General features: G+C 43.4%; 3 protein-coding genes, 1 long non-coding RNA gene and 3 pseudogenes across 8 annotated transcripts; 2 read left to right on the forward strand and 5 right to left on the reverse strand.

Annotated features, from left to right (window-relative positions):
- Nucleotides 1-2,176: 2,176 nt before the first annotated feature.
- LOC116918311 (putative nuclease HARBI1) lies at nt 2,177-4,107 on the forward strand. 5 transcript variants are annotated; one of them, XR_006644064.1, is made up of 6 exons: nt 2,177-2,485; nt 2,554-2,601; nt 2,671-2,736; nt 2,797-3,025; nt 3,168-3,235; nt 3,342-3,477. XR_006644064.1 is itself a non-coding variant. In XM_045170649.1 (4 exons), exon 4 carries the CDS (start codon nt 2,822-2,824, stop codon nt 3,917-3,919), a length of 1,098 nt encoding a protein of 365 aa, XP_045026584.1. In that variant the 5' UTR covers nt 2,349-2,485; nt 2,554-2,601; nt 2,671-2,736; nt 2,797-2,821; the 3' UTR covers nt 3,920-4,107. The 5 variants fall into 5 exon arrangements, 2 of the variants coding, with proteins under 2 accessions (XP_045026584.1, XP_045026585.1); XR_004391489.2 differs by having other exon boundaries at nt 3,168-3,483; XR_004391490.2 differs by having other exon boundaries at nt 2,179-2,485; nt 2,797-3,235.
- Nucleotides 4,108-4,117: 10 nt separating this feature from the next.
- LOC116934573 lies at nt 4,118-5,569 on the reverse strand. The gene is made up of 5 exons (XM_032942058.2): nt 5,465-5,569; nt 5,137-5,397; nt 4,957-5,064; nt 4,577-4,895; nt 4,118-4,497 (listed from the first exon to the last, which is right to left on the reverse strand). Exons 2-5 carry the CDS (start codon nt 5,315-5,317, stop codon nt 4,218-4,220), a joined length of 888 nt encoding a protein of 295 aa, XP_032797949.2. The 5' UTR covers nt 5,318-5,397; nt 5,465-5,569; the 3' UTR covers nt 4,118-4,217.
- A 1,479-nt stretch (nt 5,570-7,048) lies between these two features.
- On the forward strand, nt 7,049-8,560 carry LOC116918314. The gene is made up of 3 exons (XR_004391492.2): nt 7,049-7,466; nt 7,626-7,827; nt 7,892-8,560. It is a non-coding gene; the product is annotated as an uncharacterized LOC116918314 (long non-coding RNA).
- A 3,964-nt stretch (nt 8,561-12,524) lies between these two features.
- Nucleotides 12,525-16,295, reverse strand: LOC123470632 (annotated as a pseudogene).
- A 780-nt stretch (nt 16,296-17,075) lies between these two features.
- LOC116917732 lies at nt 17,076-19,148 on the reverse strand (annotated as a pseudogene).
- Nucleotides 19,149-53,983: 34,835 nt separating this feature from the next.
- On the reverse strand, nt 53,984-57,227 carry LOC123470633. Its single transcript, XM_045171173.1, has 4 exons — nt 56,696-57,227; nt 56,482-56,512; nt 54,702-56,372; nt 53,984-54,257 (listed from the first exon to the last, which is right to left on the reverse strand). Exons 1-4 carry the CDS (start codon nt 57,225-57,227, stop codon nt 53,984-53,986), a joined length of 2,508 nt encoding a protein of 835 aa, XP_045027108.1.
- Nucleotides 57,228-58,026: 799 nt separating this feature from the next.
- On the reverse strand, nt 58,027-61,454 carry LOC123470634 (annotated as a pseudogene).
- Between the last annotated feature and the right edge of the window lie 9,655 nt (nt 61,455-71,109).

The following is a 71,109-nucleotide window of genomic DNA, read 5'->3' on the forward strand; positions in this document are numbered from 1 at the left end:
AAACGCAAGATGTGTAACGAGCTACTAGTGGAAGAAAAGAAAAAGACTATTCAAGATTAAAAAAAAGAAGTGTATTTTTTTCAAAATTCGCCAAAGAAGAAGTTACATTATTCTTCGTTTAATTGATCCTCGACGTAGTCGAGGAGAGAAGTTAAACTATGTGAGAAATCCCGTAATAGACGAAAATCTTCTTGCCCGGGGTTTTCCATATCGAACGACGCTAAAACGTCGTTCCACGTTGAACGCGCGGCGAGTCGGTTGTCCATCTCAGCCTGCGTTATCTCCGTGTAAAATTCTGAAGAGTGCCGAGTCGGGTGAAAAATGTCTTCATCTGACTCCAACCACCAGAGAAGACGCGAGTGAGTCAGTGAAAACAGTTCGCGGTATTTGGCATAACCGGAATATTAACTAAAACAAAAGGAAAAAAGAAAAGTTTAATTAAAAGAATTGTAAAAAAGAAAAATATTTCTTACCTGAAGTAATAGTCTCCAAACCAAACGGTGCTCACGGATGGTGAAAAAATTAGGCGAGCACCAGTCTGATAAACTTCTGAAAGCACTGAAAAGAAAAACACTCGGTCGCTGGAGTACAACCGGCTGGAGCGGCTCCGCTGGTTGTTGAATGTTGCGTCAACAAACCGCACTAACGCGCACTCAAACGCACGAAGATTCTCTAAAACGTTGGAATAGGTAAACATTCTGCCGTGGAAGCTGAAAGAACACTGAATTTGCAATCTGGAATAGTCATCTTACTTTCATTCTATTGTCATTCCTTTTTTCCGATAATTTGTTATCAATGTTTACTTATGACTTTCGTTATAGTTTAGTTTCATTTTGCGCTATTACCCCGTTTTCAGTTATCTCTTTATTACTCTAGAAAAAATCTTCGAGTTCTAATGCCGTTTCCAATTTCCCATGTTTTATCGTGTTATTTCCCTTTTTTTTGCTATTCGTAGTACAGTCGGGTCGCCTGTCTTAAAGAAGGGGGACCTGTCGCGGGGGAACAACAGCAGATGTCCCTATCTGTTCCTAGAAGCGCCAAACTCAAACGCTATAGTTACGAATGTTCTACTATCTGTTATGTTATCAGACATTACTCCCTAAATAAGCAGAAGTTCCAGAATAGCTTTAGAATGTGCAGCAAAATCTATTAACCTTAGGGAGAGGGCGTAGTTTCAAAGCTAGTATAAAACCCACTGTTTTACCATTATTAGTCGCCCTCTTTTCCCCTAACTAGACGCTTAGTAAGAGTAAGGATTCAATTCTTTATTCATGTAATCATTGTATTCCCTTTTTCTGTGTTAAGAAAAATACAAACGTTTTCAAGTCAAGTGTGACAATATCATTAGTCTACATAATAGTTAAATTGTCTTCCAGTCTAGGTGAATAGCCACAGCAGCATTCACTTTAGAGTGCACATTCACTTTGGGAATAGAAAAAAAACTTAAAACTGTATGATTCCCTTCTTTGCTAGAACAGTTTTTGACACAGCAATAACGCCTACCCATTTTTTTAAACAAAGAAGAGAATGAGAACTAATCTGTAAACTGATATATCTAAAATTGCCAATCCTTTGCCAAAAAAAAACTGGTTTCGCTACCCGATTAAAAATTCCCGTTTGCACTGGTTTCTACCTCGATTACCGCGGATTTTGCCCCGAAATATAGCCAGGCGCCTTCAGTTTTAGCCACAAGATGTCGTAGAATCATCAACAACAATTAACAAACTATTTTTTTGCAATGCCCTTTTTTCTTCATTGTTTTATTGGATAAAGTCTATTTTAGCCAACTAAAGTAATTTTGGTATTACTTAACTGTTACTTAACGTGGAGCATAGCCCACTGGATGTAATAGTTCAAGCCTGAAGTCTAGAACTGTAAAAGTGACTTACCCCTCCTTCGATGGGTGGAGCTTATTCTCGAATGGACACTAGCACTAGGGCTCGGCCCCGATCGGCCGAGATCGGGTAAACCGATCTGATCTACCCGAAAAATGACCTATCTGTTGAGATCGGTTCGGGTCCTCCAGAAGCAGATCGGTTCCGGTGCAGTTTTTCGGTGAGATTGGGTAAGATCTGCCGCCATTTTCCAAAATGGCGGCTATGGTGGCACCAAATAAAAAAAGGAGTAATTTCAACCTAACAATGAAGTTGACTGACTGCTGAGTGCTAACTCCTAAGGCGCGTTTTGGCGTCTACCTGGTTGAGTTGAACTCAACCATAAGGTTGACACCAAAATGGATTTTAGATCAACTCGGTTGGTCGAAGTCGGACTAACCAAGTTTACATTTCAGTTGACGCCAAAATGAAAGTTGAGCCGAAGTCACGCCCACCACTTCATTATTCGGCGAAAACCACTATTTTCATAAAATGTGGCAACGGTGTCCCCTTCTCTCTATCTTAGGTTGTCTGCAATGTGCTGTAAATATTTATTAATTTTATAATTTATACGCTGTCGATGCAGTGTGCCCAACTGATTACTGCATCAGGTTTGAAAGTTTTGTTAACTCTTTTATTTTCTTGTGCCTAATTTTACCCCTTCTATCTTTTTCGCTAGTCTTTCTGCGAGGCGGTTGTGTGGTTTGTTTGATTCCTGTGAGAAGTGGTAATACCAATTACTGTAATTTTTTAATAAAATAAGTCCAAATTATAGATAGATTTAATTTTTTCAAAGGCTCTGTTGAATTTGCTTGTAGCATTTTTTTTCCATTCTACGTGCCACTCAGCCTTCACTGTTTAGGTAAACTGACCTACCTGCAGTTTACCTTTTGCCGTACCATAATCATTCTCTTATCCTCAGGTTTCAAACATTTATCCTCAGTGAAATGGATGCGAATAAATTGTTGGCAATTGTTTGTGTGTCAGAAATGTTGATGGAAAGCAGTTCATCATCAGAAGATTCTGAAGAAGACGACAATAAAAAAATATTTGCTTTAGCAAGTGTTATTCGAGAAACCCACCCTAGACAAACTGGATACCTCAGTGTCATTATGGAATATTCTAATAGCGATTTTTGGAGACATTTTAGGGTAAGCCAGGCAACCTTTAATTACCTGTTAAGATTTATGGAGAAAAACAAATTTCGATCTGAAATAACCTATTATGGAGGTTATGAACCGTTGTCAAATTCCGAAGTTTTGTTAATAACACTTCAGTATCTCGGTAATCAAGGCGCAATTCGCTTGCTTGCTGACAAATTTGACAGGACCGAATCATCCATATGGAACGCAATAGAATGGGTGTGTAATTTCCTATTCAAACATCAATCATGTTTCATTAAGTGGCCTGTTGAAACTGAAATGCCATACATTGCTTCGAAGTTTAAGGATAAATGTGGTTTCCCAGGAGTTGTAGGTGCAATTGACGGTTGCCATATTCCTTTTCATCCTCTTTTTGCAGACCAGAAGTCATATAGAAACTACAAAAAATTTCATAGTTTTGTAATCATGGCCATTGTCTTGTATGACGGAACTTTTTCCTATGTTTTCAGTGAATTTCCTGGCAGCTCCCACGATAGTTATATATTTCATCGCAGTTCTCTTTATAATAAGTTAAATAACCGCTGTTCATCCATGTTTAACCCACGGCGATATCATATCATTGGGGACTCGGCTTTTCCAATTCAACAGTGGTGCTTAACTCCGTATAAGAAAGGTACTAATGGAATTACTCGTTCTCAAAGAACTTTCAATTTTAAATTGTCAGCAACCAGAATGGTCGTCGAACATTCATTTGGCGAATTAAAAAACAGATTCAGAAGGTGTCAAAATGTATATGCTAAAATAGACAAAGCTGTAAATGTTGTCGTATCATCATGTGTGTTGCATAACATTTGCATTCAAAAAGGGGATATCAATCGCGAAAGTTATTGCCACATTCCCCTCCATTGCAATGTAATCCCAAACCACTGTGACCAACGATAAAACCAAGATTCATGCACATTATTGGGCCAAACCAAGCGAGAAAGAATAAGGAATTCTTTTACTACCAGAAATGTCATCGCTTTCACTCGTCGCTAAGATTGAATTGTCTTGCATTGCCTTGAACTGATTTCTTTATCCTTCATTCTTTGAATGTCTTCTTGTCTGCTAATAAAAAAGTTAAAAACAAAGCAATTTATGACCAGATCAATAATTTGTATTTCAGGTAACCGTACTTTTCATAAAAGCACTTCATTTAATTTTTCAATAACTGAAAAAAAAACTGGAATGAAAATCTGAGTTACGTGGGACACCACGTATTCTTAATAACACAAATACTTTTGCATGAAAACCATGACGAAGATAAGGCAGGAATGAATGTGCGGGAGACGAGATCAATCTTATACAACATTTCGTTTTGATCAGTACTGTCGCCTGTTTCTTCGTCAGTTGTATTACTTGCACTGCTTTTATTACCGGATTGTTTATGTGAAAGATGTGGGCGGTAATCCTTATTTTCCTTTAACTTTTTCTTATTTTTCTTCGTGCGTTTCAGAATTTCAGCAGAATCGTGGTTTTCCCTGAAGATTATAACAATGGATTGGGATTAATTTTTTACTTTGTTTTTACTATCTCTAACAATTTCATTTTTTAAATTACTTATGACTCTTCACTTTGGTTTGTGTGACAGCCATTATCAAAATCTCGATTAGATTCTTTGTTTGATCTATTTTCTCTTCATGGCGTTTCTGCTTCTCGAGTCTCGTTTCGTGTCTTTCATGCTCTCTTTTTTTCTCCATGACTGCAAACAAATCTATCATTTTCTCAGCATTTGAACCCTTACGGTTTCTTTTCCGTTTTTTCGATCTTGGTTCAACATGTTTTTCATCATAATCATTTTCATCACACTCGTCGTCAGAAAAATGTATGTTATTTAAAGCCTCGTCGTCACTCTCATGAAGAGGCAGTTTTTTATTTTCTACAGTAATTAAAATAATGATTAATTCTTTACAAAGAACTTAAGCATAGAATTATCATCCCAAGCTCTTTTAGTTTTTGGCGATTGCTGTTAATGTCCATTCTTGTAGGATTCTGAGTATCCATTGCTGAATCGCCTACATATTGTGGGTGCACATTCTGTGCTGAACCTGTGATTGCAGTAAATGTGATTAACACACCGTTCCAATATTCATCTTATGAAATTATTAAAAAAATTCTACCTAAAATTTCCTGAATTTCATCGTACAACAGTGGTTTCATATCCAATACGTCTGGCCCTGATCCAGTTTTTTCCACAAGCAATGTGAAGTTTTTGTAGATATTCAACATATTGTTCCATTTCTGTGAGCAAATGACACCGGATTTGTTGCCTTCACTAGTTTGGTATCCATTTTTGTTCATTTCTTCACCGACATCTTCCCATAACACATTCTTCTTGGTAGTGCCATCACTTAGTTTGTTCCATTTGGCTTTGACGAGTGCTGTATTAAAATAATAAATAATTAAATGGTGAATACATAAAATGTCTTGTATAAAAAGGAAACTTACTTTTAAAAAATCTGCTGGCTTCATCATCGACCTTTTTTTGGAACTTATTACGTTTTCCGTTCCAAATTAATTTTGGTTTTTTTATGTTTTCTTCGTCAGAAACGGATCAATTACATTCCCTTCAGCCATAACGTAAAATACGCAATCACACAAAACACATCTACACTTTACAGCTTCAAGAAAAAATGTGGACAAGGGAAAATGAAAAAAAAAAAATAATGTCTGCTAGTTTTTTGAAATTATTCGTGAATGCTTTGTTGCCATATAACAATTTTATTCAGCAAAGAAAAAGGGGTTGGTTCGTCTGCTTCGATTCTGGTTCTACCATGCTCTAGGAGCATGGTAGAACTCGGCCATATAGACTGGCGGATGAAGTTGAACCTCAACCAAGGGGGGAAATAGGAAGAAATGGTTCAGTTCAACCAGGTTGACACAAAAATGCGGTTGATCGCAACTCAACTTCATCTCTGATCAACCAGGTAGACGCCAAAACGCGCCTCTAGTTATAGTTCAAAATGAATCAACTTAGCACTGGAATCTTGACAGGTCGAAACAGTCGAAGTTTGTTTGACAGATAGAGTAGAGTAACCAGGGCTCTGTCAAAATAGTTGTCACCCAATCTGATTCTTTTTCGTTATTAAATTGAACTTAAATTGAGCAGTTACACTCGGTAAAAACCAGATTTTGAATTACCATTTAAAAACAAGAGTTTGAATTACCCATCACCCACCAGCCCTATAACTGCGCAACCAAGCAACTGTTATGACACTGCCTGCAAAAGCAACACCAGCATCAAGTCCAAAATAACAACGATTACATTGTGAAGATGTTTTTTGGATCAGACCACCAGCCAAATGATCAATTAGAAAAAGATGAGCTTAGGGAATATGAAGCGGAGGCTATCGAACCTACCACCTGTGATCCAACTGCCGATTATTGGGCCGGGAGATGTAATCGTTGGCCAAGTTTGTCCGTAATGGCATCCGTAATCCAGAAACCGTCGAAGCTCTTGTGTGCTTGCACTCTTGGTACAGAACCGGTATAGTAGAGGATTCTGGATATAAGGAACAAATACAGGAATTTGTTCAGTGACAAAAGTCGTAGACCCTATTTAAAGCTAACCCTTTTATGCTTGTGAGTTGCCTTATCAAACAAATAAAAATAATTTATCGCATGAAACACTTGAACACATCATTTATTTTTTCAACCAATGTCGTCAAAAACAAAATACTACAGTGTTTCATTGGAAACCGTAACCAACAATGGGATAAATTGGTAAAAATAAGTTAGTGTGAAACGGGGTAAAACAGGGTCAACCGGGTCACTGAACTGTGTCTTGGAACCGGGTCTTAGAACTGGTTTCATTTTTTGGCTCTACCCGGTTTGGATCTGTTTACCCATGGGTTACAAAACAGACGATCTGCGATCTGACAGATCCACACCAAAAATCAATATTACCTACCCGATCGCCCAAAAAGCTACCCGATCGGCACGGGGCCGAGCCCTAACTAGCACCACTACCAAAGATTCTTGGAACTTCATTGAGCAATCGTCATCAAAACAGTTGGTTGTCGACTCGTTCTGGTAGCGTTTGGACGTTACAGACTTACAGTTGTTGTTGAAAGGTTAAAATTGAAAGTTACTGGTTGGGAATATTTGTCAATGGAAGTCTCTCCTGTTTAATGGAACAGCAAGGATGTAAGTAAAACAAAATTATGAAGTATAAATTATATCTTTTGTTTATTTTTACCAGGTCGTCTAGCCAGGTTTCCCCTATAATAACAGTGTATGGAAATGAGTATATTTCATATTTTTATGATCCGATCCTGGAGTTTCATAGAAAAGAGGAAGATAACGACGAGAGTGAGATGACGGCGGCTCCAAGGAAGCCGACGACAAAGTGACGTGGAGAAGAAAGGAGAAAAAGAAAAGGGAAGGGGAGAGACATGAGGTCGACGAGGAGAGAGAAGAAGGGTCGAGCGTATTGAGCTATCCAGAAAAAGTGCGTGAATTGTGATTGTATTTTGAGAGAGTGTTTTAACGAGTCTTTTTGATTCCTGTTGATTTAATCAAGCGGTGGCCGTAAAGGTCATCTGAATAAACGAAGGTACTAGTTATACAATTAACCGGTTCTGATTGTTTCGTTGTCTTGGAAATTCAGGTGTCTGTACGTGAGGTGAGGTCGAAGTGACGTGGGCGTTACAATATTTTGGCAGCTAGTAGAAGAGCACCATTCTTCAACTACTTCTGGTGAAGTGGGACTTCCATTCGGAAGTAAAAAGTCACCAGTTGGGAACCTAAGTCTGTTAGCCTGAACACTGTCACTAGTTGGGGACGTAACTTGTTGAACAGTCTGCATTAAAGTAAGAAAAAATTCTATAATAATTTATGTTTTATAATTAAAGTAACTTACTTTTACAACCATAGGTGATTGCTGGAGTGTAATGGATGGCCCTTGAAGGTTCATGTTTGAGTTAACCGTGGGCCCGCCTGTTTGCTGCGAATTCACCATGGGATTTAATTGGATGGCGGTTGAAAACCCCTAGTTGTTTGGGAACACGTGAAACGACATTTGCAGTTTATTTAAATTTAATATATACTTTTTGTAAACTTGCTAACTTAGCAGTCGACTAAGAATAGTAACCAAAAGATTCAGGGAAACAAATATTAAAGTAAAACCTCTTTAAGTTGAAATTCAGTAGGCATTTCATTGGGATTTAACACCCTTTTCCCGTTTACAACGGAATAGCAAGTTTCACGGAAATGGTTGCTACAAATGGCAGACGAACCGCCAATGCATCTAATTCCATTACGTAACCCACACACACTTTCGCGGCAACTAATGTAAAATAATCCTCATTTCCTTTGCCTCCTTCCCTCTAAAATTCCCGCATGTATCTACGATGAACTTCACAACCATTTTTTCGACAAATTGATTGTCATATACACTTATCGACAGAAGCTTTTTTTACTTTTAATCGATTGGACGTGAAAGAGCCCCTTATGAAATCATGTAATCCTCAGGTTATAAGTATTCATAAGCAGAAAGCGCAATTTTGCTTCTCGCCAATCGTTATATATACAATATAAATATTAAATAAATGGAAAAAAATAACATAGCATTTTGTATTTATACAACAAGGCAGACAAAAATTGCAAATAAACGTAAAACGCAATTTTTATCCTCAGCGAAATGTTTAAAAACAAGCATGTTCATATTTTGAAAAATGTTGTTCTTCGACACCAGTAGAATGCGCTGAAGTCCATTCCAAGTTGGAAAAAAAGGAGGTAGGGCGTGCGTCAAAACGATTGAACGGGCGAGATAGGGAAGCTCAAGGCTTGAACTACTACATCCAGTGGGCTATGCGTGGAGACACAATATTACTCTACTGTTCTGTTTTCTACTGGTTGACTAGCGCTTGGCCCCGCGCCAATCGGGGAACTTTTTAGTTGATTTGGTGCGGGGATGATTTTAATCGGTGCGGTGATTTCAGAGTTCGGTTCCTTCCACGATTATTAATGAATAATGATCTAAATTGGCAGTTGCCCTGCGGCCAACAAGAACAAAATGTTACGCTAGTCACGTGATTCTCGTTGGTCTATCAGAATGCAAGGCCACTGGTAAGATTAATCCCCTATGGTTGAACCGGTGCTATCGGTGCAGCACCGAATATAGCACCGTTCCAAACCGAAAAACAAAATCCCCGCACTGAACTTCCCCGATTCATTTTTATCGGTGAAGGTTAGTGGTGTCCCCGAAAAGAATGTGATCGAGGCCGAGCCCTATGGTTGACAGTAAACTAGTTCTTTTAGAATCACTATAGTTCCAAACGTAGTAAGGCAATGTTGCCGTCATTAAATGGTATTATTATGTATAAATTGGTTTTTATAATGTGCAAAATATTACGCGATTGCAGTATTAGGTAGCTCCGTGATTTAGCACTGGATTGCTGTGAATGAAGCCTATGGTTCAAATTTAGTAGTATAGGATAGTAAGATGTGGTCACGAAATTTTTTATCACTAAAGACATGAACTTAATAGATCTGATGTAAAATTCAACCAATAGTAACTGTCCGGCTCTTTGCTGCTTAACAAATAAGACAGTCAGTTTGCCTAACTTAAACTAATTGGCGAAAACACGGCCAAATAGTGGATCGAACTAACATTGATTCTAGAAATAAAAGGGTAAAACCAATTCTGAATACAATTCTACCGAATACCACAATAGAAAAAGATGAGGAAGGACATGCACTCACTCCGACATTCAAGAACAATCTGAATCAAGAAGGGATCTGAATTTTTTTCCAAAAAGGTGAAGTTTAATGGGTTTCTGGGTAAGACAACATTGAAATTTTGGGTAGGATTATTAATTAAGAATTTCTGGATAGTCAGGAAGGTCATTCCCTGGAAAGAACGAGAATGACATTGTGTAACTATTGTAAAGAACAAAAAAATTTATTTTTTATTCTTTTCCTTATTTTCCCCTCCCCTTTATTCTGGGAGGGAAAATAATACGTAACATTAATTTTTTACACGCCCCTCTTTTCTATGTAATTTCTTCCTAAGACGTCTTACAGACTGACTTACCCTTCAAACGTTTCAACTTGATTTTCTTGTAGTTCGACCTTCACGAACCCCGTATAAAAACTTTTTGTTCTATAGAAAATAGCCTAGACACCGTTCACAATTCAGTTCCTTCTAGAGTTGTTCCCCAATTTTTTGTGCTACTGAAAATATACTTCAGAAGAAAAGACAATGAAAAAGCAAGTTAAAATATTAATGCTTACATTTGGGGGCAGCAGAGTCGAACTCGGCTTCCATGTTAAGCTGAATAGCGTGTGTTTTTTGTTTTGTTTTTTTGTTTTAAATTTAATAAGTGTTACTTTTTGCCTTCTCTTCGTTTGTTGGCTTTCTATTTGGTTGAAATATTTGATAACTTTTCATAGTTATAAAAGAAGATGCTTTATTAGAAATTAGTTCGTTATAAAAGATGAGGACAAATGAGGATAGCGGTTTAGAAACCACTTTAGAAAGAAGATCTGTAAGAAAAGGGCCACTAATACAAAGATTTGTTCGATCAGTACGTGAAAGGTTCACTCCCTTACGACCAGAAGGCGGGTCGACGTCAATTTTGAGAAATAACAAAAATCTAAGTGTCGAACTAGATAGTGATAGCCCACATCAATCCGATATTGATCTTCTTGATTCCAATGAAATTAAAGAATTGAGAAATGATGATCAGTGGAACGAATTAATAAATATGCTAGTATCGTCACAAGACGAAACCGTAGTCGAACCCTTGATAGGCGATGAAAAAAGAGAATTGCTATCATATTGCAATATATGATCAGTCACGTCTGACGTGACTGATTTAAATGCACACAATAAAATACAGACACGCACAGTTATGGTTAATGCAAATAAGGAAAAGTATTCTGGCAGTCTGTCTTGGGTGGTAAACAATGTTATGGGGTTATGATCCGTCAGGCAGTCACGGCGGCTGCCCGGATGTGAAATGAACAGATTTTAGGAAAGGAATGAAGGATACGTTGGAGTGTTACTTACGTTTGAATTGACTCCATTCCGCTGCCAGGTGATTCGGTTTGAAGACGGCTTCACGGAGGGTATGGTAGCGCGGGAGGAAGAAAAGGACGTGCGTTGGTAGGGTGTAAACCGTTTATTTAATTCGTCTCCAACACTCACAAGTCGGTTACACAGCTACAAGAGAACTAATACCGTCTCGACACTAACAAGTTGGTCACACAGCTACAAGAGAACCAACACACACACTAGCTAGGAGCAGACTCGCGAAAAGAAATCGTGTTGCGGGTTTTATACCACTAGTTGGCTTGGGGACGCTAAGGTTGGCGTGGGGTTATACAAAAGAAAACATCAGCAATCAGTTCATGAACAAATGTGAACTGGTGCGAAAAAAGGGAAACAAGGTTGAGAGATAAGGTGGGGGTATTGACACCTTGGTCAGCGGAAGGGGGCAATAAACTAATAAAAGAGATAGCGTAAAAAGGAGGTCAAGCGTTTGGGGAGAAATATGAGGTTGTACACACTTAAACTAAATGCAGTTAACTTAATTCTAATTAACGTCTTAACTCTAGCGGGAGTCCTTACATAGCTCCCCTTCCTACAAGATTGCGTCCCGCAATCAGCATTGCGTAGGGCGGTTGGGTCGTAAGGGGGTCAGTTATTCTTCGGCGGTTCTTCCTTTGTCACAGGGGGTGGATGACCGTGGCCAGGGCTCCTCCTTGCGGCTCCACGAATGATTCCCGGACGCGTCCAGCTCACCGATCTCCCATCCGTACTCCGGCTCCTTTTGTGGGGGTAACCGATAGGTGCGTTCGACATACCGCGCTGCTGCCAGCTCTTCTTCGTCTGAGTCCAGGGAGAAATGACTGCTGACGAAGCTGACATTGCATTTGCCGCCACGAAGCCTCGCGATGCTGTCGTTTAGCGCTGCAATGTCTATGCCCCTTTCCTGGACGTCACTGGCCGGGGACATACAGTATGGTGAGGGCCTGTCTTCGAGTAGTGCGATCGGATCTAAGGGGAGGGTGGAGGTGCCTGAGGAAAAGGAGTCTTCTTCCCAAGGGTGATCTACCGAAAGTAGGGAGACGTCGTCGATGTCATCTGAGACGTCTGCGTCGTACATAACCTCGTCGTCGTCGGGGTTGTCCGCGAAGTACAGGATGTCCTCTTCGTCGTCTGGGCAAGCCGCTACGTATCGGAATTCCTCCATGTCGGACGAGTAGTCTGCACAGTAGAGGATGTCTTCTTCGTCCGGGTCGGGGATCCAGGCCGCTTGTCCACCTTTCTGGTCTTCCTGATCATCCGTGGATGTAAGGGGGGAGGGTTGGAGCCTAGGGATAGAGTGTGGTAAGGATTAGGACGGCTTGGTGTCGAAGGGTTGGTGGGGTGTTATGGGGTACATGGTATACTCTGCACGATTCTGGGTGGGTTTATTCTAAAGGACACTAACATAAAATCTACGACATTGCATGATACATGGAAAATTAAGGGGGGCAATCAACGCGTGGGGTTTTAATACTAGGGACGCGAGAGGAGGGCTGCTGCTTCTCTGTGTTGGGCAAGGCTACGCGGATGTGAAATGGGTGGGATGAGGTATGGTTGTTGGTTTAATCCTAGCCGCCCTGTGGAACCGGCTGGAGTTGAGGGCGGGGGTATATTGACAATGGGGACCGGAGCAGTTGGGGCCAAGTTGGTGGTTGCTTGGGGTCCCAACTCAATGTCTCGATGAGCAGGCTGAGGTGGCGTTAACCAACTGCACGGGTTAAAGTACCGACAGCAGGGGATGTAAAGACCCAGGAGGGAACCGAGTCCGCAGAATCGGAAAGCCAGAGCAATGGATACTCCTACTCCCGACATGATGCCGAAGTTCCGGAGCCAATATCCGATCCTTGCCATGAAGGAGATGTCTTGTGCTTGTCCGGGGTGGACGAGGACTGTGTTGACGTTTCGTTCGCCCGACATTTCTGTGACATAGCCCATCTGTATGTACGCCAGGATGTCGGCCATGATGGTTGAAGCACGTAGGGGATGCGACGTTATTGTTGGGTGCAACTGCAGTATCATGCCCAAAGAGTTATCGACCTCCAGGGGCATGGTGTCGATGAAACGGCGGCCTTGTATCTTTAGGTTGGGGTGGATTGGCATCCAGGTGTTGTTCTTGAAGGTGTGGACTTTCGGATAGCGCCATCTTGGCTACGGCGTCTGCGTTTTTGGGCCTCATCTCGACGAGATCGGTTCCCTTGGCGGCTTCCCGAACCGCGATGACGACTCTGTCCATTCCTAGAACCGGATGGTAGGCAGTGAGGTTTACTCCTCCGCAGACGGAACTGTTTACATTGAATATATAAAATCCAGCTGCTTAATTGGGTCCCGAATACGGAAGGTAGTGTCGTTTTCGGTCGAGTACTTGACGCCCATTCCCTTTTCGATAACCCTTAACTCACACGGCTCCGCTTCCTTCCAGGAATCGTCCCAGACGAGGGTCACGAGGTTGTGTTTGAAAGAGCCGTTTATTGCTCCAGGGATGTCGCCAAGTGGAGAGCTGATGGTACAGTTCGGGCATTCGCTCTGTAAGGTCACTTCTTCGAGGCGACAGTTGGTCATCTTTTCTGTCGCCGTCCGAAGCCAACTGGTTTCCACGAATGGGTGGCCTTCCAGGGCGAGCGAGTTGGGCCCTGTTATGTCCAACGCCTTTCCTCGACATTGTCGTGTGTCTCTCATCCTTCGGCACGTTGCTGCGTCCACTTCGATGGGGTTGCGGCTGTAAGACACTTGATTCCATTGCATGAAGTCCTTGTACACTGGGGTGGTGGCTACCCACATGCTAAACGTGTGGCCAGCAAAGCGTTTAACTTCTGGTAGTGTAGAGTAGATAGCGTACGTAATGGGTACCGGTGGAGTGGGGGCGGCTTCGAAAGAGCAGTCTTCCTCCGTGAACTCCAGGAATCCCAGATTTGCCGCACCATCACAGTTACACACGGTGGCATTAAATGCAGCCAAGGGGGTAAATAACAGGAGGGCGAGGAGGGACATCAACAATAATCTAGGCAATCGAAGATACGATACGGTTAATAGCAGGAAATAATGAGTAAAACAAGGAAATGCATAGCAATGATACATAGAGAAGTAACGGATTTTATTCTACGGCGCGGTATGTAGTGAAAAGGCACATGGTTAACTACTCATGATGAACTGTTCCTATGGCTGCTACTTAAATTATATTTAAACACCTAACATTTATGAGTGGCCGTAGGCCGTAGAGCCAGTGCGTAGGCCAGTGCGGCGCTTGGGGCGGGGTGCTACGGGGAGGAATGGTGGGGCTGCTGACTCTAAAGCCGTTAAAGAGAGTCGTTCCGGGGTGAAAGAGAGGTCTATGTTTGGTCCTTTGTAGAGGTTTGAAGTTATCGTTCCTTCTGGTAAGGGAGATGGACCGGCGTCGAGGTCTATCAGATCCTGTTCTTCCTGCGGAGCGTACTCTTCATCCGTTGGGGGTGGTACTTTTAGTTCGTTGGTGGGCTCCGGTGGTATTGGGTGATCACGGCTCTCTTGGAAATCCACGCAAGGTTCTCCCTTCCAGATCATAGATTCATACAGGGGTTTGATCCTGTTTACGTGCACCAACTGGGTCTGTTTTCCCGCGCATTCTTAAATTTCCACGGTGTGGTTGTTGTTGATTTTTGTGACGCGGTATGGCCCCATAAAACGGGGGATGAGTTTCTTGCTTGTGCCTGCCATTGGCGTTCTTACGTCGATTAACACCTTGTCACCGATGTTGAATGCTTGCTCACGAGCCCGCTTGTCGTACTGGGTCCTTTGCTGTTCCCTGGCTTGGAACAAGTTTGCTTTAACCAATACGAAGGCTTCGTGAAGACGTTGCATTAGCTGGCTTTTGTAGTCGGATGGGATGATGATGTTTGCTGGCTTTTGTAAAAATCGGTCAATAGGCACTACTGGATCGCGGCCATGATTTAGGAAGTAGGGGGTTTCTAGGGTGGAGGAGTGTACAGAGTTCCTGTAGGCGAAAGCAACTGGACCTAGCACTTCTTCCCATTTAGAGAAACCCTGTTCCATGTATTTCCGTAGCATTTCTACTACGGTTTTGTTGAATCTTTCGGTTAAGCCATTAGTCTGTGGATGGTACGCGGTGGTCCTCAACTGTTTAATTTGAAGTGTCTTACAAAGTGAGGAGAACAGCTCGGACGTAAAATTCGAACCACGGTCGGTGACAATGGTCCTTGGGGGACCATGATACAAAATGACTCTATCTGCTAGCGCCTTTCTCGTTGAAAGGGCGGTCTGGTCTGCTAGAGGGATAACTTCTACCCATTTCGTGAAGTAATCGGTAATTACTAGGATGTGATTGTTCCCTTGCAGGGATTGTGGTTGAATTGGCCCTAAGAAGTCTAGCCCTAAGACCTCAAAGGGTCCTGAGGTGAGATCTAGGGGGTTTAAGAAGGCCCGAAGATTCGATCGTCGTTGGAGGGCACAGGGTTTACAAGCAAGGCAGTACTCCTTTACGTCGGAGAGCATTGTTGGCCAGTAGTATTTGTCTCTAATCCGGAGGCATGTCCGCTGGTATGCAAGATGGCCGTATAGGGGGGAGTCGTAATACTCGTTCAATAGCTGTTTTCTTAGGCTGAAGGGAACCACCACTTGTTGTTGCACGAACTGTCGTCTCTTCTTCGAGATGGGCTCTTGCGTGCGACACAGAAGGCCACCAGCAATGCCATACAGCTCGATTTCTTTCACCGAAATCTGGTCTGTATTCTCTTCACTAAGGGTTCCATGTTCTAAGTAATTTGTTATGTCCTTACATAATGAATCTTTTTTCTGTTCGCGGAGTATGGCGTCATCTTCTTCAGGGGTTGTTCGAACTGAATTAACCGGAATTCGGGATAGAAAATCTGCATTCTCATTGACTCGACCCGGCCGGTACTTTATCGAGTATTTGAGGTTAGCCAACAATATTGACCATCTTCCTAATCTCCCCGTCTCGTCTTTGAACGTCTGCAGCCACTGCAGCGGGCGATGGTCACTGATGATAACGAATAGCTCGTCCTGAAGGTAGTGGCGGAAACGTTTTATGCCGAAAATTACGGCCGCGGCTTCCTTCTCGATGGTAGAGTACTTGGTTTCTGCTTTATTCAGGTGTCTACTGGCGTAGGCGATTGGTTGGTCTTTTCCGTCGTGTATTTGGGACAAAACGGCTCCTAGTCCGTAATCGCTGGCATCAGTGTAAATTAGGAATTCTTTACTGAAATCCGGGTAGGCCAGAACAGGGTCGGTCATCAGGCATTTCCTAAGGAATTCGAAGGATTTTTCTTCAGCGGGCCCCCATTTTATCCTGTCCTGCGGTTTGCCCTTCGCTTGATGTATAAGGGGGTGGGCGACTGTGGAGAACCCCTTGATGAACCGTCGGTAGTATGACGCTAACCCCAAAAAGGACTGCATCTCTTTAACGGTAAGTGGTTTTCTGTAATTTACCAGGGATTCGATTTTGGCGGGGTCTGGTGCTACGCCATCTGCTGAGATGACGTGGCCGAGGTACTGGACCGATGTCTCTAGAAATCTACATTTTGATAGTTTCACCTTGAGGTTTGCCCTTTCGAGTAAATCAAAGATTTTCCGCAGGTTCGATATGTGTTCTAAGGGAGTCTTAGAAAAGATGATAATGTCATCTAGGTAAACTAAGCAAGTCTTTCCTATCTCTTCCTTAAGGACAAAATTCATTCATCAATCGTTGGAAGGTTCCTGGGGCGTTAGTCAGACCGAAGGCGAGCCGATTCCATTCGTACAAATTGTTCTCAACGATGAACGCCGTCTTCTCTTTTGACTGTTCGTTCATTTCTATTTGCCAGTACCCTGATGCCAGATCTAGAGTGGAAAAGCATTTTTGGCCTTGTAACAGGTCAAGCACGTCGTCAATGCGGGGCAAGGGAAAGGAATCCTTCTTCGTGATCGCATTTAGTTTTCCGTAGTCAATGCACAGGCGGTCGTCTCCTGTTTTCTTTTTTACTAACACTATTGGGGCCGCCCAAGGGGAGAGAGAGGGTCGTATAATATCGTTTGCTAGTAGTTCGTCGATGATTTTCTTTGCAACCTCCCGTTGATGGGGGGATGCTCTGTATGGGCTTTGGCGGATGGGCCCTTGCCCCTGAGTGTCGATAACGTGTTTGACCAGGCCCGTGTTCCCCAGATCGCGTGTTTGAAATGCGAAGATACTTCGCATTGTTTTTCTAGGAGCAATTTGCGCAATTCCCCCTTTATGGTTGCCGTAACATCTGGGAGGGAGGCTTCGAAGATGGCGGGGTCGATGGTAGTAGGCTTGGTGGAACAAGATGCTATGAGTGTAGGGGGCTCGAAAACCACATGACCTAAGATGGTGTAGCGAGGAAGGGAGATAGTGTGGTTTGTTTCGTTGACTATCACAATTCTGAACATCCCATTGTCACGTTTTGTAGAGACGAAGGGGTCCAGTCGAAGACCGGCGGGTAACCGTGGGTTTTTTACTAGGAAACAGGCAGTGTCGAGAGATAGCTTGACATCACTATTCTCGCTCTCCACCACGCATGCGGATGATGGAGGTATTTTCGTTTTAACAGCCACCATCATGGTGGGTTTGTCATCGTTTTGGAGTTGATCAGACTCCTTCACTCGATAGACTCGCCTCTCACGACAGTCGATCATAAACTTATGTTCATAAAGAGCGTCTAAACCTAGTACGCATTCTTCCATAATTTCCGGAACGACGATGAACTCTTGTTGAAAGGGTTCACGGGGCCTCTCGTCCTGGACGAGAACGTCTGCTGTTACGGTGCCCTGACAGGCCAGGCGCCTGTTGCTTATATCGAAAAGGTTTACCGCTACTTCTCTTGTGTGTCTGAATTCTTCCATTTGTTGCTGTAGTCTTTCGAAGAGTCGACTACTAATGAGGCTTTTGCCTGCTCCACTGTCTACTAACGCTTTGAATGAACAATTCCCTACTCTTAGTCCAATTCTGGGGGTGGTAACTTGGGTGGACACGGATTTGACAAATTGTTGGGGCTTGGGGCACCCACCGAGTGGCCCAACAGTTGATTCGGTGGTTTCTAGTTTTCCGGCTGCGACCGCAGGATGCCGGTTGGTGTCGCTGGGGTGTTGGCATAATGCCCTGGTGGTGGAGGGGGTCTTGGGTTCCGGATGATAGGGTAGAAATTATGTCGGTGCCCTATGTTTCGGCACAGGCGGCAATGCTCGTCCTTTTGTTGTAGCTTGGTAAAACAGTCTGCTTCGGTGTGGAACCCCCAGGTGTTGTGGAATTCGCAAAAAAGGGCTGCCGTTTTAAAAGCTTCGGGCTGCGTCACGTTTGGGTCTCTCTGTCTTCCTCCAACCTGAGAGGGCCTCTGTGCTAATTGCCTTTTCATTTCTGCTAGACTATGTTGTAGTTCCGCGTTGTAGTTCCGCGTTGTGAGTCGTGGCATTTTGGTCAACCTTGGTGCTTAAGCGATTTAGGGCTTCCAGCACGCTGCTCAGTTCATTTTGATGGGTTGGTGCGTTCGTTGATGAGTATGCTGCATGGATTCTAACTCTCGTTTGTGATTCTTCAATAGCTAATGCGGTAAGTTCAGCTCGATAGATAAGTGTCTCGAACGATGCAAACTTTTTATACTTCAAGGGGACTTGCACATCGCTGGGTAGACCTTCCAGAAACCTGTCCATCATCATTTGCTCCCGGGATGCGGCGGTTGCTGAATCTAATATACCATCCATAGGGTAAGCTTTATTGAACGCCTTACGAATACGATTTGCGTAGCGGCGCATGTTTTCCTCCGGCTCCCTCTTCATGTTGTGAAACTCGACACTCCTTTGTGACCTCGTTTCGGTCGAGTGGAATAGTTTGAAGAGTCGTGCTTTCACTGCTGCGTACTCTTGGGATCGGATGGGGTTGTCTAACTTGAATGTGTCAAATTATTCAGCAGCCTCTCCGTAGAGTTTAGAGCGCATTAAGCGTAATTTCCTAGCTTCCTCGAAGTTGCCTAGATCGAGGGCTGATTCCAGGTGAGCCGCCCAATCGTCGAAACGACCAGACCTCTGACGATCACAAAAAATTGTCACTGAACCAAAGGCTTGCATTGCCTGTTCCTGTTGTGCCCTCCTAATTTTGTCGTCTATGTCTACACTTGTGACGGAGGAGGGACAGCTGGTACTTGTGGTCCCTGGGTTTGGGATGGAGGGTGGTTGTGTATTTAGCCAGTGGGGGTTTTGTTGCCCACTGGATGGCGGGTTGACTGGTGTCGAAGCTACGAAACCTGGGTGGGCAATGCTCTGAGAGGGTTGTCCAGATGGGGCAAACGGGTTGGTGGGGGGCGTGTTATAGCCCCACTGTGATACGGGTAATGGGGTGACCCCCTGTAGTGTTGAAATCGGGTACGGGTTAGTGGTTCCTTGTAGGGTGTCGGTGGTTGCCGTTGGTTGGTTCTACTCTGCTTGGGCAAGGGTTCTCGCGGTACTAACCGCTGTCTTCGTGTCAACGCCAGCTTCTAGGAGGCGGGTCAACTCTTTTTCGTACGTCTCAAAGAACGTGCTCGCCTGTACTTGAGACGGTTTACTCGCACCCGCCCCATACGCGGTGAGCACTGGCGTAAATGACACCTTTCTGTTTGACGGTGTCTTTATCGACGTAGGGCACGGGGAGCCGGACACTGGTGTTGGATGTAGGGTGTGGTGGTGGGACATCGTTGGCGAGGTGATTGGTGAACTCGTCGAAGCCGGAGGTGTGAATTTATCTGTCTCTTGGCGGGAAGTGGGCTTTCCGGGTGTATCCTCGATTGTATCGGGATCCAAGGTCGTCACGGGGCTGAACTGGGTTGGATCGGGTAACTTCGGGTCGGGTCTGGCAAGGTCTGGGGTGGGTAGGTCGATAAGCCGCTCCTCGGTGCTCTGTCTTGTGTCGGATCTCAGCGGCGGAGTTGGGGCGTCGATAGATGGGGCGGAATCACTGCTCGCGTACGAAAGAGGTAGAACTGGCGTGTACCCCATCCGTAGGTTTAAAAATTCGAAAAGTCTGGCTGGAGTATCGAGGGAGGGGTAAAGTTCTAGAACGGAAAGTAACGAGACCCTGGTGTGCTCGTCACTTAGGCGGAATCGGCCGTTAGCTTCCAGATGATGCTGGAGTTCGAAGATGAGCTCGTCTTCCGGAATATCGTGGATGCGGGAGTGCCAGTATTGGCTGTGGAAAGAGGTCCTTTTTTGATTACCAGGTGTGAGGGACGGGTCTGCTTCGTGTAGGAGAGTGCTTGCCTGGCGTAACAGCTCTCTTCTCTCCTCCTCTGTGTCACTGTCTTTAAATAAGGACTGTGCGTGGTTTCGGAGAACGTTCGTTTGCTGGGCCAATAGTGTTTCCCTTCGGTCTGTGTTGTTGGGGATATCAAAATTTACTAGGGGGGCTGCTGGTTGGGGGTAAAGGTTTTTTGGTCGGGCGCCCAGGTGTGCCCACTCGTCTTCGTTTGCGTGTTCCCATACTTCCTGTGGTGGGAAATATCCTTCTCCTGACCCTTAGCTACCCTTACAGCTATCTAAAAACTTCTCTAATTGTTCGTCGATGTTTTTTTGGTTTGCTGCGGCTTGGTTTGGTCCTGGGCCCGTCCTGAATGATGGGAAGACTTGACGGAACGACCTCCCCGAACGCTTAAGAAGCGGAATCTTCTTTCCCGCGCTACTCTCGTCCTTAACCATTACTATTTTACAAGGATGTTATGCACGCGTTAACGAAGCTAAATGGGTGAGGCGGTCTTTTCTCTCAATTTTGGGTCTGCGGGAGTCAGCGGGAGTCAGCGGGAGTCGGGGAGACTTAGCGTGAATGCGTTGCGGAACGGTAGTAATGGGATTAAAGGTCTCTTGGCTTGAGAGCAAGCAGAAATCCTTCTTCGTGAATTCCTACTCCCACGTGAGCGATCACGGCTACCAACTCTCCCTGGGTAGTCTATGCACAAGTATGAGTGATATAACAAAGATCAGAACGAACGTTTTCTTCTGGCAATTTGAGGGTTTTGGGAGTCGGCGTGAGTCAGCGTGAGTTAGCGTGACTTAGCGGGAGGGCATCATGGAACAGTATTATCGGCTCAAATATCTTCTGGCTCAAAAATACACAAAATTCCCTCTTCGTGAATTCTTACTCCCGCGTGAGCAATCACGTTTCCCAACCTTCCCTGGGTAGTCTATGCACAAGCATGAGTGACGTAACAAAGATCAGAATGAACGGTTTTTCTTTTTTTGAAAAATTATGGTTCGGGAGTCGGCGTGAGTTAGCGTGACTTAGCGTGAGGGCATTGTGGAATAGTTATATCGGCTCAAATATCTTCTGGCTCAAAAATACACAAAATTCCCTCTTCGTGAATTCTTACTCCCGCGTGAGCAATCACTGTTCCCAACCTTCCCTGGGTAGTCTATGCACAAGCATAAGTGACGTAACAAAGATCAGAAAGAACGGTTTTTTTTTTAAATTACAGTTTGGGAGTCGGCGTGAGTTAGCGTGACTTAGCGTGAGGGCATTGTGGAATAGTAATATCGGCTCAAATATCTTCTGGCTTGAAAATACCAAAAAATCCCTCTTCGTGAATTCCTACTCCTGCGTGAGCAATCGCGGTTCACTGAACGGCAGCAAAATGGGGTGGTGTTTAAACCAAAAAAAACGGGGGTTTCCTTAACCGTCGCTGGACGAACTCGACAAAAAGGAAGATGGCGTCCGTCAACAAAGTGGGACATAAAGAAGCTAGGACAACCCACACGTTCAATCACGCAACGCAGAAAACTACCCGACGCATGTCCGTTCATTGAATCTGCATGCGACGCATAGTGTCCGCCCAACGGAGCCTGAACGAGCGAATCATCTGTTTGTAGCGGCGCGAGGCGGTCAAAAAATAAAAGAAGGAGGTCACGGTTCGACTTCGCTGCCACCAGATGCAATATTTGATCAGTCACGTCTGACGTGACTGATTTAAATGCACACAATAAAATACAGACACGCACAGTTATGGTTAATGCAAATAAGGAAAAGTATTCTGGCAGTCTGTCTTGGGTGGTAAACAATGTTATGGGGTTATGATCCGTCAGCCAGTCACGTCGGCTGCACGGATGTGAAATGAACAGATTGTAGGAAAGAAATGAAGGATACGTTGGAGTGGTACTTACGTTTGAATTGACTCCATTCCGCTGCCAGGTGATTCGGTTTGAAGACGGCTTCACGGAGGGTATGGTAGCGCGGGAGGAAGAAAAGGACGTGCGTTGGTAGGGTGTAAACCGTTTATTCAATTCGTCTCCAACACTCACAAGTTGGTTACACAGCTACAAGAGAACTAATACCGTCTCGACACTAACAAGTTGGTCACACAGCTACAAGAGAACCAACACACACACTAGCTAGGAGCAGACTCGCGAAAAGAAATCGTGTTTTGGGTTTTATACCACTAGTTGGCTTAGGGACGCTAAGGTTGGCGTGGGGTAATAAAAAAGAAAACATCAGCAATCAGTTCATGAACAAATGTGAACTGGTGCGAAAAAAGGACTACAAGGTCGAAAAGTCTCCTTTACTCCAGCGTCGATCAATGACCAGTCAAACAAAATCATATAAAACAAACCTTCAGAAGAAACAAACCAAGACATGTCCATTAAAATATACGTAAAAGAATTGAGCCGTTTGATGGAATCCGGAATGGATTATGAGGATGCTTCTAAAGCAGCTGATTGTATTGTGCAACACGTTCTAACAAATACTAAACGTTGCATTAATTCCTCTCAGAAAACGAAGCATAATGGAAAGCCTGTTTTTACATCTAGCTTTCAGCCTTCTTATCTTACCTTAACCCCTTTACATACACAACCACTTGCGTTAAGTGGACAAAGTGTAAAGATCCCAATCATGTACAATAAGAATAGCAATAACGGAACAACTCCAAAGTACTCAGTTACCAGCTCAATTCCTAAAATGAATCCCTTAGTAATTTGTCCGTCAAAAGTAAACTGTATAGGAAACACAAACAATTATATTTCTAACGCCATCGATAAAAATAAAAAGTTACAACAAAGCCAAGCAATGACGTTATTTAGTAACATCGGAATTTACGTAGACCGTGAGCGCTCCGGTCGCTCAGAGAAGAGGAAACTCACCCTTTCAACCCTCTCAATACTTGTCATTTTGTTAGATGCCGTAATATCCCGTCCGGGCTTAGCCTGGAACCCTACATCTCTACGACACCAAATCGTTTGCTCCGTGTGGTGGCTGTTAATGGAACAGATAAAACCATATTTCTACCTCGCCTTACAGTGTTAGGAACTCTTCGTATTTCCAGACCTTCAAGAAAGCCTGTTGAAACAATGGCTTCAATTAGCGTAGCTTCAGATCCAATCAACACAGCAGCCGTTGAGTAGGTTCTTCCAGACATAGATGAGAAAAACAAAGGGAAATTGCGTAGATTAATAATAAATAATTATAACAGTTTTGCTTTTAAAACAAGTGATTTAGGCCATACTACTTTAGTAAAACATGTCATTGACAGACAAGGACAAGGTCCTATTCGTCAAAGGGCATATCGCACGTCTCCAAAACAAAAAGAGATAGCTAAAAATATCATCAAGGAACTGATGCAAAATAAAATAATTCGTTATTTAATGTCCCCGTGGGCAGCCCCGATAGTATTAGTAAGTAAGAAAACAGGGGATGTCCGTTTGTGTGTAGATTTTAGAAAATTAAATGCAATTACAAAAAAAAATTTCTTTGCCTTTACCTCGTATTGACGACGTTTTAGATTTACTGATGGGACAGAGGTATTTTTCCACATTAGATCTTGCCTCCGGATATTGGAAAATTGAGCTCGAGGAGACATTCAAAGAAAAAACAGCCTTCATAGTCGATGACAATTTGTACGAATGGAATCGTTTGGCGTTTGGTTTAACCAACGCCCCGGGAACGTTTGAAAGACTAATGTATTCAGTTTTACGAAGAGTTATTGGAAAGATTTGTCTCGTTTATCTTGACTTCATAATAATTTTTTCAAAAAACAATTGAAAAGCTATTTACCAATTTGTTTTTTCCCTCTTAGAAAACGCGCACCTAAAAATGAAATGGTCAAAATGTGAATTTTTAGCGCAATCTGTTTCCTATCTTGGACACGTAATCACGGCTGAAGGAATCAAACCAGACCCTGCTAAAATTGAAACCCTTGTGAATTAAAAAAGACCTGGTACAGCAAAAGAATTACAATCTTTTTTGGGACTAGTCAGTGACTAAAGACGATTTGTAAAAAATTTCTCTACCGTCGCCCACCCCTAGTTATCACAGACTAAAGGAAAACCTACTGATAGTGTAACTTGGAAAACAGATGAAATTGTAGCTTTTGAGTACTTGCGACAATGTTCAATATCAGAACCTATCTTGATATACCCGGGTTTTTTGAAGGAATTTCTGATTTACACGGACGCGAGTAACTATGGCTTAGGAGCCGTCCTCTCTCAGATGAAAGACGGAAAGGACCAACCTATAGCCTATGCAATCAGACATCTCAATAAAGGGGAAATCAAGTATTCGACAATAGAAAAAGCGCAGCAGTAGTGTTCGGGATAAAAGGTTTCTGACATTACTTACAAGATAAACCTTTTGTAATTGTAAGCGATCACAGGCCTCTTCAATGGTTGCAGACTTTTAAAGACGAAACAGGGCGACTAGGTAGATGGGCGATTTTGTTATCTAATATGAAGTTCAGTGTTTAGTAACGACCAGGTCGAGTACACGAGAATGCTGATTTTCTTTCAAGAATACCGATGAATCTAATATCTGCGATTCCTGCAGACAACAACGTTATGTGTCAAGAATAGCAGAAAGACTCTCTGTGCAAAGCAATCGTTACGTTTTTGGAACAAAATGAACCTTGGAAAAAAGAAGATGGCCCGATGCCTTCTTGGGTCAATGAAATAGATTATTTCTTTGTTGAAGATGGTCTTTTATGTAAACACTACGAACCTACGTCAGTGAAAAGAAGAAACTTTGAATAGTGTCAAGTGGTTGTTCCACTTTCTCTTAGAAAGCAACTTTTACAAGAATACCATGATTCCCCATTGTCAGGACATATGGCAACTAGGCGAACATTCTTTCGTCTAAGGGACAAATACTATTGGCCTACGATGTTACGGGATATTAAGGAATATTGCACTTCTTCTGAACCTTGTGCGCTGGAACGTCGAATGCACAGTACGAAAACCTATCTCAACCCGTTAGACCTCGCTACAAGACCTTTTGAAGTATTTTCTAGGTCCAATCAAACCTCATTCACTTCAAGGAAACAATTATATATTAGTAATCACGGATTACTTTTCTAAATGGATAGAAGTGATTCCTCTTACCAACTGTACCGCCCTCAGTACTAGTAAAGCCTTAGTAGAACGAATTATTTTTTATCATGGTCCCCCGAAAGCAATAATTACAGATCGAGGCAGTAATTTTGCTTCTGAATTATTATCTGCGCTTTGTAAAGCTTTAAACATTAAACGCATGAAAACAACTGCGTATCACCCTCAGACTAATGGGCAAACAGAGCGATTCAACAAAACTGTTGTTGAAATGATAAGGAAATATTTGGAGAATGGATTCGAGCGTTGGGAGGATATTTTAGGCCCCTTTGTTTTCCCTTATAATAATTCTGTCGACTCATCAACCCTTGAGACTCCAAAGTTTCTAAATCACGGTTGTGATCCAGTCATGCCGATTGATCAATTCCTCCGTCCTCTTCCCCCAGTAATAGTTACTCCCTCAGACTATAAAATTCAAATTATGAAACGCTTACACGAAGCCTTTCAGCTTGTCAAAATAAATTTTTACCATGCTCGTGAACAACAAAAAGCCCAGTACGATAAACGCGTAAAAGAGCAAAAATTTAACGTAGGAGATAAAGTTTTACTGGATATGCGAACGCCCTTGGCGGGAATTAGTAAAAAACTCATTCCACGTTTTATAGGCCCTTTTCGAATTTTCAAATTAAGCAACAATAGTGCTGTGGAAATACAACAAGACGTAGGAAAACCAACTCAGCTTGTACATGTGAATCGAATAAAACCCCTATTTGAGTCAATGATCTGGAAAGATGAACCAGGTGTTGACTTTTTAGATGTAAGAATTGAGAAACAGGCCGAAAAATTCGTACAAGAAACCGCAGATGAACTCGAAACTTTTCCTCCACCCTTAGAAACAATAAAAGCGATTCAAAACAACAAACAAACAAACAAAACAACAATGCGATTCCCCCCTTCATATCGTAAAAACGGAAAAAAGGTCGTTTTTACGATATGAAGGGGGAATCGCTCCCCTCCCAAAATGGCCGACGTTCATGGGGGGAGAATATTCTTTCTTCTGAATCACTACCACTCCATGTATCCAAGGGGTCACCTCATCTGGTCGAACTTTCCTAATGATACCTTGCGCCGTTTGTGTAACGAGTTCGTCTCGAAATGGGGCTTTTAGTGGTTCGGAGATTGGGCGAGAGCCCCTGATTTTTACCGGGATCGCATCTTCTTTAAGCGTTAAATGGAATGGTGGACCAGCCATGATGCGGCATATGCCGTCCAATACTCGTGGGACTTCGGCCATGATGGTTGCAAGATCCGTTTCTTTTTGAACTTCTGATGGCTGGAACTGACGATGTGATAAGATGCTATTGAGATGAGCGTGGGGATACTTGACAGGAAGCATGCCCAGTCTTCGTTGGGTTGCTGTGCATAAGACTGGTTGTTGGAGGTTTTCCAATACGTGTATAGTAGTGGGAACTTGGCGTGATATGCAGTCGTCTGCCATCCAGTCAATTGTGGCCTTAAAAGATCCGAGGCATTTGATTGCGTTTCCTATTGCTGTACAGGCTTGTATTCCCGAGAGGAGAGGGATGTCTGCAAATGATGAATGATACATTGAGTCGGATTTAGCATCCAATTGTGATCCCGTGTCTGGCAGTCCTCGAGTGCAGAATGGGATGGCAGCGATTTCTATAGCAACTGATTCGTTATTGCTGACTGATGAAACTTGTTGGATTTGTATAATTCCAACTGCCTTGGCTGGGCCTTCGCACACTGAGGCAAAATGGTTTTCTTTACCACAGTTGTCGCACTCCTTACCGAACGCCGGGCATTGGAGTTTGCTGTGTCGCCGGGACCCGCTGCAATAACGGCACGATGTTGTTATTTTCCCACTTGGTTTCTTATCCTGGGCGAACCGTACTTGTCTGTTGATCCCTGTAGTGTCCTTGTTGGTTTTGTACGTTGAGCGTCGGATTTCGTTGACGACGTTGTCACTTTGCTGGAGTGAGGCAGCTTGCAAACGAGAAGTCTCCGTGGATCTGAGGATTATAATTGCCTGGTCCAATGTGAGAGCGTCTCCCATTTCTAGTAACTTAATGCGGACCATATTGTCGTCGATGCCGGAAATGACTTGGCCAACAATGCGGGTTGGTTCACAGTTGTTACAAGAATTTTGATTAAAGTCCCACTTGCGGCTTAGGTCACGAAGGCTGCATAACCAGTTATCTGCCGATTGATTCGGGAGTTGAATGCATAGGGTTAACTGGTGGCGCCAGACGTGACGATTTTGGCTGGCGTTGCATTTGGTGCGAAGTAAGTCGATTATGGCCGTATGATCCGATAGTTGGGCTGCTGTCAGTCCCGTTGATAGTACGGCTTGAGGCGTGGCGGTGGATAAACATGACTTCAGTTGATTTGTTTTATATGCAGGCTGTGCGGCCGCGTCGAGCACCTCCTCGATGGTGGATAGAGCTATAAAGATGTCCCATCTTTCCAACCAAACTAAGAATGAGTCCCGTTCCTCGCCGAGATCAAATGGAGGTGGCGATCCATACAGTTTGAACGCTCTTGGTGGATTGGCTGCTACTTGTTGTTGAGTTGTGGCAATTGCGGCCATGGTTTTTGTAGCGGATTATTCTATAGCAACCAATGAATGACTTGATATAGCGATAAGTCACTCGTGCTGCGACGGATTTATATTTGGAAACCTAAGCTAGCGGGAACTGATATGATATCAGTTTGCAAGATGTTATTGTGTACCTTGTTGGAGCGCCTCTAGCGGAGCTGTGGGGTAACTGAAACGGTGAGTGGTATGCAACACCACTGTGACGAAATGTGTGAATCGAGGCCGTATGCTACTGCTCTTTTGTGGCTTAGATTTTTTCCCCCCACACTACTGACAATAAAAGAATTTCGTTGCTCGTAAGGATGGCGTATCGCGAGGTATTAACGTGGGACACTGGTTAACAAGGGTATTATAATCCCGGTTTGTGCCGACTAAACTTTGGTGTTGCACACCTGGCGACAGAAATGTGCGGTACCACGCGAGATCGACGTTCATTTTTCGTTGGTGGAATTTCGATATTTTGAGTAAGAACGTTAATCAAAGGTAAACTGTTAACACTGTGATTCGGGTGTTGCGAATAGTATCGATTGTGGATATGGAATACTTTGGTGTTGCATACCTGGTGACGAAAATGTGCGCCACCACGTAAGATCGACGAGCGTTGATGAAATCTTGATACAGGGAATGTTGAACACACAAATAGTATTCTGGACCAATCAGTGATTTGAGTTGTAGGAATTAACCAACTGCGCCATGTGTAGACTTTGTGCCGCAGTGTGAAAGTATACAGTGTATTACCGATTTAGCCGGAGAGACCATACGAAAGTACAACGTGAGGTAACGGTAAACTAGCCAAGACTAACCTTCTACTTCTCTTTTGTCGTCTGCTTGCTCCCTAGTGACAAGTCAATACACCCCCCACAGTCTCTGTCCATTCATTCGCTCAATGCTCGCCAAAATATTCACTGAAGTTACCCGTCGATCTCCAATCTGTCCACAAAAATGTCCGCTGTAGTGGCCTCTCGGTCCTTTTGTGGCATCTGCCCGTCTAATCACTCTGCCCGCCAAAACGCCCGCTGTCGTTGCTCGTCGACTCACTTTTTGCCTTTTCCCGTCTACCCCTTCGCAGTCTCTTCCCGTCTACCCACTCACTGCCCACCAAAATGCCCACTGAAATTGCACGTCGTCCATTTCTCTGCCTTTGCCCGTCGACCCATTCTTTGCCTCTGCCCATCGACCAACTCACCGTCTACTTAAATGTCCACAGTAGTTGCTCATCAACCCACTCGTTATCTCTGCCCATTGAACCACTATCTGCCCGTTGACCCACTCTCTGTCCACCAAAACGCTCGTTATAGTTGCCCGTCTATCCCCTAATAGTCTCTGCTCGTCGAACCACTTACCAACCGTAAAAATGCATACTGTAGTTGGCCGTCGATCCCGTAATTGCCTCTGCCCGTCCTCTCCCTCACAGTCTCCGCCCATAACGCCGCTCTCTATCTGCCATTCAATGCATCCACTATCTCTGTCCGTCGGCTCACATGCTGTCGCCCACCCGTTTAAAGCAAACCCCATGAACTGAAAAATTACAAATATCTACGTTTCAATCCACACTTTAGTTTTCCAAAGTCCATCCCACTGATTCACCCCAGACGACCCCGCCAGCCAATCACAGCATGCTCTCAGCCATTAGACACCCTCTTTTTCCTTGTTGTTATATAGAGTAGAGACTAGTATACGGCAGCCTGTCCCAGGACGGTAATAGGTGAAGTCTAGTCTTGAAGGTTGGCGTGGAAGGTCGGACCTGTTCCTAAACTCTTTGATCCACCTAAAGCCCCTTAATCCACTAAAAGCCCCTTAATCCACCTAAAGCTCCTTAATCCACTTTAAGCCTCTTAATCCATCTTCAGCCGCCGAATCCACGTTAAGTCCCTTAATCCAGTTACAACTTATTAATTCACTTAATCCACATATTGTCAAGTAGTGCCTCTCATTCACGTAACAAACAATGGAGGATAAACAAATCACGGATGAGCGTACTTCGAAACTGCCCCCAAGGCCATACCCATGCTCCTTACTTGGTCATTTACTTGCAGTTTGATTGCCTTGCCCGTCCCCTGCCGTCGTTTCCCACCTGTCCGTTGTTTCCGCCCTGCCCGTGGGTCTACACCTGCCCACCGTTTCCCTCGTCCGTCCTTTTACCCGCCCTGTCCGCGCCGATTCAAAAGAAAAAGGTTATGCCTAACCGGCGGCAGCTCGAACCCTTTTCAGGTAGTCGAGCTTATTCAAGGTAGTCCACCTTTTTCCGAGGAAGTCGACCTTTTTTCAGGTAGCAACTGGATTGTACAACCTTATACAAAGAACAAACGCAATGGAGGTTCTTTGAGGGATGCAAAAAGGAAATGGTGTCTAAAGGGTGTTGAAACGCAGGCAATAGAGTTGTTAAGAAAACATGAATTGGTGCTTGTTTGTGGGATGCAAAAGGGAACGGTCTGTTAAGCAGTTGAAAGAACTCAATAAATTGGTAGCTGCTTGAGGGATGCAAAAGGGAACAGTCTCTCAAGTGTGTTGGAACACAGTGAATGAATCTGTTGAGAACACAAAGAATAGTTAGTTGTTTGAGGGATGCAAAAGGGAACGGTCTCTCAAAAGTGTTGGAATGCAGCCAATGGAGCTGTTGAAAAAACAATGAATTGGTACTTGTTAAGAACTGCTAAAGGGATCGGTCTCTTAATAAGTTGTAAGTACTCAATGAATTGGTGGATGTTTGAGGGATGCAAAAGGGAACGGTCTCTGAAGGGTGTTCGAAAACAGATAAACGAGCTGTTGAAAACACAATGAATTGGGGTTTGTTTGAGGGATTCAAAAGAGAACGTTCTCTGAAATTAGTTGGAACACAGTCAATGGTGCTTGTGAAAACAAAGAGAATTGAGGCTGGTTTTAGGGATGCAAAAGGGAACGGTCTCTGAAGGGTGGTGAAACACATTCATGGGAGCTGTTATGAATACAGTGTAAAGGTGGTTGTTTCAGGGAAGCAAAAGGAAACGGCCTCTTAAGGGTGTTGGATTGCAGCCAATGGAGCTGTTGAAAACACAATGAATTGGCACTTGTTTAGGGATGCAAAAGTGAACAGTTTCTTAATTAGTTGTAAGTACTAAATGAATTGTTGGTTGTTTGATTGATGCAGAAGGGAACGATCTCTTAAAGGTGATGGAATGCAGTCAATGGAGCTGGTGGGAATACAAAGAATTGTTGCTTGGTTTAAGGGATGCAAAAGGGTACGGTTTCTTAAAGGTGGTGGAACGCAGTCAATGGAGCTGTGAACAACACAATGAATTGGTGGTTTTTGGAGGGATGCGAAAGTGCTCGAACGCATCCAATGGGGCTGTTGAGAACCCAATGAATTGGTTGTTGTTTAAGGGATAGAAAAGGGAACGGTCTCTCAATGGTGTTGGAACACAGTCAAAGTAGCTGTCCAGAACATAATGAATTGGTGGTTGTTTGAGGGATGCAAAAGGCAACAGTCTCTGAAGGGTGTTTGAAAGCAGTCAAAGAAGCTGTTGAAAAAACAAAAAGAATTGGGGCTTGTTTGAGGGATTCAAAAGTCTCTTTCAATTCTTGGAACGCAATCAGGGAATCTGTTGAGAACAGTATCCAATTGCTGTTATTTCAGGGCTGCAAAAGGGAACGGTCTCTTAAAAGTGTTGAAACGCAGGCAGGGAAGCTGTTGAGAACCAAATGCAATGTTGGTTTTTTGAGGGCTGCAAAAGGGAACGGTCTCTTAAAAATGTAGGCACACTGTCAGGGGAGCTGTTGAGAACAGTATCCAATAGCTGTTGTTTCAGGGCTTCAAAAGGGAATGGTCTCTTAAAAGTGTTGGAACGCAGTCAGTGGAGCTATTGAGAACAGTAGGGTGATTCCATATGGAAACGACCAAAACCTGTGGCGACCATCTCACGGATTTGATCGCCACTAGGCTTTTTCGATTCATATTAATAAAAAAAAATTTTTCTCGAACGATTTTGAAAAAAAAATGGCGTGTTCGCTTAGCGCGAAGGTTTGAATTTTTAAAAAGCCCTCTTGACTGTATAATTCAAAAAAAATTCTTAAGCACATTTGAATGAGTTGATTGGCTGATATATCATTCAGAACATGTTGTCATAAGGTTAAACTAATTTTTAAGACCAGGCGCGACAAAACTGAACTTTGCGCCGCTTGGTGGCGCGCATTCAAAAAAGTATGAAAATGGTCAAATTTGACTCGATAAAAGATTCAATTTAAATGAACACAGATTTGTGAAATTTGGTGCAAATGTGAACAAGACCCCTTTTAATGTGTGGTTTAAATTTCAAAATCAAAGCTTAAATTTAAAGATTATTTTTTAATTTTAAAAGTACAAAAAATGTGTTTTTTCTCGAAATTGACGTTTTTCAACTTAAAAAACGGGAATGACAGGCCATAGGAATTTCTTTAAATTTTTAAATTTAAGAATTTAATTATTCTTAAATTTTTTTACTTTACAGTCAAGAGGGCTTTTCAAAGTGAACGCGCCATTTTTTCAAAATCCTTCGAGGAAAATTTTTTTTTATTGATATGAATCGAAAAAGTCTAGTGTCGATCAAATCCGTGAGATGGTCGCCACAGGTTTTGGTCCTTTTCATATGGAATCACCCAGTATGCAATAGTGGTTGTTTTAGGGCTGCAAAAGGGATCTCTTAAAAGTGTAGGAAAGCAGTCAGGGGTGCTTTTGAGAACAGTATCCAATAGCTTTTGTTTCAGGGCTCCAAAGGAAACGGTCTCTTAAAAATGTTGGAACGCAGTCAATAGAGCTGTTGAGAACAAAATGCAGTGGTGGTTGTTTGAGGGGTGCAAAAGGAAACAGTCTCTTAAGGGTGTTGGAACGCAGTAAATGGAGCTGTTGAGAACAAAATGCAATGGTGGTTGTTTGAGAGTTGCAAAAGGAAACGGTCTCTTAATGGTGTTGGAAAGCAGTCAAAGGAGCTGTTTAAGACCCAAAGAAAAGGTGGTTGTTTTAGGGTTGCAAAAGGGAACGGTCTCTGAAATTTGTTGGAATGCAGTCAATGGAGCTGTTAAAAAAAACAAAGAAGATGTGGTTGTTTGAGGGATGCAAAAGGGAACGGTTTCTGAAATTTGTTTGAATGCAGTCAATGGAGCTAATAAGAAGAAAATGAATTGCTGGCTTGAGTTGAAGGAAGCAAAAAAACAGTCTATAACAGTTTGTTATTGTATATGTATTTGTTTGAAATGTGAATAGTGAAATAGTTGGATGCAAGCAAAATTGTACGCCGATATTGCGATTGACGACGGCCATGTTGGCAGAGACGTTGAGATAAATTGTGGAATGCAGTGTTGGGATTGGCTACGGTGAAAAATCACGTGACCTGCATGCAACCAATGTTAGCGTGCGCCTACATGAAATTTCTCGGACAAACAAACAGACAGATACACAAAAGAATCCCGCCCACAAATACCCCTTGCGCTTTTAAATAGTAAGAGACTATTATACGGTGTCCCGTACCAGGACGAATAATCAGTAGCCCTAGTCTTGAGCGTTGGTGTTGATGGTCGGACCTGTCCTTAAACCCCTTAATCCACTTTAAGCCTCTTAATCTATGTTAATCCGCTCATCCTCGTTAAGCCCCTTAATCTACTAACAACTTAATAATCCACTTAAAACCCCTTAATCTACGTATTGTCAAGTCGTACCTCTCATACACGTGACAAACAATGGAGCAAAAACAAATCACGGATGAGCGCACTTCGAAACTGCCCCCAAGCCCATGACCGTGCTCCTTACTTGGTCCTTTACTTGCATTTTAGTGCCTTACCAATACCCGTCCCCTGCCCGTCGTTTCCAACCTGTCCGTTGTTTCCACCCTGCCCGCGGATCTCGCCCTGCCTGCGGGTCTCGCCCTATCCGTAGGTCTACACCTGCCCGCCGTGTTCCCCAGTCCGTCCTTTTACCCGCCTTGTCCACGGAAATTCGATTGAAAAGGTTAAGCCTAGCCGGTGGCAGTTCAAACCCTGTTCAGGTAGTCGAACATTTTCCAGGTAGTCGACCAAAATCCAGGTAAAAAAAAGTCACGTGAACCCCCTCGAACCAGTAGTAGCGCGCGCACAACGATAGTTCACCGAAACAAACAGACAGATTCACATACAAATCCCTACCACAAATACCCTTTGCGCTTTAATAGAAGTAGTAGACGATGCCCGTCCCCTGCCCGTCGTTTCAAACCTGTTCTTTGTTTACGCCCTTCCCGCGGGTCTCACCCTGCCCGCCGTTTTCCTCCGTCCGTCCTTTTTCCCGCTCTGGCCACGAAAATTCGAAAGAAAAGGTTAAGCATAACCGACGGCAGTTCGAACCCTTTTCAGGTAGTCGACGTTTTCCCAGGTAGAAAAAGTCACGTGAACTATCTCGAACCAATGGCAGCGCGCGCACTGGAATTAAAGGGAACAATCTCTAAGTGGTGTAGGAACGCAGTCAATTGAGCTGTCAAGAACAAATGCAATCGTGGTTCCTTGAGGGATGTAAAAAGGAAATGGTGTCTAAGGGTGTTGGAAAACCGTCACTGGAGATGTTAAGAAAACATGAATTTGTGCTTGTTTGAGGGATGTAAAAGGGGACGGTCTCTTAAGTGGTTGTAAGAACTCAATAAGTTGGTGGTTTTTTGAGGAATAGAAAAGAGAACGGTCTCATAAAGGTGGTGGAACACAGTAAATGAGGCAGTTAAGAACCCAATGAATTAGTTGTTGTTTGGTGGATGTAAAAGGGAACGGTCTCTCAAGGGTGTTGGAATGCAGTCAATGGAGCTGTTAAAAAGACAATGAATTAGTGGTTCATTGACGGATGCAAAAGGGAACGGTCTTTTAAGTGTGTTGAAAAGCAGTCAATTGAGTGGTTGAGAAGCCAAGGAATGTATGGTTGTTTGAGGGATGCAAAAGGGAATGGTCTCTTAAGGGTGTTGGAACACAGTTAAAGGAACTGATTAAAACACAATTAATTGGTGGTATTTTTAGGTTAGCAAAAGGGAACGGTCTCTGTCAACAACCCAAGGAATTGGTGGTTGTTTGAGAAATGCAAAAGGAAGTCTCTCAAGCGTGTTCAACACAGTCTGTGGGTTGTAAAGAACACAGTGAATGTGTTATTGTTGAGTGATGCAAAAGGGAACGGTCTCTCAAGTTTGTTGAAGGTTGAAACCCCACTCAATGGAGCCGTTGATAACAAAATGCAGTTGTGGTTGTCTGAGGGGTGCAAAAGGGACAGTCTCTTAATGGTGTTGGAAAGCAGTCAAAGGAGCTGTTTAAGACCCAAAGAACAGGTGGTTGTTTGAGGGATGCAAAAGGGAATGGTCTCTGAAATTTGATGGAATGCAGTCAAAGGAGCTGTTAAAAATCCAAATAATATGTGGTTGTTAGTGGGATGCAAAAGGGAACGGTCTTTCAAGGTTGTTTGAATACAGTCAATAGAGCTGTTGAAAACACAATGAATTTGTACTTGTTTGAGGGATGCAAAAGGGAACGGCCTCTTAATTAGTTGTAAATACTCAATGAACTGGTGGTTGTTTGTGGGATACAAAGGGAACTGTCTTTGAAAGGTGTTGGAATTCAGTCAATGGAGCTGGTGGGAGAGCAATGAATTGCTTCTTGAGGTGCTTGGTTTAAGGGATGTAAAAGGGAATGGTCTCTAAATATTGTTGGAACACAGTCAGTGGAGCTCTTTAGAACAAAATGCAGTGGTGGTTGTTTGAGGGGTGCAAAAGGGAACAATCTCTCAAGGGTGTTTGAACGCAGTCAATGGAACTGTTGAAAACACAAAGAATAGGTGGTTGTTTGAGGGAAGTAAAAAGGAACGGTCTCTCAAGGGTTTTTGAACGCTGTCAATGGAGCTGTTGAAAACACAATGAATTGGTGCTTCTTTTAAGGGATGCAAAAGGGATCAGTCTCTGAAGGGTGATGAACACAGTCTATTGGGTTGTAAAGAACAAAATTAATGTGTGGTTGTTTGAGGGATGCAAAAAGGAACGGTCTCTTAAGGGTTTTGGATTGGAGCTAATGGAGCTGTTGAAAACACAATGAATTGATACTTGTTTGAGGGATGTAGAAGGTAACGGTCTCTGAAAGGGGTTAGAATTTAGTCAATGGAGCTGGTGGGAATACAATAAATTGGTGCTTGGTTTAAGAACTGCAAAAGGAAACGGTCTCTTAATATTGTTGGAACGCAGTCAAAGGAGCTGTCCAGAACACCATGTAATAGTGGTTGTTTTAGGGCTGCAAAAGGGAACAGTCTCTTAAAAGTTTTGGAACGCAGTCAGTGAAGCTGTTGAGACAAAATACAGTGGTGGTTGGTGGTTGTTTGAGGGATGCAAAAGAGAACGGTCTCTCAAATGTGGTGGAACACAGTTAATGGGGCTCTTGAGAACCCCATGAATTAGTGGTTATTTGTGGGAGCAAAAGGGAACGGTCTTTCAAAGATGTTGGAACGCAGTCAATGGAACAGTTGAGAACATGATGAATGTGTGGCTTACGTTGAAGGAAGCAAAAAAGGGAATAGTCTATTACAGTTTGTTGTTGTTGTATAAATGTAATTGGTTAAAATGTGAATAGTGAATAGTAATAGTTTATGGCGTGGAAAAATGTACGCATGACGACGGTCATGTTGGCAAAGACATGTAGATAAATTGCGGAATGCAATGTTGGGATTGGCTACAGTCAAGAAAAGCGGAAACGGGGAAAGGTCAAAATCACGTGAACTGCCTGCAACCAATAGCAGCGTGCGCCCACACGACCTTGAATGGACAAACAAACAGACAGACAGATACACACACAAAACTCCTCCCACAAACAACCCTTGCTGCTTTATAGTGTAAGCGAAGACTAGTATCCGGCGGCCCGTCCTAGGACGGTAATAGGTGAAGTCTAGTATTCAGTGTCTGTGCATGTTAGTCTACTTTTACTTTTATTGTCTGCATCACGTTAGTCTACTTTTACTTTTATTGTCTGCTGCACGTTAGTCTACTTATACTTTTATACCCCTTAAACCATTTGAAGCCTCTTAATCGATTTTAAGCCGCTGAATCCACAAAAACCCCATTAATCTAACTACATCTTATTAATCCACTTAAAGTCCCTTAATCCATGTTAAGCCACTGAATCCACGTAAAGCCCCTTAATCTACTTACAACTTATTAATCCACTTAAAGCCATTTAATCCACGTATTGTCAAGTCGTACCTCTCATACATGTAACAAACAATGGAGGAAAAACAAATCACGGTTGAGCGCACTTGGGAACTGCCCCCAAGGCCATCCCCGTGCTCCTTATTTGGTCCGTAGACGGAGGCGGAATTCAGTTCCTCATTGCGGTTGATGGTTTGGTGGTTCCACTTTGTCTCGATCACTGGGTCGGTGATTTTTTTTTTGGTTTGTCTGGCTACTGAAGGCTAATTCTGGCTACTCAAGGAGAACTTCCTTGTAGACAACGTTTTTGGTGAATACCTTGCTTTTCTCTTGCACCGTGGATTTCTAAGTAGGTGGCCTTGTTTCTCCGTTTCTTCGCACTGAACCTTGACACCTTCCCTCGATGTGGCTCGGGAGAACGCAACGTACAGTTAACCGTGGCTGATGACAGATTCCGGTAGATAGATGCCTACTCGCTCAAAAGTCTTTCCCTGCGACTTGTTGATAGTCATGGCAAAAGCCTCAAGCACAGGGAACTGCAATCTCTTGAGTTTGAAGGGCAAATCAGAGTCGGTGGGAGACGGTATTTAAAATTTCCGAGAGAGTTTTTGCCTAAATGATTAATTTTACAACTACAAATAGAAAATTGTTCAACAACGTGATAGTAAAACTTATATTTTTAAAACATACTACTTTTTTTACAACTGAATTGCCATATTACTGTAAAAAAAGCATACTTGTCATTTCGAAAGCTTGAATTCCTTTATTATTTATATCTGTACAGTGCATTAAAACATCCAGGAATACGCGTTCTCCACAAATGCAAAAATCTCATTTGTGTCCAAGTTGGTCTGTTGTTGCTGCAGCGTCTTTTAAAGAACCAACTCCTTCACATTAACAAATTAGTTTAAGTAACTATAATATAGATGTCCTCCCTTTTCTTTGTTGCAGTGGGTACGTTATTCATCCCTTCATTTCAAAAATTTTTTTTCTAGCCCCAATTCTATCTAGTTTATTTTTATTTAATTATCGTTGAATTTCACTCTAGAGTAGCTCGGTGAATTTCTTTGAAAAATATTAAAAAGGAAAAAGTTCCCAATGAAACACCTTTTTTTCATTTAATCGGTCTAGCGCAATATTGGACCCAAGTGACAAAACGCAAAAAAAAATTATTAGAGATACGGAGATGACTCACTCTATGTAAAGTCCAGCAGTCGACATTTTCCACCCCCTCCCTAGCAGATGAATTCGACTGCACTGCTCGTTTCGGCGAGCTGCGGAACCATTGCCTTACTTGGCGGTAAGGATGGTATTGTAAAAAACGTGAAGGGGGAGCACTACTGGAAAATGCTTGTTAACGGAGGAGTTGCTTGTCGCAATTGATCCTTCCGAATTTTTCATTGTAATTGTCTTTGGAATTTGTTAAATGACGTTGAGGATGTCAAGGACCTTCTGTACAGTGATGCAAGTCATCAGTCTCTGTCTTTCCATCGCAATATACAGTCATGTATCTTAACGAGGTTTAAGTTTCTGCTCTAACAGTATGCCATCGAAGTGTAGTGCGAAAGACTGTAATTCTAAGTCTGGTGATCGTGGCGTGTCGCTTTTAAGGTTCCCAGTTGATGATGTCAGACGTGCGCTATAGCTAAATCATTGTTCCCATAATTTCGTTCCAAAGAAAGGTTCAGTGTTGTGTTTTTTGCATTTTGTTCCCATGAAACATACACCTAGGAAGAGATCATATCACCAACTGAATCGTTTGCAAGATCCAATTCCAGTTTTGACGGAAGATACAGGTACAGTGAACTAAGATTATTCTTTATATTCTGTTGCGTCATTTATATTGATGATCCTAATTTATCGAATAAACATCTAGATGGCCAGTCGCAACCTGAATCGACGGTGTTGTGTCGAACGAAGCTTGTTTATGCTACTGATGAAAATTATGATGTCGATGGCACAGAGTGCGCAGAGTCACCAAGTAAGAAAAAAAGGTCACCTGATTTAACCGTCCAAGCTGCTTATCTAGAGACTGTAGAAATTCAAAAAGAAGAGTTGCTCAATGACACTGTTTATTTCGAGGCTGAAGAGATTCAAAACGAGCAGTTTCTCAGTGACGCTTTTGAAGAAATTCACCGAATAAAAGTGAAAAATAATGCCCTTCAAGAAAAGTTGAATATTCTTCAAGCTAATCAGGAACAAAATAAGGGTTTAATAGAAAAGCTTCGTGAAGAAAATTATACCATGACAGTGACAACATCCAAGCTGCAGTTTGTTGAAAAAAATTGGCGATAAAGACTGATGCTAAAGGAAATGCACGCCCAACTAAATTACAAAAAAAAATCTTTGCGCAAAGAGCTCGCATTCAAAGACCACATGACTTTCACGGCACAATTGATATTCAACAAAAAAAAACAATGCAAAAAATAAATCCCGCGGCCAACGTTTCTCGGATAACATCAGGGATTTGGCAATCAATTTAAGTTTCTATTGGAATCAAGGATACAAAAAACTTCGAATTATCTTCAAGTTACCGTCGATTAGCAGTATAAGAAGTAACTTAGCTCCCGATGGGTGTTTTTCCGGTATTTTGAAAAAACGCTTAGGCAGAAATTCAGAAACAAATTAAAGACGGTCTTCACGGGGTGGAAGCTACCCTTTCGCTAGACAAGATGGCGATCACGGAAGGAATTCATTGGGACCCAAATTTGAAAAAATATTTCGGGTTCGACGAGTTTTCTAACAAGGAGCAGTCAGAAACAGACGACCCCGTTTCTTCTATGGCTACCCTAGCACTAGTGTTTTACATTGTTGGTCTCGAGAAAACTCCCGTAGCATATTATTTCACGAACCATGTCGACGGGAAACGCTTAACTCAAGGCGACACACGAATTTGGGATTATTGTCAGATCCGTGGTATTCAATGGGTTAGCGGCGAACGTTGGAATGACTACTGAAATGAGCACAAATCTTAAATACTCGTCGTCATCAACGCCAACGAAAACAGCAAGGTCAGAAATACGAACTGCCGCTTTGAAAAAAAAATTACCTAACCGCTTAAGCCAAACTTCGTCCATCCTTCTACCGGAGAACCAGTTAATGTTTTACTTTATTCGTGCCACATGTTGAAGTTGGCAAGGAATCTACTGTTTTTTTTCACCAGTGAAGTTACCTGGATATTAAAATCCAGCACAGTGGAAGTACATCACGGCTCTCTTCTAATTCAAAAATGAGGCTGGATTTCGTCTCGGTAATCGACTTACAAGACAACACGCATGCTTCAAGCGACATAAGATGAAGGTTGGCTCTCGCTGCTCAAGTTTTGAGTAGATCCGTGGCAGATGCGCCCCAAAATTTACGAGAAGTACTAAAAGTTCTTCAGGTCAAATCTCAATATTAAAACAATTAAAATTAAAAGCAAATTTTCACAACAAAATCTGAGGCAAAATTACAGTTTCAAGGAAGTGAGGCCACCGATTTATCGCAACGATACGATCAACTAAAACTCTAGCCCACCAGCTTCTTCATCGGTAGAACAACCCATTGAATTATGTAGCCACTAGGCACATGCAGCAGGACCAACTGGAACACTTTATTGGGATCATTCGACTTCGTTGGGGATTGAATAATGACCCAAACGCTCTGCAATTAAAATTTATTCCGAGAAAATTATTAGTTATAAAAGTTGGAGGTGTTACCCCTTCACTGTTCACTGTCATCCAATTGTTCCTTTATGCCAGTAGATAAAGTAACTGATGCAGACTTGCCGTTGCGATCAATTTTTATGATCGAGATCGCGATCATTTATGAATTGACAACAATAATAAATTATGATACATGTATACAATATGATTTGCAGTAATTATAAAGAATAAAATTAATTGATTTGGTAACTTGTATTATTTCCTTATTCGTTCTTTTTTCCTTTTCGGGATAAGTTTTTGGTAGAAATAATTTTTAAAATTGATCAAATGGCTACAAGAAGCAATAAGAATTGAAGACACGAGACAGTAAAATAAAAAAAAATACACTCACTGCATCAATCATAAATGAAAATTTACCACTGGTGTAACATGTGGTTGTTAACTTTTAGAAAAAGGTGCTTCTCGAAGTGTTTGTCACTTATATTTTGCCTTTTTGGTGTGAATATCAGTCCTCCTTGGCTAAATAAGCACTCGACCGCCGCTGAAGATGGTAAGGTTACATTGTATCGCCTAAAAAAATTAAAGGCGAGACTGATTGAATTATGTATATGCTACTAGGTATTATTACCGACATACCTATAGATATTCTGCATTATGGGGTAATCACGTAGTTGTTCCAACTACGTCGTTTGGTTTAGTTTCGATTAGTTTAGTCGATGTTGCGGAAGAGAGAAATTCTTGTTGTGATGTGTTTCAACCATTTGTCCGTCTATGATATCACCAAGAAGGAAATAAACCATATCTTCTTCCTCTTCGCCAGAATCAATATCAAAGTAATCCTCTCCATCGTTGACTGTGGAAGTTGCACCTCTTTCACGAAAAACCTTTAAAAAATTCGACCCGTTGTCGGCGGTGGAACCGCGTAACTTAGACGTGGCACCAAATTCCTTATGAAGATTTTCTATGACGTCTGCTAATACGTCAAACGTATGCCTTCCAGTGATTCTTCGGATACCAAGACAGGCACTCTTCCGTTGTAGGTTTCCAACATCGAACCAATGTATGGTTTCACAGAGGTAAGATTTTCTGCAACACGTCCAAGCGTCAGTTGTTGTAGCCGCGTCGGTATGTGTCAACAAGGCATCAATCAACTATTGTTTCCGTTCCTGATAGGTCCTCTCAAGTAACGCTGTAAAAAATGTTCTTCCGTGCAGAACCAAATGAGGTGCCAAGCTAGAAACTAAGTTCAAAAATCCAGGTTTCTCAACAGTATTCAATGGAAGCACATCCACTGTGATAAAATTCTATAAAAAAAAATCATTATTAACTTGAATTACTTGTAACCTTGATATGGATAACAGTTGGTTTTCGTAATTTAATAAAGGCGACAAATGCAAAAGCCCTATTGCTTCACAAAGTAGGAGCATCTGACTGATATTGGTACATTACCATGACCCAGGAATCCAAATTCTCTTGTGTCACAATTTTCCTTCTGGACATCGGAACAGTGTTTGGTGATCCAGCTGTTGGTGATTCATCATTGGAAAGCTGCTTTATTGATTGGTTCCACTTCTCAACGTAGCCTTGTTCATTGTTGACATCATGTTTCTGTGGAATTCTAAATGAGAGATTATTCAAGTTTGTAGGTTTAGTATTTAATCATTACCAGAAAGTGCCTCTTGGCATCGTGTCTAGTTCCGTGGTATACTACCAGTGGTTTGTCAGACCCATCTTTATTTTTTTTTGGAACACATTCAGGTATGAGGCACTTGTAGTAGCTAGCTCTCTTCCCAGGAACATCACCAATATGTTCGTAATATTCTTCAGGAAGAGACAATTTATTTCGAGGAGTTACTGTTGTACTAAATCGGTTAGACAAACAGGATATTATTAAGTGACTTTGACAAATCAAAAAAGGGATATTTTGAAAATAAAAATCTTACCTGGAGTTTCCAACATTGGTATTCGGAGAAGGATCGAAATTCTCGTCGGTAAAAGAATCGTCTTCTGACATTTTAGATGAGATCAGTTTTTTACTAGACTTAGACTAGAATGACAGAACTCTTTAGTGGGAAAAAAAAAAGGTATTTGTATTGATAATTGTTACTGTTTTTATTGCTAGATGTCTTTTGAAAAGCACCAATGATCGGAAAAATGATCGCGATCGCGTTTACGATCCCGATCATTGAAGATGATCGGGATCGCCGATCATCTTCAATGATCAGTATCGCCGATCATCTTCAATGATCGGTATCGCCGATCATCTTCAATGATTGGTATCGCCGATCATCTTCAATGATCGGGATCGCCAAACTGATCAGGATCGCGAGCGCGAACAATTTTTGATTGCGATCACGGCAAGTCTGATCTGATGTTAATGAACTCACAGTTGATCAGGATATCATGATGGATGTTGAAGTAATATTTTATGATGAGGAATTCCATGCTAGTCAGTTTAAAGACCAGTTCACCAACCAATGTCTAGCATACATTGCTGGCTACATTGTACTGAAAATTGAGAAACTTGTTAAACGTCTAACCAGAAGAAATTCCTTGTTTAACTCATGTGATGATCCTCTATGTCCAGATCTGTTTAATATTTGTAAATTTAGAGTTCCAAACGTAATAACTGTTCCTTCACAATCTGTACAGTACCCAACAAACGATTAGGTTCACACCCGTTTTTTTAGTGCATTCTTATGGCGCTACGGTTCTCGGGAAAAAACTTAAATATCTTTAAACTGGTAAGGACAATTTTTTTTCCTTTTTCCTCTATCAGAAAAGAAAGTGCTCTAGAACTTTACATGAAAAAATGGTAGGAGTTACACAAAGGGCGCTAAAGTATCGTTCACGGGATTAGGTACACCACCTTTATACCAACAGTTAAAAGAATGTATGTGAATTTGTTGTTATACATTACGGCAACAATCAAAACCGATGAAATACGTTCTTCTTATGACAAAAAAAAACAATTATTTTTTATTTTATTTTTTTTGTACAAAAAATCTAGCTGTGTTTAAAGAAAAACATCTGAGCACTTGAAATTGACACCACCTGCCCTGGTGGCGCAAGTACAAATCATAATTTTCTCTGTAAAACATTTGAGTGTACCAACTTTGGGGTATGGGAAAACGTTTTTTTAATTAAAATAGTTCATAAACATGCACTCTATTAGCAAGTGGTTGCTTACCAAAAATTTAGTAATGTTAAGAGAAGATGAAATTCGCCAATGGCATGTAGCAATATACTTAGGGTTCGTGAAAGTGGTGACGTAACTAGGGAAACTGATTAATCGCAATATGTGTTTGTTACGGTCGCTTAGGGATTCTTTGAAAGAAATGTCAATATTCGACATAAAATGCATCGACCGGGAATCGAACCCGGACCACCCGCGTGGCAGGAGAGCTTTCTACCACTGAACCATCGATGCTGAGAAAATTGGTGCTGTTTTATTGATTTATTTGTTACACATCATTTACAACAGTTTGTTTACTTGTATTAATAATTTATTTTTCTTAGTTATCAATTCTGTAAATGTATCGACTTAATGTTTCTTCTTCGATTTCTTACTAGCAGAGCGTAGTTTCGATCTACGGACCTCTGGGTTATGGGCCCAACACGCTTCCGCTGCGCCACTCTGCTGTTGCAATTGGATGTCTGCATTACGTTCCAATTACACCTTTCGTAGCATTTTAAATTGTTGTGTTACTAAAATGCATCGACCGGGTAACCAGCATTCTAACACAGAACCATCGATGCAAAATAATGGCAACTACTGCTCCCTACCAACACGAAATGTTTTTGTATTTTTTGGAGCCTCTTACCCATCAGCAACTTGATTACCATCCGTGCTTTAACGAAAAAACTTTTAGTCCGAAATAGACTCTTTAACTGTAGAAGTTCCTTGGCCTCTATAGTATAGGAAAGCACAGAAAGCATCTGCCTAGTATATCTATCTGATTCCTGTGTGTCAATCAAGTTGATCACCAATATTCTGTTAGAACTAGTTATGCATACAGGAAGATAGTACACAGTCTAGGCCATATGTGATTAGGTGCTGAGGTTCTTTATTAAGCTCAAATATATAGATTCCGTCATTAGGACACTCTTACCTGTCAACCGTGACACTCACACAAGAGAGATCCCCTGCAGAAGGCACTTCCCCGCTTTTCAGCTTGGGGGGGGGGAGGAGCCACGTTGCCACATTCATATTAGAGATGCTCAGTTTGCTTATCTCCAACAGCTCCTCTTAAACTGAGCTATCAGCTCTGACTGATTAAACAGTTAACATGGGGGGATGATCAAGTGAAAGCTGGAGGAGCTAGCTAGCCACAAGTCACAACATTTAGTATAACTCACAGGTAAGAACATGCAAGTCAAAAATTCATTCTAGGTAAACGGGAGAGTATTGTAGGGTCGAAGTGAATAGCTGGTCTGGCTGTAACTTAGTTTTAGATAGGAGTCGTGTCCATCACCCCTAATTTTTCTCTGAGGTACTTGAAGCTTGTAGAGGGCAGGGGTTTCGTGAGGATATCTGCAACTTGGTTTTTCGAGTCGACATAGTACGCCTGAATCACTCCTGTGGTTAGCGCTTGCTGGATATAGCGGTACCTGATGTCTATATGTTTAATTTTATTGTGAAGTTCCGGATTATTGGCTACACGTATGGCTCCTTGGTTGTCAAAAAATAGCGTATTGGCTCTGATCCTCTCTGGCCAATTTCTTTGAGGAGTGCTCTGATCCAGGTTGCCTCCTTGGCTGACTCGCTCCCTGCTACGAATTCTGCTTCAGTCGTGGATATGGACGTACATTCTTGCTTGCGGCTGAACCAAGAGGTTGCTCCTCCGTGGCAAAGGAAAACACACCCAGAGGTAGACTTCCTGTCATCCAGGTCTCCACCGAGGTCAGCATCCGTAAAGCCAGTTACACCTCCTTCCTCCTTGGGGGAGAAGACAATGGCATAATTTCGGGTTCCGGCGAGATAACGGATGATTCGTTTCACGGCTGTCTAGTGCTGGATCCCTGGATTTTGGCTAAACTGCGCCACTTTGCTCACTGCATATGCGATTTCGGGTCTTGTTGTGGTGGAGAGATAAAGTAGGGCTCCTACTGCTTTTTGATAAGGAAAATTTTTTCATTTTTGCTACATCCTTTTCATCCTTTGGTACCATATCCGAACAGAGATTTAGACCTGGTTCAGCTGGGGTTCCTCTGGGATGACAGTTCTCCATTCGGAACCTTTTTATCAGGTTGTCAACATAGTCAGGTTGTGAAATGCTAAGCCTCTTTTTGTTCCTGTTCCTATTTATTGTAAGGCCGAGGAAGCGTCCCGCAGGTAAAGTACGGATCTCGAACTTTTTCATCAGTTGATTGGCAAGGCCCTCTATGGCTGTCTGACTGGTGCCGCAAATGAAGGCATCATCGACGAAAAAGAGAGCTGCCAACCCTTGAAGGCGGTAGTAGAGACATTAGTCTTCTTGGGAGCAGATAAGGCCGTACCCGGCGATGACGTCATTCAATTCAATGTTCCAAGCTCTTAGCGCTTGCTTCAGCCCATCAATACTCTTGATAAGGCTACATACTTCATTTTCACGTCCTTCTACTACGTACCCTTCTGGCTGGCTCATATATATCTCTTCGTCTAGTCGGCCGTAAAGGAATGCCGTTTTGACATCGAGTTGCAGGACTTCCAAGTAATTGGCGGCAACCAGGGCAAAGATAGTTCTTAGTGTTGGGAGCTTGACAACTGGGGCAAAGGTCTCATTGTATTCGACTCCATACTTTTGGGTAAAGCCTTTTGCTACTAGTCTTGCTTTGTAGCGCTCCGGGACTCCTTCATACCCAGGTTTAATCTCGAATACTCATCTGCATTTTACTGTACCACGTCCAGGAGGTAGGGGAACAACTTCCCCTGTACCATTCTTTATGAGGGAGGCGTACTCATCCTCTACAGCTGCTTTCCATAAGTCTCCTTCTTCTGATGACAGTGCTTCCTGGAGAGATAGGGCTTGTTTGCCGTAGGTCTTTGGTGGTGGGTGAGCGGCTCCATCAGTTTCTCGGTGTGCTTGATACCCTCTGTAGCGTTGAAGCTCCTCTGTTCGTTTCTGGATTCGTGTTGATCGTCGGAGGGGTGGGGCTGGAGGTGGGACATGATGAGGGTGATTTTCAAATCCATAGAATAGGTCATCATACAGTTGCTCATCATTGCTGCCATCATCATCCTCCCCTTGAGGTTCATTTACAGGTTGATTATCATCCATTTGTTCTCCATGTCTATCTGGGTTAGCGTCACCTTGGGCAGGATCCAGGTCACCAGCTTCGGCTTGGTCACCAGGTGGCTCTGCGTTCATATCAGTGCCGATTTCCACTGGCTCCTGCGGGGAAATTTAGTAGTTATCTGTTTCCACTGTAGCCGTTGGGCTTTCAAAATTAGATCCCTCTTCGAAGATTACATATCTGCTGGTGATGAGTTTTCTAGCAGCGGGGTCCCAGATCCTATAAAGAGTAGAGGATCCCTCGCAGTAGCACACCATCCTTCCCTGGGTCGCTTTTGGCTGAAGCTTCTTTCTCTTTTCAGCAGGTACGTGAACAAAAGCGAGACATCCAAATACTTTGAGGTTGGAAACATCAGGTTCTCTCCCGTACCAGAGCTGATATGGGGTGAAATTGTTATTGCTGGAAATGGAGCGGTTCTGCACGTAAGTGGCGCATTGAACGGTGAGGCCCCAAAGTTCAAAGGGGGACATTCTTCCCGTACATTTGGCTTCTGGCTGATTCAACAATAATCCGGTTTGCGCGTTCACTGACTCCATTCAGTTGTGGCGTGTAGGGAGGGGTAATCCGATGGATAATCCCGGAGTTTGCCAGCCAATCTCGGAAGTCGTTGCTGCAAAACTCTCCGCCTCCATCAGACCTCAACGTTTTTGCTTCTTCTCTGGTCTCAGACTTCAGTTTTCCAGTGAATCTCTTGAATGCTGCTGGTACTTCAGATTTCCGTTGGATTAGTTGGACTTCACACCAACCCGAGTAGTCATCTTTAAAGACTACATAGTATCGTGCTCCAGTTGGTGTAGCTACTTCCATAGGGCCACACACATCCTAGTGAATAACCTGGCCAACTCGGGTTTCTCTGGTGCGAGTGGAGGGGAAAGGGGCACGGTGCATCTTTCTTAGGAGGCACCCACGGCAGTGGGTAGCTGAGTGGGGTTGATCATTGAAGAGTGCCAGACCTGTTGCGCTCCCAATCGATGCCATCTTAAGGAGTGTCTTGAAGTTCACGTGGCCGAAGCGTTGGTGCCAGAGGGACAAGGGCTCGACTTGAGTGGCAGCTAGCGCTCTTTCAGTTTTGGGGTTATGCTCTTCGGCTTCTATATCCAAGCGATAGAGCGCCTTCTCCTCAGATCGCCTTCCCTCCATAATGACGACTCCATCCCTTGAGAGGGAGACAGTGTTGTTGGTGAAGAACACATCAAGACACGCAGCAGTAGCATGACCAATTGAGTATAGGTTGATGCCTAAACCGGGGACATAAAGTACCCCCTCATCGTTTAAAGAGTGTCTTTCCATTTACAGTGGCAGTTACTTTGACGTCTCCTTGCCCTGCAACAGCGAGCCTTGCTTCTCCTATTACGCACACAGTCCATTTGTCTGCTCCAACAGGTACGAAATTGGCGAGGAGTGATCTGTTGTCTGTCATGTGCTGGTTAGCTCCACTGTCTGCGTACCACTCTGTTGTTCTTTAAAAGAAGGTGATAGAAAGCAGGGCAGAAAGTAATGATTAAGCTTCAGTTAAACATACTTATTAGCATTACTGCTCGTCGATGATTTGTAGCTGAATCCCCTACGATCTTTGTGGTCTTCACGCCGGTTTCTGCTATATTTCTTTCTATCTCTGTCATCATGCCTCCGGTCCTTGTTATCGGTCCTCCATGGTCCTTTGTTAGCTCTCCGATCCCTTTCATCATATCATCTCCGCTTACGTTCCCGTTCTTCTTGTTCGTCTTCCAGGCGGCGCTTGTAGGCTCGGCATTTGGCTCGAATGTGATTGGACTCGCCACATTCCCAGCACTCCCTTTTCTTTTCCTTTCCACGGTTTCCTCCTCGATTATCCTGTCGGTGACCCTGAGCTGAATGGGCCTGTTCTTCTATTGCTGGGCAGGCATTGTTATTGCTAAAGAAGGCCGCATCAGATGTTCCTTCTCTTTCCTCTTCACTTTGCTGCTTCATACTTTTTTCCAATCTTACAAGGCGGGAGTTAATTTCTTGAGCGTCTTCTCTGCAGCAGGGGCACTATCCCATGCCACTCCAAAGGTTAACTTCAGACTCGATGGAAGTGACATAAGGATCTTGGCTATGATTTGATCATCTTCAATGACAATGTTGATCCCTCTTAGTCGAGAGACTACCTGCTCCACTTCCGTGATGAATCCCATCACACTTTGACCTGGTTAGAATTTACTGCCATAGAACCTGCTCCACAACATAGGTGCACTGTCAACAGCGGCTTCTGTATATTCGGTCTCAAGCCTGGTCCACAATTCTTGGGCTGAGTTGCAGGACATTAAGGTTCTCGACTGTTCCTCCTTGATAGCTGCATAAATGTTGCTCATCGCCGTGGTGTTCTTCTTCTCCCATGCAGCGATTGCGGCTCCATTTGTTATCTCTCCCGTGGTGTTCCGATTCTGGGGAAGAAGAGAGGGAGATGGTCAAGGCTTATTGTTGATTTCCATCTCACATATCTTATAATGTGGTATGCTCTTCCTCACATGATCCACATGTGGAACACCTTACATGCACAGTATGTAGAAAATCTCACAAACCAAGGGAAAGATCTTTGGGTTCTCAATTAGGCAAATTGGGTGGATTGGCTTCCAAAAGATTAGAGGTATGTATATTCTTACCATTTCAGGTTTTGCTCCAGTGCCGTTTGTTACCAGCCAGAGCTGATCACTCTATAGAGCGATTTTCATCCTAAATTGCCATGAGTCAAAATTTGTCCCGTAAAGTACAATCCAGTATGGCGGCGTCCATCTTTCTCTATATTTGGGCTTGGCCAGGGTTTGCAAACTCAGGGAAGTACTCGGGTTGTTCGTTGTAGCTCGTATGTTGAGGGTGGAGCAGTCCTTTAGGTGGTAGAGGCAAAGGAGAATAAATTTAAGTTTTTCTTTTATCTTGAAAATATATCATGATTTAACGTGGGCGTGATCGAAGTCGGCTCAATTCATCAATATCCAAATCCCGTTTTTGGCGACAGTGGAGCCAAATCATGCTTAGCGGATTGAGTTTGTGCTAAGTGGATTCTATCAGATTTGTATAGGAGGAAAGCCCTTATTTATCACATAGCTATCTCAAAAGTGCTTTAGCAAACCCCTGTCACCAATGTTTTTACTACATTTTTAAAATTAATTGTTGAACACAATCTGTTTTGAATAAGATCAAATCAGCCATTACTATTTTAGCAACAATATTCAAACATTTCTAGAAGGATTAATCTAATTAAAACTGAATTTTTATCTAAAATTGGTTTTCTTTGTTTAGACGATGTACAAGGATCATGTCTGGGTCCATAACCTGTTAGAACTAGTTAGGTATACAGGAAGGTAGTACACAGTCTAGGCCATATGTGATCAGGTGCTGAGGTTCTTTATTAAGTTCAAATATATATATTCCGTCAATAGGACACTCTTACCTGTCAACCATGACACCCACACAAGAGAGATCCCCTGCAGAAGGCACTTCCCCGCTTTTCAGCTTGGGTGGGGGGAGGAGCCACGTTGCCACATTCATATTAGAGATACTCAGTTTGCTTATCTCCAACATATTTACTGGGATCTTCCTTCAACATTTACAGCGCATGTTTACCATTATTCTGAAGCTCCTCACAAGGTTAATGAAATACACACAATAACTCTAAATTATCTTGAAATCTAAAATATTTCTTAAAAACGAGGTAAAAATATCTTTCTACCTAACTTTAATGATGTACTACAGATCTCCAAAAACAAAATTAAATGGCGTACGTAGCACTTGCATTTGAATGTCGTGCATTATTTGATTGAAAAACAGAACATTATTTGCCAGATTTCATGGCAGAATGGTAGCGCGCCTGACTCTATATCAGGATGTTGCGTGTTCAAATCACGTTGAGATCAGAAGGTTTGTTCAGCATTTCATGTATAAATGTATCATTCAATGACGTTAGAGTGACAGCTATTTCAGGGCAATAATCCTTAGACTTTGTGGACGTGTAAACCATTTGACAATTGCATTCAATAATACTTTTATTTCAAATTGCATATTAATGATGCGCAAGTAAGTGGTAGCTTACCAAAAATGTAGTAATGTTAAGAGAAGGTGAAGTTCGCCAACTGCATGTAGCGATATACTTAGGGTTCGTGCAAGTGGTGACGTAACTAGGGAAACTGATTAGTCGCAATTTGTGTTTGTTACGGTCGCCTAGGGATTCTTCTAATGAAATGTCAATATTCGACGTAAAATGCATCGACCGGGAATCGAACCCGGGCCACCCGCGTGGCAGGCGAGCATTCTACAACTGAACAACCTATGCTGACAAAATTAGCTATAGAGTTTTCTATAGAGTCGGTGCGAAGCAGACCTGTTTTCATGAGCTCCCGATTTTATCGTTTGTTTACATGAGCAGACGATCTTTTATCCTTATTTTCGTGAAACCTTTTTGAAACCTTTTTTAAAACAATAGCCAATATATTTAACGTTTTTATTATTTTCTTTCCTTTTTTTACATAATTTCTCTTCTCTTTTCTTTAAACTATTTTTTATTCCTTCATTCCTTTCTTCCTTTTAATCTTTTACGAAAGTGGTCCCAGGGTTAGAATGGCAGAGGAAGGAGCATCTAGTAGAAACGCTACTAGAGTAAGACTCCATGGGAATGCTATTAAAATCCCAGTTCCTCTGCCAAACATATTAAGATGTGGGGAACGAGCTTGCCAGGGTGAGCGAGGTAACGGGACCTGGACCGAGGAACGCAAGAGACAGTTGGCGGAGAAACACATCAAAGATCGACACTCGAAGAGAGGGGTTCAGTTCACGACCTAGTATGTCTGCATTGGCTGCAAAAAGGAGTTTAATTCCTTTATTTCAGCCGGCAGGCATGCAAGGCCCTGCATTGAGTCCCTTTCTTCCAGTATTCTCCGCCAATCCCACGAGCTCACTGTTTCTTCTGAAATCGGTGGTTCGCAGGGGTCCCCAAATCCCGCTCACTCGCATCTCCCCACTTTTCCCCCTTGTAGAATCGAGGGGGACAAAATAATTTTAAGATACCCTGGAGGACCCACCAAATGTCCTAGGTGCGAATGGACTAACCTGGCACAGAACACCAGAGCCATGGGTAGTATTCATCGACACCTAGAGACAGCCCACCCACTCCGACTTTTGAAATACTGGGAATGCGGAGTGTGTGGATTTGCTGGAGATGGCCCTACACTAAAAGGGCATAACCGGAGATTGAACTCAGCACCACAGCAATCACCCTCCATCCTTGGCTCGCTCGTCAGACCACGGTATATGCTGATGACATTGCCGTGGTTACCAATTCTCCTGACGAGCTCCAAAGTATTTTAGACATTTTATCCCTCACCGCTGACACCTTAGGACTGCAATTCAACGCCGGAAAGTGTGCTTGCTTGGTCATTCACAAAGGCAAGCCGTCTGAGGCTCTGTGCCGAATCGGTACTCAACCCATTCGGTGCTTGGGACCAGACGACAAAGAGACATATCTTGGCACGCCGATCGGCGGGAAATAGTGGTTTCGTCCTCCCACTGACCTTATCCCTAACCTTGACAAGATTGCCGCCTCCAACCTCGCACCATGGCAAAAACTTTAGATTTTCCGATGTCAGCTTCTACCCTTCCTTTCCCATCACCTCGCTTCTGGTCGGGTCCTGAAAGACTGCCTCACCCAACTGGACACTGAGTCTAGGATGTTCTTAGGCCTTTTTGCAGGTCCCGATTGGCAGCGATCCAGGGATCAATGGATATGGTATGTGCCCATTTCCATCATGATGCACCAAACCCCGAAGCTGAGGATAACCCCCCTCTTCCCGTAGAAACTTTATACCCAGTAGATTAGTAGACCCTTTCCTATTTATTTTGTTGATGCGGTTTTACTAATATTTTAAATTTCACACGGCACGTCGGCTGCCCGGATATGAAAAAAACAAAAGGTAGGACAGCTAGCTAGGTTAGATTGAAGTTTACTTACGCTGGTGTTGATGACATGTTGACGCCTTGTTGGTGACGGTGAGTGCCGCGACGTCGGGTCTGGAAGCACGGGTCGGACTGGCAGTGGGGAGCGGCGATGTATAAGAGGACACAGTGCGTACGGCGAGTCTTGGCACGAATCGTTTATTTCTCCAACACTTGTTATTAGGGTTCTACACGATAGTAGGGAACACAAAGTGCAACAACTACACACGACTGCTAAAACGAGAACTGACCCGAACATCTGAGGAACGGTGGGTTTTATACCACACCCAAGATGCGGACGCTAAAAGGTTAGCGTGGGCAATAAAGATGAAGGAATGTGCCACCAGTTGGCATGCCATGCGAACTGGTGTGAAAGAAAGAACAAGGTCAATGATAAGACTGGGTGTCATCGACTCTTCGGTCAAGCGGAAGACAGTCATAAAAGAGATAGCGAGGGAAAGGAGGTCAATGGTGGGGAAAAGGAGTATAAGATTGTACAAACACTTAAATAAATGCAGTAAACTTAATTTACTTAAAGTATTAACTCTAGTGGGAGTCCTTACATAGCTCCCCTTCCTACAAGATTGCGTCCCGCAATCAGCATTGCGTAGGGCAATTGGGTCGTAAGGGGGTCAGTTATTCTTCGGCGGTTCTTCCTTCGTCACAAGGGGTGGATGACCGCGGCCAGGGCTCCTCCTTGCGGCTTCACGAATGATTCCCGGACGCGTCCAGCTCACCGATCTCCCATCCGTACTCCGGCTCCTTTTGTGGGGGTAACCGATAGGTGCGTTCGACATACCGCGCTGCTGCCAGGTCTTCTTCGTCGGAGTCCAGGGAGAAATGACTGCTGACGAAGCTGACATTGCATTTTCCGCCACGAAGCCTCGCGATGATGTCGTTTAGCGCTGCAATGTATATGCCCCTTTCCTGGACATCACTGGCCAGTGACATACAGTATGGTGAGGGCCTGTCTTCGAGTAGTGCGATCGGATCTAAGGGGAGGGTGGAGGTGCCTGAAAAAAAGGAGTCTTCTTCCTAGGGGTCATCTACCGAAAGTAGGGAGACGTCGTCGATGTCATCAGGGACGTCTGCGTCGTACATAACCTCGTCGTCGTCGGGGTTGTCCGCGCAATACAGGATGTCCTCTTCGTCGTCTGGGCAAGCCGCTACGTATTGGAATTCCTCCATGTCAGACGAGTAGTCTGCGCAGTAGAGGATGTCTTCTTCGTCCTGGTTGGGGATCCAGGCCGCTTGTCCACCTTTCTGGTCTTCCCGATCATCCGTGGATGTAAGGGGGGAGGGTTCGAGCCTAGGGATAGAGTGTGGTAAGGATTAGGAAGGCTTGGTATCGAAGGGTTGTTGGGGTGTTATGGGGTACATGGTATACTCTGCACGATTCTGGGTGGGTTTATTCTAAAGGACACTAACATAAAATCTACGACATTGCATGATACATGGAAAATTAAGGTGGCCAATCAACGCGTGGGGTTTTAATACTAGGGACGCGAGAGGAGGGCTGCTGCTTCTCTGTGTTGGGCTAGGCTACGAGGATGTGAAATGGGTGGGATGAGGTATGGTTGTTGGTTTAACCCTAGCCACCCTGTGGGACTGGCGGGAGTTAGTGGCGGGGGTATATCGACAATGGTGACCGGAGCAGTTGGGGCCAAGTTGGTGGTTGCTTGGGGTCCCAACTCAATGTCTCGATGAGCAGACTGAGGTGGCGTTAACCAACTGCACGGGATGTGGCGAGTACCGACAGCAAGGGATGTAAAGACCCAGGAGGGAACCGAGTCCGCAGAATCGGAAAGCCAGAGCAATGGATACTCCTACTCCCGAAATGATGCCGAAGTTCCAAAGCCAGTATCCGATCCTTGCCATGAAGGAGATGTATTGTGCTTGTCCGGGGTGGACGAGGACTGTGTTGACGTGTCGTTCGCCCGACATTTCTGTGCCATAGCCCATCTGTATGTACGCCAGGATGTTGGCCATGATGGTTGAAGCACTTAGGGGATGCGACGTTATTGTTGGGTGCAACTGCAGTATCATGCACAACGAGTTATCGACCTCCAGGGGCATAGTGTCGATAAAACGGTGGCCTTGTATCTCTAGGTTGGGGTTGATTGGCATCCAGGTGTTGTTCTTGAAGGTGTGGGCTTTGCCGTTGAAGTTGACGAAGTTTGCGTGCCAGTAGCAATCGGAGTACTTCGTGAGCTCCCAACCTTCCACGTTGATGGTCTGGTTGCCCCACCGAGGTTGGGCTCCACATGGCGTGAAAACCGTCCCAAAGGTGACGTTGCTGGAAAAACACTGCAAAACGGACACGGATGCCCCGACCGCCAGTAGCTTGGTGCATAATGGAAGGTCCAGATGCTTAGCGGCTAACCATCCGTCGTATTGTGCAGTCGTCGTAGCGGCATGGTAGGCGGTTTTCCGGCTTTTGCATTGCAGGTTACGAATTTCTTGGGCCAGGTGGTTTGAAATATCCATTGTGAAGTCTCTGATGTATTGTGTATGACTGGCGTATTCGATCTCCGCCCGTGTCAGTTCGGACAGCGCCCTTCTGGCTCTGGCGTCCGCGTTATTGGGCCTCATCTCGACGAGATCGGTTCCCTTGGCCGCTTCCCGAACCACGATGACGACTCTGTCCATTCCTAGAACCGGATGGTAGGCAGTGAGGTTTCCTCCTCCACAGACGGAACTGTTTATCATTGAATATATAAAATCCAGCTGCTTAATTGGGTCCCGAATACGGAAGGTAGTGTCGTTTTCGGTTGAGTGCTTGACGCCCATTCCCTTTTCGATAACCCTTAACTCGCAGGGCTTCGCTTCCTTCCAGGAATCGTCCCAGACGAGGGTCACGAGGTTGTGTTTGAAAGAGCCGTTTATTGCTCCAGGGATGTCGCCAAGTGGAGAGCTGATAGTACAGTTCGGGCATTCGCTCTGTAAGGTCACTTCTTTGAGGCGACAGTTGGTCATCTTTTCTGTCGCCGTCCGAAGCCAACTGGTTTCCACGAATGGGTGGCCTTCCAGGGTGAACGAGTTGGGCCCTGTTATATCCATCGCCTTTCCTCGACATTGTCGTGTGTCTCTCATCCTTCGGCACGTTGCTGCATCCACTTCGATGGGGTTGCGGCCGTAAGACACTTGATTCCATTGCATGAAGTCCTTGTACACTGTGGTGGTGGATACCCACATGCTACACGTGTGGCCAGCAAAGCGTTTAAATTCTGGTAGTGTAGAGTAGATAGTGTACGTAATGGATACCGGTGGAGTGGGGGCGTCTTCAAAAGAGCAGTCTTCCTCCGTGAACTTCAGAAATCCCAGATTTGCCGCACCATCACAGTTACACACGGTGGCATTAAATGCAGCCAAGGGGGTAAAAAACAGGAGGGCGAGGAGGGACATCAACAATAATCTAGGCAATCGAAGATACGATTCGGTGAATAGCATGAAATAACGAGTAAAACAAGAAATGCATTGCAATGATACATAGGGAAGTAACGGATTTTATTCTACGGCATGGTATGTAGTGAAAAGGCACATGGTCAACTACGCTTGATGAAGTGTTCATATGGCTGCTACTCAAATTATATTTAAACATCTAACATTTATACGAGGGGATGCGCTACGTGTCACGGCCATTGGGGGGTCTAAGGGCGCTCCATGGCCGTATGCCAGTGCGGCGCTTGGGGTGGGGTGCTACGGGGGGGAATGGTGGGGCTACTGGCTCTCAAGCCGTTAAAGAGAGTCGTTCCGGGGTGAAAGAGAGGTTTATGTTTGGTCCTTTGTGGAGGTTTGAAGTTATCGTTCCTTCTGGTAAGGGGGATGGACCGGAGTCGAGATCTATAAGATCCTGTTCTTCCTGCAGAGCGTACTCTTTATCCGCTGGGGGTGGTCCTTCAAGTTCGTTGGTGAGCTCCGGTGGTATGGGGTGATCACGGCTCTCTCGGAAATCTACGCAAGGTTCTTCCTTCCAGATCATAGATTCATACAGGGGTTTGATCCTGTTTACGTGCACCAACTGGGTCTGTTTTCCCGCGCATTCTTGAATTTCCACGGTGTGTTGGTTGTTGATTTTTGTGACGCGGTATGGCCCCATAAAACGGGGGATGAGTTTCTTGCTTGTGCCTGCCATTTGCGTTCTTACGTCGATTAACACCTTGTCACCGATGTTGAATGCTTGCTCACGAGCCCGCTTGTCGTACTGGGTCCTTTGCTGTTCCCTGGCTTGGGCCAAGTTTGCTTTAACCAATAAGAAGGCCTCGTGAAGACGTTGCATTAGCTGGCTTTTTTAGTCGGATGGGACGATGATGTTTGCTGGCTTTTGTAAAAATCGGTCAATAGACACTACTGGATCGCGGCCATGATTTAGGAAGTTGGGGGTTTCTAGGGTGGAGGAGTGTACAGAGTTCCTGTAGGCGAAAGCAACTGGGTCTAGCACTTCTTCCCATTTAGAGAAACCCTGTTCCATGTATTTCTACTACCATAGCATTTCTACTACGGTTTTGTTGAATCTTTCGGTTAAGCCATTAGTCTGTGGATGGTACGTGGTGGTCCTCAACTGTTTAATTTGAAGTGTCTTACAAAGTGAGGAGAACAGCTCGGACGAAAAATTCGAACCACGGTCGGTGACAATGGCCCTTGGGGGACCATGATACAAAATGACTATCTGCTAGCGCCTTGCTCGTTGAAAGGGCGGTCTGGTCTGCTAGAGGGATAACTACTACCCATTTCGTGAAGTAATCAGTAATTACTAGGATGTGATTGTTCCCTTGCAGGGATTGTGGTTGAATTGGCCCTAAGAAGTCTAGCCCTAAGACCTCGAAGGATCCTGAGGTGAGGTCTAGGGGATTTAAGAAGGCCCGAAGATTCGATCGTCGTTGGAGGGCACAGGGTTTACAAGCGAGGCAGTAATCCTTTACGTCGGAGAGCATTGTTGGCCAGTAGTATTTGTCTCTAATCCGGAGGCATGTCAACTGGTATGCCAGATGGTCGGATAGAGGGGAGTCGTGATACTCATTCAATAGCTGTTTTCTTAGGCTGAAGGGAACCACCACTTGTTGTTGCACGAACCGTCGTCACTTCTTCGAGATGGGCTCTTGCGTACGACACAGAAGGCCACCAGCAATGCCATACAGTTCGATTTCTTTCGCACAAATCTGGTCTGTATTCTCTTCACTAAGGGTTCCATGTTCTAAGCAATTTGTTATGTCTATACAAAATGAATTTTTTTTCTGTTCGCGGAGTATGGCGTCATCTTCTTCAGGGGCTGTTCGAACTGAATTAACCGGAATTCGGGATAGAAAATCTGCATTCTCATTGACTCGACCCGACCGGTACTTTATCGAGTATTTGAGGTTAGCCAACAATATTGACCATCTTCCTAATCTACCCGTCTCGTCTTTTAACGTCTGCAGCCACTGCAGCGGGCTATGGTCACTGATGATAACGAATGGCTCGTCATGAAGGTAATGGCGGAAACGCTTTATACCGAAAATCACGGCCGCGGCTTCCTTCTCGATGGTAGAGTACTTGGTTTCTGCTTTATTCAGGTGTCTACTGGCGTAGGCGATTGGTTGGTCTTTTCCGTCGTGTATTTGGGACAAAACGGCTCCTAGTCCGTAATCGCTGGCATCAGTGTAAATTAGGAATTCTTTAGTGAAATCTGGTTAGGCCAGAACAGGGTCGGTCATCAGGCATTTCCTAAGGAATTCGAAGGAATTTTGGGGCCCCCATTTTATCCTGTCCTGCGGTTTCCCCTCGCTTGATGTATGAGGGGGTGGGCGACTGTGGAGAACCCCTTGATAAACCGTCGGTAGTATGACGCTAACCCCAAAAAAGACTGCATTTCTTTAACGGTAAGTGGTTTTCTGCAATTTACAAGGGATTCGATTTTGCGGGGTCTGGTGCTACGCCTTCTGCTGAGATGACGTGGCCGAGGTACTGGACTGATGTCTCTAAAAATCTACATTTTGATAGTTTCACCTTGAGGTTTGCCTCTTCAAGTAAATCAAAGATTTTCCGCAGGTTCGATATGTGTTCTAAGGGAATCTTAGAGAAGATGATAATGTCATCTAGCTAAAACCAAGCAAGTCTTCCCTATCTCTTCCTTAAGGACAAAATTCATCAATCGTTGGAAGGTTCCTGGGGCGTTAGTCAAACCGAAGGCGAGCCGATTCCATTCATACAAATTGTTCTTAACGATGAACGCCGTCTTCTCTTTTGATTGTTCGTCCATTTCTATTTGCCAGTACCCTGATGCAAGATCTAGAGTGGAAAAGCATTTTTGGCCTTGTAACAGGTCAAGCACGTCGTCAATGCGGGGCAAGGGAAAGGAGTCCTTCTTCGTGATCGCATTTAGTTTTCTGTAGTCAATCCACAGGCGGTCGTCTCCTGTTTTCTTCTTCATTAACACTACTGGGGCTGCCCAAGGGGAGAGGGAGGGTCGTATAATATTGTTTGCTAGTAGTTCGTCGATGATTTTCTTTGCAACCTCCCGTTGACGGGGGGGATGCTCTGTATGGCCTTTGGCGGATGGGCCCTTGCCCCTGTATGTCGATAACGTGTTTGACCAGACCCGTGTTCCCCAGATCGCGTGTTTGAAATGCGAAGATACTTTGTTTTTCTAGGAGCAGTTTGCGCAATTCCCGCTTTCTGGTTTCCGTAACATCTGGGAGGGAGGCTTCGAAGATGGCGGGGTCGATGGTAGTAGGCTTGGTGGAACAAGATGCTATGAGTGTAGGTGGCTCGAAAACCACATGACCTAAGATGGTGTAGCGAGGAAGGGAGATAGTGTGGTTTGTTTCGTTGACTATCACAATTCTGAACATCCCATAGTCACGTTTTGTAGAGACGAAGGGGTCCAGTCGAAGACCGGCGGGTAACCGTGGGTTTTTTACTAGAAAACAGGCAGTGCCGAGAGATAGTTTGACGTCACTATTCTCGCTCTCCACCACGCATACGGATGATGGAGGTATTTTCGTTTTAACAGCCACCATCATTGTGGGTTTGTCATCGTTTTGGAGTTGATCAGACTCCCTCACTCGATAGACTCGCCTCTCACGACCGTCTATCATAAACTTATGTTCATAAAGAGCGTCTAAACCTAGTACGCATTCTTCCATAATTTCCGGAACGACGATGAACTCTTGTTAAAAGGGTTCACGGGGCCTCTCGTCCTCGACGAGAACATCTACTGTTACGGTGCCCTGGCAGGCCAGGCGCCTGTTGCTTATATCGAAAAGGTTTACCGCTACTTCTCTTGTGTGTCTGAATTCTTCCATTTGTTGCTGTAGTCTTTCGAAGAGTCGACTAGTAATGAGGCTTTTGCCTGCTCCACTGTCTACTAACGCTTTGAATGAACAATTTCCTACTCTTAGTCTAATTATGGGGGTGGTAACTTGGGTGGACACGGATTTGACAAATTGTTGGGGCTTTGGGAACCCACCGAGTGGCCCAACAGTTGATTCGGTGGTTTCTAGTTTTCCGGCTGCGACCGCAGGATGCCGGTTGGTGTCGCTGGAGTGTTGGCATAATGCCCTGATGGTGGAGGGTTCCGGGTGGTAGGGCAGAAATCATGTCGGTGCCCTATGTTCCGGCACAGGCGGCAAAGCTCGTTCTTTTGTTGTAGCTTGGTGAAACAGTCTGTTTCGGTGTGGAACCCCCAGGTGCTGTGGAATTCGCAAAAAAGGGCTGCCCTTTTAAAAGCTTCGGGTTGCGTCACGTTCGGGTTTCTCTGTCTTCCACCAACCTGAGAGGGCCTCTGTGCTAATTGCCTTTTCATTTCTGCTAGACTCTGTTGTAGTTCCGCGTTGTGAGTCGTGGCATTTTGGTCAACCATGGTGCTTAAGCGGTTTAGGGCTTCCAGCACGCTGGTCAGTTCATTTTGATGGGTTGGTGCGTTCGTTGATGAGTATGCTGCATGGATTCTAACTCTCGTCTGTGATTCTTCAATAGCTAATGCGGTAAGTTCGACTCGATCGATAAGTGTCTCGAACGATGCAAATTTTTTATACTTTAAGGGGACTTGCATATCGCTGGGTAGACCTCTCAGAAACCTGTCCATCATCATTTGCTCCCGGGATGCGGCGGTAGCTGAATATAATATACCATCCATAGGGTAAGCTTTATGGAACGCCTTACGAATACGATTTGCGTAGCGGCGCATGTTTTTCTCCGGCTCCCTCTTCATGTTGTGAAACTCGACGCTCCTTTGTGACCGCGTTTCGGTCGAGTGGAGGAGTTTGAAGAGTCGTGCTTTCACTGCTGCGTACTCTTGGGATCGGATGGAATTGTCTAACTTGAATGTGTCGAATTCTTCAGCAGCCTCTCCGTAGAGTTTAGAGCTCATTAAGCGTAATTTTCTAGTTTCCTCGAAGTTGCCTAGATCGAGGGCTGATTCCAGGTGAGCCGCCCAATCGTCGAAACGACCAGACCTCTGACGATCACAAAACATTGTCACTGAACCAAAGTCTTGCATTGCCTGTTCCTGTTGTGTCCTCCTAATTTTGTCGTCTATTGCTACACTTGTGACGGAGGAGGGACAGCTGATACTTGTGGTCCCTGGGTGTGGGGTGGGGGGCGGTTGTGTGTTTAGCTGGTGGGGGTTTAGCTGCCCACTGGATGGCGGGTTGACTGGTGTCGAAGCTACGAAACCTGGGTGGGTAATGCTCTGAGAGAGTTGTCCAGATGGGGCAAATGGGTTGGTGGGGGGCGTGTCATAGCCCCACTGTGGTACGGGTAATGGGGTGACCCCCTGTAGTGTTGAAGTCGGGTACGGGTTAGTGGTTCCTTGTAGGGTGTCTGCGGTTGCCGTTGGTTGGTTCTGCTCTGCTTGGGCAAGGGTTCTCGCGGTACTAACCGCTGTCTTCGTGTCGACGCCAGCTTCTAGGAGGCGGGTCAACTCTTTTTCGTACGTCTCAAAGAACGTACTCGCCTGTACTTGAGACGGTTTGCTCGCACCCGCCCCATACACGGTGAGCACTGGCGTAAATGACACCTTCCTGTTTGACGGTGTCTTTTGCTGGGCCAATTGTGTTTCTCTTCGGTCTGTGTTGATGGGGATATCGAAATTTACTAGGGGGGATGTTGGTTGGGGGTATAGGTTTTTTGGTCGGGCGCCCAGGTGTGCCCACTCGTCTTTGTTTGCGTGTTCCCATACTTCCTCTAGCGTGCAATATCCCTCTCCTGACCCTTGGCTACCCTTACAGCTGTCTACAAACTTCTCTAATTGTTCGTCGATGTATTAATGGTTTGCTGCGGCTTGGTTTGGTCCTAGGCCCGTCCTGAATGATGGGAAGGATTGACGGAAGGTCCTCCCCCAACGCTTAAGAAGCGGAATTTTCTTTCCCGCGCTGCTCTCGTCTTTAACCATTACTATTTTACAAGGGTGATATGCACGCGGTAACGAAGCTAAATGGGTAAGGCGGTCTTTTCTCCCAATTTTGGGTCTGCGGGAGTCGGCGTGAGTCTGCGTGAGTCGGCGTGACTTAGCATGAAGGCAATGTGGAACGGTAGTAATGGGCTTACAAATTATAAATAATCAATTATTAATTCTGTAAATGTACCGACTTAATATTTAACCTTCGATTTCTTACTAGCAGAGCGTAGTTTCGATCTACGGACGGTTAGGGGCGGTTACGGTTAGGGGCCCAGCACGCTTCCGCTGCGCCACTCTGCTGTTGCAATTAGATGTCTGCAGTACGTTCCAATAACACCTTTCGTAGCATTTTAAATTGTTATGTTACTAAAATGCATCGTCCGCGTAACCAGCATTCTAACACAGAACCATCGATGCAAAATAATGGCAACTACTGCTCCCTACAAAAACGAAATGTTTTTGTATTTTTTGGAGCCTCTTACCCATCAGCAACTTGATTACCATCCGTGCTTTAACGAAAAAACTTTTAGTCCGAAATAGTCTCTTTAACTGTCGAAGTTCCTTGGCCTCTATAGTATAGGAAAGCACAGAAAGCATCTGCCTAGTGTAACGAAGGCCTACAAATACATTTAATTATGACACCCACATTCTTATTATATTATGTTTACTCCCTCTTGGCATATAATTATGTCTACATTTTACTCTCTTGCATTTACTCTTCTTTTGCATATTATTCGGATATTGTAATCCGCATAGTAACCATTTGTCATAGACATCTTAGCGTTGACCCAATTGAACATCTGCTGTCTGACTCACACGTGCGACGCATATCACGCCACTAAACAAAGTTCCGTGATTGGTTACACGTGCGACGCATATCACACCATTAAATAAACATCCGTTTGATTAGTCGCACGCACGACGCCAATCAAGCCATTAAACAAACACCTTCTGATTGGCTGCACGCGCGACATAGCGACACGTCAACAGCATCACACCACTTAGACAAGATGCGATGTTTCATGGTGAACCCAAAATCTAAGAAAGATCAGACAACTAGCAGCTCGCTAAACGTTCAGTTTCCTTCAACAACACTAGTTCGACACCTTACTTGCCTTAGTGTTTCTCTTACAAGTGCTTCTCCGCCTACCTGTTTCCGTAAGTGCCTATCTGAATTGTATTTCCAATCGTCTCCATTTCGTGTCTGAATTCGCCGTATCGCTCACGCTACTACGGTAAGATCAATTTACGTTGTCTCCATTTACACTTGTTTCCCCTTTAGTTTCTCGTATTCTTATGCGCGTAGTCTCCCTTATATTTTATGGCCTAGTCTAGTAATACACTGTCATCATTGTGGGTAAACGCCTCCGAGTTCCGTGTTAATATATATTTGTCTGAATCCGTAAAGTCATTCACCCGAGAGGGAGGATGCTTTACATAATGGTGGCAGCGCTTTTTGGAACTCAACCACAATGAATGATGATGTTGTTACCAGCGGGTATAAACTTGTACATTCCCCTGTAAACAAGCACTCTCGGCCCAAAATAGCTGTTACCCTACCCGATCAGGAAACCGTAGCTCGGTCCCTTGATTTTGATAACTTGACTACCGAAACTCAGTTTGCACCAGATACACTTCAGAGTGGTAGGACTTTGGAGACCACTGCCGAAGCAATTAATAGATCCGCTTCCCCAGTTTTGAATCCCAAAGTACACCCAAAGAACTCTCAGTTACGAAAACTACGATCGAACGCTGCGTACAAAGCCGTAGCGGGGCTTGATACAACTCCCTCCCGAAAAACTCGAGCAAGGGCTACGTCCAAGGTAGCGCCAGGAAAACGATCACCCTCCTTTTTCTCTAGATTCGCTGAACGTATTTCACCAAGTCTCCTCCCAAAGAAGCGACCAAAACTAGTTCATTAGAAAGCACAGTTCTCGGTTTCTTCCATACGAGGAACACACCGAATGGAAAATCACTTGAACCTGAGCCTGAGCCACCTCACATTCAACAAAGTCAAGAACGATCACGACAAGATATTTCAGACCAGGGCGAGCAAGCTTCCGTCCCTAATACTTGCGATCAAGAGCCTGAAGGAGAGAGAAGCGGATTTCCAGTCGAACGATCCGAAGGTTCAGACCCAGACAATTCGTCTGATACAGGACATCCGACTGACGAAGCTATATCAAGACGACCAAAACCCATCGACGGTGTGGAAGGTCCGAGCTGAAAGAGATTTTCACGTCGTATGCGAGACAGTTCTTGACCTTCCTGCTGGGACAGTTTCACAGCATAACCAACTTGCAGAAAGGCAGGGCTATCTTGGAATTAACCCTGAATTGTGGGACCACATACAGACACAGAGAGGATCAATATCGCCATCTTTCGCAAGAAGTGGAAGACATATCCATTCACTTGCAGACCGTATCGCTGGCCTATCAACAAATATTTCTGGCGGACATTCGCAACCTCACGCTATACATACGGGAGCTGCGACTACTGACTCCACTGGAACCACTGACGCCCGAGATCAACTTACTGCTGAGGAAGTTGGACAATTTCCTAGGAGCCAGCAGACCGAACAACGTACAGCTCGCAGAGGAGATCAAACAAACGCTCTACCAGACCAAAACCCAATTGAGACAACTGCTATCACTGGATATCAAGGGACAGATATCACAGCAACCCGTGGCACCACAGCAAGTACCGCCGCTTTCGAGAACTACTCAACCACCGATACCAGTACGACACACCGTCCACCGCCCTATTCGGCAACAACACAACCAGCCTACAAATCGACACAACCTTTCCCCAGAACAACTGTACAGGCGGACAGCAGACGTTGTTGCGAACCTCGATCGCCTACGAGCAGCGTTACAGCACAGTCTCAGACTTCGCAACAGGGAAATTTAAGATTTCGATTGCCAGTTCAAAACAACAACATGGCCTACTGTACTTCCCCCACCAGAGTAGAAACAGTCAGAGATTTGGACGATTTTCAAAATAACCAGCATACTTTCTCCCGGTTAACAAAGCCAAACGTAAGCCAGGTGAAAAAGTTGTCGATTACGCGCTACGTATACAGGAAATTTTTTAACGCGCGTATCCTGTAGGTCATTCGGAAAAATCGTTTGCAGTTATTCTCATGCCAAAATTTATTGAGGGACTAGACTCCAAATTGCAGACAAAAGTCAAATATAAGGAATTTAAAGATTTTAACGAACTGGTTGCAGCAACACGGGTGTATGCCCTCAGACTAGAAGCGTTGGAAACCGATCGCGAAAAACAGGAGTTTATTCGATCCATAGACGGGTCGCAAGACAATAGCAGTGCAGAGTTAAAAGAAATTAAGCAGATGATAATAGACCAAAAAGAAGCTGTGAATAAAGCAGTTGCCAATATTCACCACGGGGATAAACCTGTTGGGGAAAAGAAAATAGAAAGCGAAGAAATTAAAGACGTACTTAATGAGCTTATCCAAACCGTGAAAAAACTTCAACTAAATAAATACGACGTCTCTTATCCGGCGAACGCAGCATAAAGGAAGCAAGTTTCTTTTCAAACGCCTACTGTTAACCAGTATAGTAATGGTAGACCATTTCCTACGCGCTTCCCTAACAATAGTGGCAATGGACAATTCTCAAACACACAGAATAGGCCTACAAACACTACACCATCATTTCCGAGATCATCTAACGATACCAACAATAGGTCTACACAGCCGTCGATAATTTGCAATTTTTGTGGCTATCGCGGTCACATTCAATCTAATTGTCGTAGTTATCAACGTCAACAACTAGAACAAGCTCAGCCTCCTATATGTTATTCTTGCCGGGACATCGGCCAAAAATCTAATAATTGCCCTAAGTTCAGAAACACCAATAGGCCTAACCTACCAGGTTCCCCTCAAATCCAGGGAAACCAGTAGGGATCAACTGTAGCTTCGGGTCAGTTGATGAAGAGCCTCATTTCAAATCCCGACAAATCGCGAAATTAACAACCATTACGAATGAATCAACTCCAAGAATTCCATTAAAAATTTTCCAGGTCCCGTTACAAGCATTATTTGATACAGGCGCGTCTAAAAGTATTATTCACGAGAGATTATTTAAAAAGTTGCCCCCTAGAGGTCAGGTGATCTGCAGTCAGCTTGATTTCGATTTATATTATGTAGGGGAGAAAAAGTTACATACGTTGGGAAAAGTGACTTTGCCCGTTGGATACGGAGAGTCAATTTTACAACAAGAATTTATTATTACAAATGGTATTTCTGAAGATTGTATCCTTGGATGGGACGCAATTCAGAAACACGCATTTAAGCTTGATGGAGAAACTAAAAGCATTTATCTAGCTAGAGATGGGCAAGGCTCATCTTCAGTTGTTAGGGTACCGGAAATGGCAATTACGACGGTAAAAAAACGACGCTATCTCGTCAGACGTCGCTCGTAATTGTAGGCCAGCTAAAGGGTTCATTTCCGTATGTTTCCCCTAACACCGCATTTATATTTACACCAGTATAAAATTTGCAGGCAGGAGTTAAAATTAAAGAATTTATCGGAAAAGTATCGGGAGATGGAACGTATAATATTGTAGTTGAAAACCATTCGTTAAATCAAGTCAAAATCCCAAGAAACACCAAATTAGGCGTAATTGAAACTATTCATCATGTCATCGGAAAAATAGCTTTAGACCAACGAGAAGCTAAGCCTAACGAAATAACTGAGCGGATAGTAATTCCAGAAGTCAACACTGAATTTCAAGCACCACTCTCTAAATTATTAAATGACTTTCACGACTTGTTTGCTTCCGAACTAGGGAATACTAACCTTATTAAACACACAATTGATACCCAAGGACGAGGCCCCATTCGACAACGCCCATATAGAGTAACAAATAACCAAAGGAAATTATTAGAAGACAAAGTGCAAGAAATGCTCCAAGCAAATGAAATTCGATATTCGCAGTCCCCATGGGCTTCACCCGTGGTATTAGTAGAGAAAAATAATGGAGAAATAAGATTTTGCGTCGATTATAGGAAATTAAACGGTATTACAAAGAAAGATTCTTTTCCCATGCCAAGAATTGACGAAACTTTAGATAAATTATATGGGAAAATTTTTTTCACAACTCTTGATTTAGCTTCCGGCTATTGGCAAATTCAAGTTCATGATCCAGATATCGAAAAAGCGCTTTTGTTGTAGAAAATAACCTTTACGAATTTAAAAGAATGGCATTCGGTTTGTGTAATGCACCAGCCACTTTTCAACGAATAATGAATTATGTATTAAGAGACGTCTTAGGAAGTAAAGCATTAGTATATTTGGATGATGTCATCATTTTTTCAGACACTTTTGAAAATCACTTACGAGATATCAGAGAAATTTTTACCCTATCAAAAGAGGCAAATTTAAAATTGAAACTTAACAAATGTCAGTTTATTAAACGTTCCGTAAATTATTTAGGATCATCATTTCAACGGACGGTATTAAACCCGATCCTGGTAAAATTGATAAGATAGGGAATTATAAAACGCCAACTTCTGTTGACGAAGTGAGATCATTTCTTGGACTTGCTGGATATTATAGAAGATTTATTAAAAATTTTGGTCAATAGCCGTTAACTCGATTAACGCATAAAGATCTAAGTAGAAAACCTTTTGCGTGGGGAAAGGAGGAACAGGTTGCCTTTGAGAAATTGCGCACTTCTCTGGTAACTCCCCCAGTCCTCGCTTATCCAAATTTTAACGAAAAATTTTTCCTTTTTACTGACGCATGCGATTATGGAATTGGAACCGTACTGTCTCAAATGCAGCATGGGCAAGAACATCCAATAGCCTACTCTAGTAGACAATAGACAAAAGCCGAAATTAAATACAGTACAACTGAAAAAGAAGCATTAGCCGTAATTGATGCAATTAAACATTTCCGGCATTATCTCTTGGATAAACCCTTTGAAATTATTAGTGACCATCGTCCTTTGCAATGGCTGAAAAATCAGAAAGATAATAACGGTAGGTTAGGTAGATGGGCTATACTATTAACTGCTACAAATTATGAGTTAAAGTATAGGCATGGACGTATTCATCAAAATGCTGATTGTTTATCACGATTGAAAGTAGCTAGTATTCAGCCGGTACCAAATAATGTTAAGTTAATTTGTGAAAAAAAGCTAGAAGACGAACTTTGTGTAGCCATCAAAAATTATTTAGAGAAAGGAGAACTCAATGAGGAAAATAGCCAATCTAAACCTGAATGGGCTAAAGAAATCGAATATTTTGAAATTATAGAAGGTACACTTTATCGCTGCGAAGTGCCTTCCAAAAATAGTAAGCGTAACGAAATTAATTGTGAAGTAGTGTTGCCCTTATCGCTTCGCCATCTAGTGCTAAAAGAATTACATGACGCACCGATGGGTGGACATTAAGCTTTTTATAAAACGTATTTGAAGGTCAAAAATCATTATTATTGGCCTACAATGAGAAAAGATATTTTAGAACATTGTCAAGCCTGTGAAACTTGTATAGCTAACACTTCTTCCACATATAGAGCACTTTTGCACCCCCATGAAATTGCTAAAGCCCATTTCCAAGTAATAGGCATGGACTTTTTAGGCCCTATTACTCCCGCTTCACCTAATGGAAATAGTTATATTTTAGTTATTACTGATTATTTTAGTCGCTGGGTGGAAGCAGTTGCTCTAAAAGACCAAACTAACCCAAACCACGGCAGAATGTGTATATAAAACAATAATTGTAAGACATGGTATGCCTAAAGCCATTATTCCGATCGTGGAACGAATTTCACGTCGAAATTGTTCCGTTATTTTTGTAAGAAATTAAAAATGGACCAAAGATTGACAACGGCCTACAATCCCGCTAGTAATGGCGAGAAAGAAAGGTTTAATCGGACACTAACCGCGATGTTAAGAAAAGAATTGAAAGACGGAGAACATGCAAATTGGGAAAATATGATAGACGATGTTTTATTCGCTTATTGTAGTTCAGTTCACTCTTGGACACTTGAAACCCCTTATTATTTAGTCCACGGTAGAGACCCTAATCTTCCCAATAATGAATTTTTAGACGCTTCCCCTCAAACTTTTAAATCTGTAACTGACTATGTAGGAAATTTAGCTGATCGTTTGCGCTATAGCTTTCAGCGAGTCCGTGAAGAAAGCGAGAAAGCACGGAATCGTCAGCGTGAACAATATAATAAACGTGCGAAAGAAAGAAAATATGTCGTAGGAGATAGAGTTTTATTAGATATTCGTGTAGTTAAAGAAGGTGACAGTAGGAAATTCACTTCGAAATATTAAGGTCCTTATAGAGTGGTAAAAGTACATACCAATAATACGGTAGATATAGCCGATAATTCCTATGTATGCCAGCGTACCCACGTCAATCGTTTGAAACCTTTGTACGAAACAATGCTTTGGAAGACTGAAGATTGTCCATCCATTGAAAACCCATTGGATTTTGAAAATCGATTCCGTAAATCGATTGCGACTAAGACTACCGATATTTTCGAAAATGAAATCGGCCCCGACATTGACCATCCAGACGATACCTTTGATAGTGACGCCCTCCCATTTGACACTAATTTTCCGACTCAAGAAATTAATTAGTGAAAGTTAAGCCAAGAGAACGTCGCCGTTTTATCTCATAAAAATACAGAAAATCAGTTGTCATCCGCTGAAATATGCGCCGATGCTACAAGTCAGCGTCATCCCACTCCAATTTCCGATGACAACTCCACACACGACACTAACGAGTCTGAAAATCCATCAACAGAATCCACGGACGATTTGTCAGCAGAAAAGCCGGATCAACAAAATGCTACCGGACGACGCCCGCAAAGAAATCGAAGAAAACCAATTCGCTTTACTGATGGAATGGTCGAGTGATTTTATTGTAATTATAAAAAAAACAAAAACAAAACAAACAAAACCAAAAAAAAAACAAAAACAAAAAAACACACAAAAAAAAAACATTTATGCTAAGAAAAAAAAGCATCTGAGAACAATAATTTTGGAAAAATTATGAAAAAAACCAATCAATTAAACAAAATTAACACGAGTTCTCTCAAAAAAACAAAAACCAAAAAAACATCTGAGAACAATAATCTCTTTGAAAAAAACAAAAAAAAAATAGAAAAAACAAACAAACAAACAAACACAAAATTACATGACTTCTCTCTCGAAAAAAACAAAAGAAAAAAAAGCGAGAAAAAGAAAATGATTCCATTAGACTATTGAACTTCTTACATTCTTTCCATACGTATGTCGTGTCATATGTTATGATACCATAAAACAGAAAACCTTGATACTAATGTATTCCATTTGAATTCAACAACCCTTTACTTCTCTTAGAGAATCGTACACGAACGAAACAGTTGAAATCTTTTTAAGTCCCACTATATATCACTTCCCTTCTATGCTTTTCTATAGCTTTGCTATCACTGCAAAGACTTTTCCCATATACACTATACATATAGCAGCGCTACCGCTAGCGCATTCCATTCTTACACACCCCAACATACGCTAAGTTTTTCACTTTCCCTTTCATTTCCCTACTGCAGCTTCCCCGCCGCAGCAATATTGAAAATATTCTAAGTTCCCTTTTTGCCGAAGGCAACTTTCTCTACTCCCCCTATTCCATTTTTATTCCCCTCCGCTTCTTCTCCCTCATTCGCACTTTTCTCCTGCATTGGACTTAGGAAAAAAAAACGAGATATGCGCATGACCTTCCACGGCAGAAAAATTTTCCGCCGTAAAATTTTGAAACGTT

Source organism: Daphnia magna, linkage group LG3 (assembly GCF_020631705.1).
Source record: "Daphnia magna isolate NIES linkage group LG3, ASM2063170v1.1, whole genome shotgun sequence".
NCBI classification, from domain to species: domain Eukaryota; kingdom Metazoa; phylum Arthropoda; class Branchiopoda; order Diplostraca; family Daphniidae; genus Daphnia; species Daphnia magna.

Excerpts from the sequence above, each read along its gene's own strand:
- LOC116918311 (XM_045170649.1), top strand. The coding sequence starts at position 2,822 with ATGGATGCGAATAAATTGTTGGCAATTGTTTGTGTGTCAGAAATGTTG.
- LOC116934573 (XM_032942058.2), bottom strand. The coding sequence starts at position 5,317 with ATGAACAAAAATGGATACCAAACTAGTGAAGGCAACAAATCCGGTGTC. Across the intron at positions 4,896-4,956 it reads CCAAAAACTAAAAGAGCTTG|AAAATAAAAAACTGCCTCTT; the intron begins GGATGATAATTC and ends TAATTACTGTAG. Across the intron at positions 4,498-4,576 it reads ACCAAAGTGAAGAGTCATAA|GGAAAACCACGATTCTGCTG; the intron begins GTAATTTAAAAA and ends TATAATCTTCAG.
- LOC123470633 (XM_045171173.1), bottom strand. The coding sequence starts at position 57,227 with ATGCAACGTCTTCACGAGGCCTTCTTATTGGTTAAAGCAAACTTGGCC. Across the intron at positions 56,513-56,695 it reads CTCTTTCACCCCGGAACGAC|CTTCATCAAGCGTAGTTGAC; the intron begins TCTCTTTAACGG and ends GCCATATGAACA. Across the intron at positions 56,373-56,481 it reads GTAGTTGACCATGTGCCTTT|ATTGCCTAGATTATTGTTGA; the intron begins TCACTACATACC and ends ATCGTATCTTCG.